We start from the raw sequence: 72,089 nt of genomic DNA on the forward strand, positions 1-72,089 counted from the left end.
TCTGATCTCTGTGTGTGTGTGTGCAGTGTCTCAGTCAGTGTCTGATCTCTGTGTGTGTGTGCAGTGTCTCAGTGTCTGATCTCTGTGTGTGTGTGTGCAGTGTCTCAGTGTCTGATCTCTGTGTGTGTGTGTGCAGTGTCTCAGTGTCTGATCTCTGTGTGTGTGTGCAGAGCACACGTAGATGTCACAGAGTCTCTGTGGCGTTGAACTGTACCACATGTCTCAGAGTCACATCTAGAGACTTGTGTGTGTGTGTGTGTGCAGTGTCTCAGTGTCTGACATCTCTGGTGTGGTGTGTGTCGGCAGTGTCCAGTGTCTTGATCTCTGTGTCTGTGTGTGCAGTGTCTCAGTGTCCTGATCAGTGGTGTGTTGTTTGCGTGTCGCTCAGTTGTCCTGATCTCTGTGGTGGGTGTGTGCAGTGTCTCAGTGGCTATCTGATCTTCTGTGCATCACACACGTTCCAGAGGCCTGATCTAGAGAGGTGTGTGTGTGTGTGCAGTGTCTCAGTGTCTGATCTCTCTGTGTGTGTGTGCAGTGTCTCAGTGTCTGATCTCTGTGTGTGTGTGTGTGTGTGTGTCTCAGTGTCTGATCTCAGTGTCTGTGTGTGTGTGTGTGCAGTGTCTCAGTGTCTGTGTGTGTGTGTGATCTCTGATCTCTGTGGGTTTTTTTGGGGGCTGTGTGTGTGTGTGCAGTGTCTCAGTGTCTGATCTCTGTGTGTGTGTGTGTGCAGTGTCTCAGTGTCTGATCTCTGTGTGTGTGTGTGCAGTGTCTCAGTGTCTGATCTCTGTGTGTGTGTGTGCAGTGTCTCAGTGTCTGATCTCTGTGTGTGTGTGTGTGTGTCTCGTGTCTCAGGTCTGAGTCACAGTGTAGTGCTGGGTGCGTGTCACAGTGTCCTGATCTTGTGTGTGAAGGTGGTGTGCAGTGTCACGTGTCAGAGTTTCTGATCTCTGTGTGTGTGTGTGTGTGCAGTGTCTCAGTGTCTCTGTTTAACTGAGATGACAGTGCACACGTGTACGGAGTCACATACTGGAGACACCAGAGTACACAGGCGTAGATACAGACTAGACTGACTCTCACGCGTCGACACGAGGTCACTAGACTAGTGAGACTACGACACCACACTGTGTCACAGGAGTCACAGACTATAGACACACACACACCACATCTCAGACTGTATCTCTGTGTGTGTGTGTGCAGTGTCTCAGTGTCTGATCTCTGTGTGTGTCACACTCAGAGATAACACTACACACACTACACAATGCGTCACAGTTAGTCACAGGACTAGAGACACACACACACACTCACAGAGTCACAGAGTACACATAATAACGATTACTTTGTCATCACTATATACACAATCTGTGTGTATCTTGCCATGACGTCCTCAGAGTAAGACGATCTCTGGTGTGTTGTGTACGACTACACCCACCATAGTCTTTGTCAGTATGATCTGTGTGTGTGTGTGTGTGTGCAGTGTCTCAGTGTCTGATCTGTGTGTGTGTGTGTGTGCAGTGTCTCAGTGTCTGATCTCTGTGTGTGTGTGTGCAGTGTCTCAGTGTCTGATCTCTATGTGTATATATGAACAGTGTCTGATCTCTGTGTGTATATATGAACAGTGTCTGATCTCTGTGTGTATATATGAACAGTGTCTGATCTCTGTGTGTATATATGAACAGTGTCTCAGTGTCTGATCTGTGTCTCCTCTTGCTGATCCACGCAGGGACGGGTGGCTGAGACGCTGCACTAAGACCATTGCCATCAACGCCATCAAATTCAAAAGTGAACAGCAGCAGTTTGAGATGAGAAACGTGGAGAGGGAGCTCAACAAGATGGTGCTGCGGGCCTGTGTGACGATTCATACAGCCCTGCAGTAAAAAACAACTTTCCGCTCAGCAACAAGACGACGAGAAGTCACGCCCGCTCACTAATGGCAAAATTAACAGTAGAATGGAACTGTGTTTAATAATTTCATATATCCAGCTGACCCTGTGTCTCTATATCAGTGAGCATGTCCCGCTGACCCTGCGTCTCTATATCAGTGAACATGTCCCGCTGACCCTGCGTCTCTATATCAGTGAACATGTCCCGCTGACCCTGCGTCTCTATATCAGTGAACATGTCCCGCTGACCCTGCGTCTCTATATCAGTGAACATGTCCCGCTGACCCTGCGTCTCTATATCAGTGAACATGTCCCTCTGACCCTGCGTCTCTATATCAGTGAACATGTCCCGCTGACCCTGCGTCTCTATATCAGTGAACATGTCCCGCTGACCCTGCGTCTCTATATCAGTGAACATGTCCCGCTGACCCTGCGTCTCTATATCAGTGAACATGTCCCGCTGACCCTGCGTCTCTATATCAGTGAACATGTCCCGCTGACCCTGTGTCTCTATATCAGTGAACATGTCCCGCTGACCCTGTGTCTCTATATCAGTGAACATGTCCCGCTGACCCTGTGTCTCTATATCAGTGAACATGTCCCGCTGACCCTGTGTCTCTATATCAGTGAACATGTCCCGCTGACCCTGTGTCTCTATATCAGTGAACATGTCCCGCTGACCCTGCGTCTCTATATCAGTGAACATGTCCCGCTGACCCTGTGTCTCTATATCAGTGAACATGTCCCGCTGACCCTGTGTCTCTATATCAGTGAACATGTCCCGCTGACCCTGTGTCTCTATATCAGTGAACATGTCCTGCTGATTGAGAGGGTCTGTGTTCTGTAATACTGTTCTTGTGTTTGTCTCTCCCAGGCGTACTGTGGGGTCAGATCCCGGGTTCAAGCACAGGGCTACCCCTCTGTGGCGACTGGGAACTGGGACTGTGGAGCCTTCAATGGAGACAAGCTGACTGTTTGACTGGAACTCCAGATCCATTGGAACACGTGGAGCGTTCGCCTCTCCAATGCGATGTGACAAGTGTGTGCTGTGACGTAAGTCACATTTTGTCGGGTTTAGGACGAAGGAACAACTTCCAAAAATTATCATATTTACTATATATATATATATATATATAGTGACAAATAAAGAGGTCAGTCTACACCTGTGCACAGCAGGAGAGACACGTACAAATATGTTCACACACAACACTGTTCAGTGTAAAACAGCACCTGCTTTATTATTCCACAGATCCAAAAGCAGGTCAGTGAACAGGCCAGGGTTAGGCACAGGTAGCAGGTCATCCACCCCGGGTCAGGCCACCGATCGGGTAATCAGAACAGGGCAGGTCCAAACTCACAGGCAACAGAAACTCGGTGCCTTCAATGTAAACTCACAGGCATCAGTAACTCAGTGTCTTCAGTGTAAACTCAATGGCAAACGTTTCCCCCAGAAGTCATTATCAGTGTCTTCATTTGAAGACATTAAGAACTTCTAGTCAAAACTTTTGCCATTGAATTTATGAAGTTTCTTTATTATTTCTGAATTCAGTGCTATCAAGTGTTTAATAGTTACAGATGTTAACCCTAAAATCAGAACAGCAGAGAATAACTTTCCTCAGATGAAGCGCCTCCTTTCAGCAGCATGATGGACTGTTGTTTCTGCCCTCTCCCTCCTTACTCCAGCTCTCATTCAGATAATGGCGGCCTCAGAGGCAAGGAGAGACGTTGTGTACTTCACCTTCGATAACAAGGTGCTGGTGCGGGAGGTCTGGAACATGCACAACTTCCTGCAAAAACAACACTTCAGTTGGTAAGAAACACAAAGGCTGCTCGTGGTGTGCTGGGGATCTGTTCCTGTAGGTGTGGAAATACTGATGGGGTAAGTGGATAACAAGAGTTTGCTTTGAATGTCATCTAATGGGTTCTTCATAGTTCCATTGATATAATCATTCTGCATGGTTGCGACTCCTGCTTGTCTGTCTGTCTGTCTGTCTGTCTGTCTGTCGGCACGTGATTTAAGTAGAATGATTTAAGTATCTTCAGTGCCCTTGCAACACAGCACTCAGCCCCCCACCCCTCTCTCTCTCCCGGGTAAAGCGTACTGAAGAAGTACTGTGAAAGAAGGCACTCCAATCCAGCAGGGGGCCTTTATCATTTTATCTACCAGTCCTACCCAGATTTGAAAAGCCAACATTAAAACAGCCAGCAAACCGGCAAACCCGCAAACCCAGCTGGGCATTAATATATATTTTATATATAATTTATATATATATATATATATATATATATATATATATATATATATATATATATATACTATATCTATAAATTTTACCTTACTTTGTTTTAAAACCTGAATGCCTGGATGCATTTGATTTTTTCTTTGATATATATTATATATAAATTACCAAGACTAACCACTAACTAATTATTTAATGAAGCTTCTTGACTTGTGTTGCTTGGAAGGATAAGGTATGGGGGGGGGGTGCAGATTGATGTTCTCAAGCGATCACTGCCTCCAATCAACAACGCTGTGTAAATACAAGCAGCTGCATTCTCTCTGGGCTGTTCTGTAAACACACAGCGCATTGCGCTGCTCTGAGGGGAGTTGTTTAATTCGCTAATTATTGGTATACAATATCGACAGTAACGCAAGACAGATTCACACGGATGCCAGAGGAGAAGATAATGCCTTTTATTGAATGAAGCAAAAAAAATAAAGAATTACAATGAAAAAAAAAAAAAACACCTTTAAATCACTCAAATATGAAAATAAATAAAATCAGCTTGTATCCCAGAAAGATCTTTCCTAACGCGAGTGGTGATTATTTGATCTCTTTTATTTTTCTTTAGGTAGTCTGTTAAAGCCGCCCTGTTTAGTTTCTCTTGGGTTTGGCACAGGGTCGAGCTGCTTGTACTGCGACACTGAGGACAGACACACAGAGCTGTACCACAGTAACAGAATACACACACACACACACACACACACACTGTGAACTGCTCTGTAACCCAGACCTCAAACCAGCTCTCTCAAAGCATGCAGGCAACAACACAGCCCGTCACTCAAATAGAAAATTCCCTAATTCACAAACTGTACAAACTGCACTCTGTTATATATATAGATCTCTATATCTATATATCCATTTATAGATATATCTAGACAGACAGACAGATTTGCTTGTTAACAGCTCATGTGTATGTGTGTCTCAGAGTGTCTGTGTGTGTGTGTGTGTGTGTATGTGTAAATGCATTATTTTCTGTATTGAAACGATGCATTTCAGGTGGAAGGAGAGGCAGCAGGAGACACCTTTGCCTGCCCAGTGGCCGGTCTGTTCGTTCTGTACTTCACATGATTTCTGCTTCAGTGGTTTTTAAATTGTTTTTTGTTTTATGTATTGTTATTAATTCTGCATTGGTTGGTTTTTAATGACTGATTGATTTGCGAAAGTCTTATCCATCTGTCATGTTTTCTTTGGGTTTGTTTCGTGTGTGTGTTTATTTATTCTATCCCTTGTAATATATATTTTGATTTTGAAAAAAAAAAAATAGAAAAAATAATAATAATAATAATAATAATGATTCAGGAACAGGATGTAAGATGTCAGTAGCATGCACAGATTACAGTGCTGGCGTCCCTTAGGCTCCAGGAGTCAGACACTGTCGAGGAGGACAAAACTGAAGCGTCCAGAGCTTAAAATCACACCCTAGACTTCGTTTGCAGTTTAATTTTTTCTGGGCGGACGGACAGGCTGACAGGAGTAGTGGAGGTGAGTTTGCAGAGTGCGGGGGGGGAGGGGACCCCCTCGAAGGCCCCCCATGTTGAAGACTGAATGTGGACAGTGTGGGGGGACGGGGGACCCCTCTAGGACAGCCCCTTGAAGGCCTCCAGATTGAAGGTCGTGTCCAGAAAGCGCTTCAGCTCCTGCAGGTGAGTGTGTTTGTTACCAGTGGCAGGGGCCGCGGCGGGGTCACGGCCGGCATACCTGAGGAGGGGAGAGCGAGAAGGGAGAGGAGTAATAACAGAATGAGAACATATATACTAACACAGCCGAAAAATAGTAATTACAACACTAACAGCGATGCTGCTAGCAATACCAACGCAACCCCCACCCGCAGAATGCTGCTAGCAATACCAACGCAACCCCCACCCGCAGATGCTGCTAGCAATACCAACGCAACCCCCACCCGCAGAATGCTGCTAGCAAACCAACGCAACCCCCACCCGCAGCAATGCTGCTAGCAATATGCTGCTAGCAATACCAACGCAACCCCCACCCGCAGCGATGCTGCTAGCAATACCAACGCAACCCCCACCCGCAGCAATGCTGCTAGCAATACCAACGCAACCCCCACCCGCAGCGATGCTGCTAGCAATACCAACGCAACCCCCACCCGCAGCGATGCTGCTAGCAATACCAACGCAACCCCCACCCGCAGCGATGCTGCTAGCAATACCAACGCAACCCCCACCCGCAGCGATGCTGCTAGCAATACCAACGCAACCCCCACCCGCAGCGATGCTGCTAGCTAGCAATACCAACGCAACCCCCACCCGCAGCGATGCTGCTAGCAATACCAACGCAACCCCCACCCGCAGCGATGCTGCTAGCAACACCAACGCAACCCCCACCCGCAGCGATGCTGCTAGCAATACCAACGCAACCCCCACCCGCAGCGATGCTGCTAGCAATACCAACGCAACCCCCACCCGCAGCGATGCTGCTAGCAATACCAACGCAACCCCCACCCGCAGCGATGCTGCTAGCAATACCAACGCAAACCCCCTAGCAATACCCGCAGCGATGCTGCTAGCAATACCAACGCACCCGCAGCAATGCTGCTAGCAATACCAACGCAACCCCCACCCGCAGCGATGCTGCTAGCAACACCAACGCAACCCCCACCCGCAGCGATGCTGCTAGCAACACCAACGCAACCCCCACCCGCAGCGATGCTGCTAGCAATACCAACGCAACCCCCACCCGCAGCGATGCTGCTAGCAATACCAACGCAACCCCCACCCGCAGCGATGCTGCTAGCAATACCAACGCAACCCCCACCCGCAGCAATGCTGCTAGCAATACCAACACAACCCCCACAGGAGGAGGAGGACAGGAAAGCAGGGCGGAGTTACCAGACGGGTCGCTCGCGGTTGATGGTGGTCCGGATGCGTGGCTTCACGTAGTCGTAGTATCCCTGGTTCTTGTGCTCCTCCTGGCACCACACCAGCTCTGCATTGGGGAAGCGCTCAACCTCCGCCTTCACCAGATCAAAGGGGAAGGGAGACAGCTACAAAAACAGCAAGCAAACACAGTACTGCAGATCAGAGTCACTACTCCAAACACACAACTACTGCAGATCATAGTCACTACCTCAAGCAGTCAGTACTATGTTACTAAAAGTTATTGAAAAGGACTCTGGACTTTCCTGCATGGACTCGGTGTTGATTATTGATCCAGCTCTCCACTGAAATCAGGGGAGGATCTCTGGTGTCGATAGGGCTGGTTTACATTCACAGTGAAACGAGTGAAGAAACACCTGCTCGGGTTTGTGATGGGCGATGCTTTTCTTACTCTGCAGAGAACAGCGATCCACACTCTGGAATTCTTTCCCTGAGACTGTTCGCCTGGCTGGCTCACTTTTGATATTTAAAAATAGGTCAAAAACATATCTTTTTGACTTGGCTTATTCTCAATTTTTCAGCGTTTTGTGATAGCGCTGTTATGAAAGGCACTACATAAAAACCCAAAGTTTCTTCCCTCGTTTCACACTGTGTGTTAAATCCGCACCAATAAGAACGACCCTCGACTGTGGAGAGCTCGATCCAATCAAATCAATGACTCAGTGGAATAATGTCCTGGTGCAGCTCTGCCTCGGCGCTGCGGCTGCACCGACCTGCTCGATCCTGGCGATGGCGACGTCAGCCTCCATGCCCCGGGTCGTTCGCTCGCGGTTCAGCTCGTAGTAAACCTTCCCGGTGCAGAACACAAGCCTCTTCACTGCGGCCGTGCTCCGAGACGCTGCGCTGACATCCGGGATCAGCCGCAGGAAGTCCGTCCCTGTGGAGAAACAAACAAACAGACAGTTATTATTGTGTCAGACACCTTTATCCCAGGCGACTCGCACAGGTGTTCCAGGGCAGCACAGGGTTCCAATGCAAGCTTCATATTTAAACACAGTGTAGTTTACAGTAAGTGTAATAATAATAATAATAATACTGCTGGAATACAATATGAACTAGGATGCAGCCAGTCAGGATCACAGCGAGTTATATCTGCAGTAGATTAGGTTTTACTACCAGCTTGATCAGCCCACAGTGTGTCTAGGTAACAAGGCTCAGGTGTGTCTTATTATTAAACTCCTAGTGAAACCAGGACTGGATCACACTGCTATGCAGCCGGAGTCTCACTCCCATCCCTGCCGGCGGCGATGGGGGTCGTGTGGCTGACCTGAGTTCATGTCGTCGAAGCTGGACTTGGCCTCAGGGTGACGAAGCAGAGACTTGGGTGTGAAGATGATGAGCTGGAAAAACAAACACAAAATAAAGACACTTCCAGAAATGTCATTAAAAGTCACTTCCCCTCACCATTGGAAGTTACTGGCAGTTGCTCCACTAATAATGAGTGCACACAGCTGAGCCAAAAGGGTTACAGCCCCTAGAATTATAGGGCTGAAACAAAAATAATAATAAAACTACATGAACGTAATTTAGATCTTTTATTTAACATCATGTTATCAAAGAGAAACCACTAAACGTTATCACAAAACAAAGCCTAGCGGAAGCCACAGCAGTGCTGCAGTAGTATTTCATGTCAGATTTCAAAGTGTCACTTTCTCAGTTTTCCATTTAGTATGTGGGGAAAAGTAGAAAAGCGCTGGAGTGTAATTCAGTGTGTTAACATTCAGATTTCATTTGACTTCATGAAGCAGAATGAGTTCATTCTACAGGGGGGTGCAATGCTTTTGGCCAGAGCTGTACACGTGTGAACTACAGACAGCATGCATTAGTGCTGCAGTAAGTTTATTTACATATTTATAACAAACCCTAAGACATATATATATATAGTCCATATATATATATAATACAGACAAATTGTAGAGCAGGAATTGGCATATCAGTGGCATGTCTGTCTAGCAGTTACACATTTCTATCCACTTGTCATGGTTTTTTGATTATGTATTTAGAAATTTTAAAAACATTTTGTGTGAACTCTATGGGGTCCTGCCAAAAATGTTGAAAAACAATTTCCACATCATAAAATCGAAACCCATGAATAAAACGTGGGCCGCCGGCACTCACCGGCTTCCTGAAGGGCTGCAGGATCTGTCGTCTCAGCACATGGAAGTAGTTGGCTGGGGTCGAGCAATTCACCACGATCCAGTTACAGTCGTACAGCTGGCGCATTGCAAAATCACCTGTGATTTTCTATAACAAAACAAAAAAGGAGACTCTCAAACAGCACTTAATTAGACATACAGAAGACGTTTTTATCCATAGTGACTTGAGACTAGGAGGTGCACTCTGCTTGATCAACAACTGCTGCTGCAGAGTCGCTTACAGCTCAGTGAGCTACATTCAGTGCAGAGCAGAAGATACCCATCGGATAGCTCTATAAAGTTCACAGCAGGCATGATAAGAACATTCCTATTGCAAAGGTGTCTCATCCATTCCAGGCTTTAATATGAAATGGATAGAAGCCACACAAAGAAAAGCTAACCAAGGTCTACGGTCTAACTACGTGTAATCAGTTAGTGTTCTGTGAGTGCTATAAAAACAGTGATGGAAATAAGACTCCTATTGCAGAGCGGCTGGACCGCAAAATCTTCAGTGATTTTCTTCAAATCAAAACAGAAAAAACAAACAAACAAACAAAAAAAACAACGGGATGAGTCTTCGTATCAGTGAGGAGCTTCACTCACCGGGAACATGTCCGAGTCATCATTGCACATCTGCAGGAACCGCTCTGGCCGAGCTGAGGAGTGTTCGGGCCCCTGGAGAAATCAATCAATCAATCAATCAATCAGTAATACTTGACCCGCCAAGTATCCACGCCACTCACAATCACATCTTTACCAGCACGGGATCGTGCAGCAAATCAGGCAGCGTCTACACGGTACAGCCGGTAGCTTCAACTGCCTCGTTTCTTCATCATCCCCCCTCACCCCTGCCCTGGACTACTCTCCGGTGTGTGTGATGGTTGAGAGTGACTCTGGGGTCACTGTGTGCGATGGTTCAGAGTGACTCTGGGGTCACTGTGTGTGACGGTTGAGAGCGACTCTGGGGTCACTGTGTGCGATGGTTCAGAGTGACTCTGGGGTCACTGTGTGCGATGGTTCAGAGTGACTCTGGGGTCACTGTGTGTGACGGTTGAGAGTGACTCTGGGGTCACTGTGTGCGATGGTTGAGAGTGACTCTGGGGTCACTGTGATGCAGTGACTCTGGGGTCACTGTGTGCGATGGTTGAGAGTGACTCTGGGGTCACTGTGTGTGATGGTTGAGAGTGACTCTGGGGTCACTGTGATGCAGTGACTCTGGGGTCACTGTGTGTGATGGTTGAGAGCGACTCTGGGGTCACTGTGTGATGCAGTGACTCTGGGGTCACTGTGTGTGATGGTTGCAGAGTGACTCTGGGGTCACTGTGTGCGATGCAGTGACTCTGGGGTCACTGTGTGTGATGGTTGAGAGCGACTCTGGGGTCACTGTGTGCGATGGTTCAGAGTGACTCTGGGGTCACTGTGTGCGATGGTTGAGAGTGACTCTGGGGTCACTGTGTGATGCAGTGACTCTGGGGTCACTGTGTGATGGTTGACAGTGGCTCTGGGGTCACTGTGTGCGATGCAGTGGCTCTGGGGTCACTGTGTGCGATGGTTGAGAGTGGCTCTGGGGTCACTGTGTGCGATGCAGTGGCTCTGGGGTCACTGTGTGCGATGTTGGGAGTGGCTCTGGGGTCACTGTGTGCTCTGGGGTCACTGTGTGCGATGTTGATGAGTGGCTCTGGGGTCACTGTGTGTGATGCAGTGGCTCTGGGGTCACTGTGTGTGATGCAGTGGCTCTGGGGTCACTGTGTGCGATGCAGTGGCTCTGGGGTCACTGTGTGCGATGGTTGAGAGCGACTCTGGGGTCACTGTGTGCGATGGTTGAGAGTGACTCTGGGGTCACTGTGTGTGATGTTGAGAGTGACTCTGGGGTCACTGTGTGTGATGCAGTGGCTCTGGGGTCACTGTGTGTGATGCAGTGGCTCTGGGGTCACTGTGTGATGGTTGAGAGTGACTCTGGGGTCACTGTGTGATGGTTGAGAGTGGCTCTGGGGTCACTGTGTGTGATGCAGTGGCTCTGGGGTCACTGTGTGCGATGGTTGAGAGTGGCTCTGGGGTCACTGTGTGCGATGCAGTGGCTCTGGGGTCACTGTGTGTGATGCAGTGGCTCTGGGGTCACTGTGTGTGATGCAGTGGCTCTGGGGTCACTGTGTGTGATGCAGTGGCTCTGGGGTCACTGTGTGCGATGCAGTGGCTCTGGGGTCACTGTGTGCCATGCAGTGGCTCTGGGGTCACTGTGTGTGATGCAGTGGCTCTGGGGTCACTGTGTGCGATGGTTGAGAGTGACTCTGGGGTCACTGTGTGCGATGGTTGAGAGTGACTCTGGGGTCACTGTGTGATGCAGTGACTCTGGGGTCACTGTGTGCGATGCAGTGGCTCTGGGGTCACTGTGTGCGATGCAGTGGCTCTGGGGTCACTGTGTGCCATGCAGTGGCTCTGGGGTCACTGTGTGCCATGCAGTGGCTCTGGGGTCACTGTGTGCGATGCAGTGGCTCTGGGGTCACTGTGTGCGATGCAGTGACTCTGGGGTCACTGTGATGCAGTGGCTCTGGGGTCACTGTGTGCGATGGTTGAGAGCGACTCTGGGGTCACTGTGTGCGATGGTTGAGAGTGACTCTGGGGTCACTGTGTGCGATGGTTGAGAGTGGCTCTGGGGTCACTGTGTGATGCAGTGGCTCTGGGGTCACTGTGTGCCATGCAGTGGCTCTGGGGTCACTGTGTGCCATGCAGTGGCTCTGGGGTCACTGTGTGTGATGCAGTGGCTCTGGGGTCACTGTGTGTGATGCAGTGGCTCTGGGGTCACTGTGTGCGATGCAGTGGCTCTGGGGTCACTGTGTGCCATGCAGTGGCTGTGGGGTCACTGTGTGCCATGCAGTGGCTCTGGGGTCACTGTGTGCGATGCAGTGGCTCTGGGGTCACTGTGTGCCATGCAGTGGCTCTGGGGTCACTGTGTGCCATGCAGTGGCTCTGGGGTCACTGTGTGCGATGCAGTGGCTCTGTCTCTCACCATTCCCTCCATGCCGTGGGGCAGGAGCAGCACAATGCCGTTCTGCCGGACCCACTTGGCCTGGCCCGGGCAGATGAACTGGTCGATGATTCCCTGGGCTGTGTTGTGGAAATCCCCAAACTGAGCTTCCCACAGAACCAGCGCATTGGGACTGGCCATGGCGAAGCCCAGCTCGAACCCTGAACACACAGAGAGAGACAAAGAGACAGCGAGAGAGAGAGCGAGAGAGTGAGAGAGAGACAGCGATAAATAACAGCAGTAGTGGTGATTATAACAGTCGTAAGTCACGTCCCCATCAGAGCCTATTAGCAGCATCTACACTTGTAACTCCCATTCAAACAGATCTGATGACCTCTAATCAAACAGAGTGCCTTCTCGTCTCTTCTCTTGCACTCTTTGTATCACAGCCCTGACTGCGCAGGAAATACACCTGGAACACTTACAACAGGGATTGAAGCAAACTCCTATTGTAGAGCAGATTCACCCATTCCTCCAGGTTTTAAAACCAGCTTGATCAGCCCCAATGTGTCTAGTTAACATGCTCAGGTGTGTCTGATTAAACTCACAGTGAAACCAGGAATGGATCAAACTGCTGTGCAACAGGAGTCTTATTCCCACCCCTGTGTACTCACCCAGCACCTCGTACTCACACAGGGAGCTGTTGCACACGGTGTTAGGGACTCACCCAGTACCCCGTACTCAGACAGGGAGCTGTTGCACACAGTGTATTGGGCCTGGTTGGGCCAAAGGTGGTTCATGGGGATGCAGGTCCTCTTATCCACATTCTGATCATGCAGCACATGGTGACGATGGCTGAGAGGAGAGAGAGAGAGAGAGAGAGAGAGAAAGAGAGAGAGAATAAACAAGTGTTAAATCATCCATATTTCCAGGAAAAAACAAAAAACCAACAATAGTTCAAAGTTGAAATACTATTAGAGAAATTAAATGACGCAAAATGGTTTTGACAGAAATCTTTTTGAAGACACAGAGCAAGACATGCACTGTGCACAAGACCCCCGGTGCAGAGCGGGTAGATCACAGGCTTCGCTTAACAGGACAGACCTGAGCAAGGGCTTGTCTGCACCTTGCTCTGTATTTGGTTTGCATTAAAAATAAACGTACCTAAACGTTCAACCATTCATAATTTTAAAGCATCTGCATTTCTGGTTAAATGGTCAGTGTTTCTGACCCCCTTCCTCCCCCCACCTGAAGGTGCCTCTCTCCACGTCCTGCCCACTGAGCCGCACGTTGATCCCCTCCTTCAGCAGGGAGCCGAAAGCCATATACTCCCCCAGCGCCCAGTCCACCGTGCGGGACTTTATCATGTCCCCGCGGCTCTTCAGGATCCGCTTCAGACCTGCAAACACAAAGAATACCAGAGCAGGGTCACAGACAAGAACATCACACACTGACACACACACACACACACACACACACACACTACCAGCGCATGGTCACAGACAAGTGTTCACACACTGACACACACACACACACACACACACACACACACACACAATACACACACACACCACACGCAAGGGTCACACACAAGACACACACACACACACACACACAAACAATACCAGCGCAGGGTCACAGACAAGAACATCACACACACACTGACGCATGGTCACAGACAGCGCAGGGTCACAGACAAGACACACACACACACACACACACTGACACACACAATACCAGCGCAGGGTCACAGACAAGAACATCACACACACACACACACACACACAATACCAGCGCAGGATCACAGACACACACACACACACACACACACACACACACACACACTGACACACACAATACCAGCGGAGGGTCACAGACACACAACACACACACACACACACACACACACACACACACAATACAGGGTCACAGACAAGAACATCACACACACACACACACACACACACACACACACAATACCAGCGCAGGGTCACAGACAAGAACATCACACACTGACACACACACACACACACACACACACACACAATACCAGCGCAGGGTCACAGACAAGAGCCCCACACACACACACTGACACACACAATACCAGCGCAGGGTCACAGACAAGAACATCACACACACACACACACACACACACAATACCAGTGCAGGGTCACACACACAGAACTGACACACACACACACACACACAATACCAGCGCAGGGTCACAGACAAGAACATCACTGACACACACACACACACACAATACCAGCGCAGGGTCACAGACAAGAACATCACACACTGACACACACAATACCAGCGCAGGGTCACAGACAAGAACACACACACACACACACACACACAACACACGCAATACAGTGCGGGTCTGACACACCCCCACCACAACACACATCACACACTGACACACACAATACCAGCGCAGGGTCACAGACAAGAACATCACACACTGACACACACACACACACACACACACACACACACACACACACACACACACACACAATACCAGCGCAGGGTCACAGACAAGAACCACACACACACTGACACACACAATACCAGCGCAGGGTCACAGACAAGATCACACACTGACACACACTGACACACACAATACCAGCGCAGGGTCACAGACAAGAACACACACACACACTGACACACACAATACCAGCGCAGGGTCACAGACAAGAACATCACACACTGACACACACAAACACACACAATACCAGCGCAGGGTCACAGACAAGAGCCCCCCACACACACACTGACACACACAATACCAGCGCAGGGTCACAGACAAGAACATCACACACTGACACACACAATACCAGCGCAGGGTCACAGACAAGAACACACACACTGACACACACACACACACACACACACACACACACACACACACACAATGGGCAGCGCAGGGTCACAGACGGGAGCCCCCACACACACACACACACACACAATACCAGCGCAGGGTCACAGACAAGAACATCACACACTGACACACACACACACACACACACAATACCAGCGCAGGGTCACAGACAAGAACCCCACACACACACACACACACACAATACCAGCGCAGGGTCACAGACAAGAACACACACACTGACACACACACACACACACACACACACACACACACACACACACACACACACACACACAATACCAACGCAGGGTCACAGACAAGAGCCCCCCACACACACACTGACACACACAAACACACACAATACCAGCGCAGGGTCACAGACAAGAACATCACACACTGACACACACACACACACACACACAATACACACACAGACAACACACCCTACAGACACACACACACACACACACTGACACACACAAACACACACAATACCAGAGCAGGGTCACAGACAAGAACATCACACACACACACACACACACACACAATACCAGCGCAGGGTCACAGACAAGAGCCCCCCCACACACACACTGACACACACAATACCAGCGCAGGGTCACAGACAAGAACATCACACACACACACACACACACACACACACACACACACACACACACACACACACACACACACACACACACACACAATACCAGCGCAGGGTCACAGACAAGAGCCCCCCACACACACACTGACACACACAAACACACACACAACCAGAGCAGGGTCACACACACACATCACACACACACACACTGACACACACACACACACACACACAATACCAGTGCAGGGTCACAGACAAGAGCCCCCCACACACACACTGACACACACAAACACACACAATACCAGCGCAGGGTCACAGACAAGAACATCACACACTGACACACACACACACACTCACAGAATACCAGCGCAGGGTCACAGACAAGAGCCCCCCACACACACACACACTGACACAATACCAGCGCAGGGTCACAGACAAGATCATCACACACACACACTGACACAATACCAGCGCAGGGTCACAGACAAGAACCTCACACACACACACACACACACACACAATACCCGCGCAGGGTTACAGACAAGAACACACACACATAATACCAGCACAGGGTCACAGAGCCACACACACACACACAATACTAGCGCAGGGTTACAGCCGAGACACACACAATACCAGTGAAGGGTGAGGTTCTCCACATGGAGACAGACGGATCAATAGACAAGCAGACAGAGAGAGACGTGAAGACACAGAGAGGTTTCGTGGTTGGCGTCGGTCACCTCCGTGAATGGTGAAGTCCTCCACAGGCACAGAGCTGGCCACTTCTCCGATGTGAGTCAGCTCATCCTCGCTCAGCCCCGTGTGGGGGCAGTTCATGCTCTTGGGCTGGCCGTCCAGGGTGAAAAAACCTGGAAACAAAATCACAACACAGCTCTAAAACCGAAAACACACACGAATACACTGTCTGTATCGCTGGCACTGACAACACACCCACACGAATATAGTGTCTGTATCGCTGGCACTGACAACACACCCACACGAATATAGTGTCTGTATCGCTGGCACTGACAACACACCCACACGAATACACTGTCTGTATGGCTGGCTCTAACGTTAATATCGACCGTCTCGCTATTACAATTCAATAAGAAACTTCTTCAAGCTAAGAAGGACGAATCCATTTCAATGTGATGTGAACCTCTGCATGCGAAACCCAGGCCAGCACACTGAACCCACGCTGTATAACACTGCAGGATAGAGAATACTGCCTAGGATGCATGAGTTATAGAACTCCCTGTAATACAGTGAATACATGAATGAATGAATGGGTAGATGATGGATGGACAGATGGTTGGATGGACGGACGGATGGCTGGATGGATGAATGGATGGATGATTGAATGGACAGATGGTTGGATAGATGGATGGACAGATGGCTGGATGGTTGGACAATGACTGGACAGATGGATGGATGAATGGATGGCTGGATGGATGGACAGATGAATGGACGAATGGATGGATGGAAGGACAGCTGGATGGAAGGAATGGTGGGTGGATGTGTCTATGTTGTTGCTCACCGGGCCAGGGTGAGTCCAGCCAGTGCTTGATGTGCATGATCTTCTCATCCTTGGATCTCTCATACGCCTCCTCGCAGATCTTATCATACTTGGAAATCTCTTCCTGAAAACAAGAGAGGGACACAGACAACTACACAACTGCGCCCGAGTGCCGCCCTTGTCAAAATCAACACAAGAGCTACACAACTGTGTCCAGTGCTGCTGGCACCACAGCAGTGAACACATTGAGCAACATAATCCCGGCTGGTTAGACACATTCTTATTCACCACATGGCATGGGTCACAAAATGGCGGGCTCAATGTATGGATTGCTGTGTTACTGTGCCTTGTGTGCAAGAGTGTGTGCGCGCATGATTGTGTGTGTGTGTGTGCCATTGTTACCCTGCTCCACTGAAGTGTATGTGTGTCTGTGTGTGTGTCTGTGTACCTCACAGTCTTGCTGGGTCACAGCTCCCTCTGATGTCAGTCTGTGTGTGTGTGTGTGTGTATGTGTGTCTCTGTACCTCGCACACATGCTGGGTCACAGCTCCCTCTGATGTCAGTCTCTGTGTGTGTGTGTGTGTGTGTGTGTGTGTGTGTGTGTGTGTGTGTGTGTGTGTGTGTGTGTCTGTACCTCGTACTCTTGCTGGGTCACAGCTCCCTCTGACGTCAGTCTCTCTGCGTATTTCTGCAGCACTGGTTTCTGCTTCTTGATCTGCTTGTACATCAGGGGCTGGGTGAACATGGGCTCGTCCATTTCATTGTGGCCGTTGCGTCTGTATCCCACCTGGAAGGGAAGCGGGGAGCAGGGGCTTCAACACTGCGGCAGCTCATGACTATTTTTTTTTTTTTTGTTAGCAACCTTTCTTGAAACATGCTTTAATATCCTCTTTTGGTCAAAAAAACACAAAAACAAACCAACAACTTTAAAACATGAAAACACCTTTTATAAAAAACAGAGCAGACCCTGGAGCAGGGGTCCCTAGCCCTGGTCCCGGACAGCCCCCATCCTGCAGGCTTTATAGGTGTCTCTACATCATCAGTGGCTAAAGACCTGGGACACGTGTTAATCTGGACTAATTCAGACAGAAACTGGTTCAGTCAAGGGTGTCCAATCCTGGTCCTGGAGGGCCAGTGTCCCGCCTGGTTTTTGTTCCAACTGTGTCCTAAATTACTTAATTGATCAACTATTACCAATTATTGTAAGAATTAATGTATTCAAGAGCACAGTTGGAACAAAAACCAGGATTGGACACCCCTCAATTAAGTAACAGAGAGCTAGCTGAAACGAAACCCAGGAAGACCCTGTAGCTCTCCAGCAGCAAATGGTGAGCCAGGAAGAGTCCTGATGGGCTGAACCCCCACTTCTCGTCCGCTTCCTTTTTTCTTGTGTTCAAAACAACCAACCAACCAACCAAATAAACAAACCACCACTAGAGCTGCGCAAAGCAATTACTGGATTATCCGGAAGGCGCTCTCCATAGAGATCAGGTGCAGAGAATCAGTTCAGGGTCGCTGGTGTCGATCAGGTGGATTCAGTGAGTGAAAAACAGCTGCTTGGGTTTGAGATGATCGATGGTTTTCTTAAGACACCGTGGAGGAGAACAGCGATCCGCACAAACCCCGTTTCACTCTGAATGGGTAAATCAGCTCGGTCGACAGCAGAGACCCTCCTCTGAGGAGAACTCGATCAGAATAAATCGGTTTGTGCAGCTCCAAACAATACAGTTACCAGACGACCGTGCCGAGGGGCTCACCAGATCCACGACCACGTCCTTGTGAAATGTGGCCCTCCACTCCGCGGCCACGTTGCACACGTACATCACTGCCTCGGGGTCGTCTGCGTTCACGTGGAAGATGGGCGCGTTGACCACGCGGGCCACGTCCGTGGGGTAGGGAGACGAGCGAGCCATTCGGGGGTCTGTAGTGAAGCCAATCTGGGGGGGGGGGGGGGGGGGGGGGGGGGGGGGGGGGGGGGACAAGGAACTTAGGTTTACTTCTGTACATTATATAGCAGACTCTGATATTGATGAGATCCAGCCCTCTGAAATGTCTTTATAATATACAGCACTAGACCCTGATATTGATGAGATCCTGCCCTCTGAAATGTCTTTATAATATACAGCACTAGGCCCTGATATTGATGTGATCCAGCCCTCTGAAATCTGCAATTTGGTGTTTTACTGTGACTTTTCTACTCTGCTTTAAGAATTTCAATTGAACCCTTTTAAGCCATTCATGTATCTCAAATCACTGAGACACATGTAAATAGTAACATGGATTTAAGTGTACTGTCTTTTGGCCAAGCCTTAATTTCTCATTTACAAGCAGAACATACAAAACGAGACGGCAACATGTTAATGTGGCTGCTCTGTGGTTACCTGGTTGTTGACGACCACATGTATGGTGCCGTGGGTCGTGTAGGAGGGCAGGTCGCTCAGGTGGAACGTCTCGTACACGATGCCCTGGCCAGCAAAAGCAGCGTCGCCGTGCAGAAGGATAGACATCACCTGCAACGCAGAGAGAGAGAGAGAGAGAGAGAGAGAGAGAGAGAGAGAATCAGAGAGAGTCAGAGAGAAATCAGAGATACACACACACACAGAAAGAGATACACATGTACAGATAGATAACTAGAATTAGAGAGATACACACACACACAATCAGGAGACATACCTACACACACACACACACACACACAGAGAATCAGAGAGACGGGCATGCACACAGTGACACACACACACAAAGACCGGGAATCAGAGAGACATACTTACACACACAGATCAGACAGACACACAAAGAAACAAAGACACACACACACAGAATCGGAGAGACACACACTCACACAGTCGCACACACACACACACACACACACACACACACCCTCTTGCCGTCCGTGTCTCCGCAGTAGAACTGCTCTGCCTTGGTCTTGCCCTGCACCACAGGGTCCACGGCCTCCAGGTGGGAGGGGTTTGCCATGAGCGACAGCGTGATGTCACGATCCGTCACGCGGTTTATCCTGCGGTGGTACATCCCCAGGTGGTACTTCACATCGCCGGAGCCCTGGGGATGGGGGACGAAAGTCATGCAAGCGAAGCGAGCGAGAGAAGACAGCGGCTGTGTGAGGCAAGGGTGGAATTTCTTTCAAACTGACGAAAGCTCGCACTGGCTGGGGTCGCGCTCTGCTGCTGCTGTTAGTGAGAGCCCGTTTCCTGTAATAACTGGCCCCTCCCGACTGGAAATATCGACTGGTGGAGACCATTGAAAAACTGCTCGCCAGTTACTGCAGTAAACAATAAACCACAGCTTTATAATCCTTTTTTTTTTAAACCTCTTTTAGCAGAAGAAGCATGATCATTTTTTCTGGTTTTACACTTTAGTTAATAAACAGCTTTCACTTAGTCAAATTCTATGATACAATACAAACTGGAATTAAAAAGCAGAGAGAGGACCATCACTGCGTTAGAAGCCTCTGAATCACACACTTACGTGGACTAACACCAACACACAGTATTAACAACATCTCAAACTACTTGACAAAAAACAAGGCAGCTTCTCGCTGTTGAATTACAGGTTTTCTTTTTTTTTTTTAATGTAAGTTGGTCCTTGTTTCGCTGTTGAATTACTTATGTTTTGCAAAGAATACTGCGTTGGAATTCCGCTAGGTTTCGTAGTGCGGCACTTATTAGTCTTCAATTACAAGTTTAGAACATTTTAAACCGAGTATCGTTAGTGTAAAATTCTTTGTGGGGGAAAAACAATCATAAAAGCAACCTCTAATTCAAACACTCAAAGGCGCTATGAAAAACCCCAGTATCATTAACGCAGAGTCTCCTGTATTTGCTATATACTGGTCTTACTGGTGTTAAATGAGTTTCCCCCCCAGTAAGGGGAGAATGGTGCGCTAACGAGGGACGAGTCTTGACAGGCTGAAGGGTCTTTTCTCGTTCCCTAACTTTTCTCATTGTTTTGTTCTTGGCTGGGCGGACTCACCTCATCCGCAGCCTCGAGTTTGGAGTCAAACTGGCAGAAGATCTGCTCCAGCTCCTTCCTGATCACATTGGCAAGAACATTGAGACGACCCCTGAGAGATAGAGAGAGAGGGGAGGGGGGGAGAGCGAGGGGGAGAGAGAGAGAGAGAGGGGGAGACAGAGAGAGAGAGAGAGGGAGAGAGAGAGAGCCCTTTCTTCGCTCTCAGAGAAGAGATAGCAGTGGGACAGCGAGAGAGAGAGGGGGAGACAGAGAGTGAGAGGGGGAGAGAGAGAGCGAGTGAGAGTTATGCCAGGTCGTATACCTTGTTCCAACCCTGTTCTAAATGGTTTAATTAGACAAATGAATGAATGCTATATTCCGTGGCGGGTCTCTGCGTACCTGTGCGGCATGCCCATGATCACATTGTCCACTCCGTTCGCGCTGGACCTGTCGATGATGGTCTTCAGCGCCGGGATGAGGGACTCGCAGCCCTCCAGACCGAAACGCTTCTCCGATGACCACTTCCTCTGCAGGAACTCCTCGAACCTGAGACAAGCGACAACACGCCAGGGTGACTCCCCTCTCCACTCTCACTCACTCACACACACACATAAACACACAGGGACTGATGTTCTGTGCTTCTCTAGATGCAACACAGAAGTCCTCTTGTATCATTGCTCTGTATCTGAGTTAATGAATTAACGGACAGAGACACACACTAAAACAAAGGATAAAGGCTTCCGCCAAATCAAATAAATAATAATAAGTCAGAAACTAGTGCGGCACGAATGGATTATTAGGTTATTCAGACTGAGCTCTCCAGAAGAGTATTGACAACTAGGTGAGAGTCACTGGAGTCAATCAGGGTAATTTACCCAAGTCCATTTTACAGCTTTCAGTTCACTTTTAAAACTACAGTTCATGATTAGGACTACACTTACCAGAACGCACAGAGCAGGACTACACTTACCACAATGCATTGGGGATGGTGCGTCTCTACGTGAATGGGACACACACACTGACCTGGTGGCGCGGACCATTCTGGCCAGCAGGGTCCGCTTCTCATCCAGAGTGAACTGCATCACCCCGGGCTTCTCAAACTTCTGCCGGATCCACTGGCACTGCTCAAGGTCGTTAATGAACATGAACTCCACGCCGATGTGCTGGCAGTACGCCATCTACAGGAGTGGAGGTGCGACAGCGAGGGGGGGAGAGAGAGACGGAGGGGGAGAGAGAGGGGCAGGGAAATTTCTTTCAGTGTAAAACAGCGTATGCCGCAATCACAGAAAACTAGACTGGGAAGGAAAGAAGTGAACTGTGGTCACGTGGTTTCAGGGCACGGCGTCTGCATGTTGACCACGTATCGAAGCCACGGGACTGCCACCCACATAATTCACGTCATTTTTTTAACAAAAGTTAGTGCATTAATTCAAGTAGTGTGTCTGTGTGCGTGTCTCAGTGTGTGTGTACAGCTCTAGCCAAAAGTTTTGATTACAATTTTCGGATTGAGACAATCAAAAATAAAACTATAGTAACTTAATTTATTTAACATCATGTAATCAAAGAAACTACACAATGATATTGTAAAAAGTGTCTACCGGAAGCCATAATAGTAGCACAGTAAGTATTTCATGATGGATTTTGAAATGTCGAATTTTTTTGTCAGTTAAAAACTGCCGAAGCAGTGGTGTGTAATTATTCAGCAGCTTTCATTAAACTTTATGAAGCAGCATTAGTGTGGGAGGCGAAGGGCAGGGGTTTGCTTTTCTAAGGGTACAGGCAGTCCGCTCTACCTCCAGCCTGCGGATGATCTCCCTCAGAGGCAGGGCGCTCTCGCTGCCCCCGATGAACGTGGTGGTCGGCAGCCGGAACACTTTGTCCAAATCCGACTCGTCCAGCCCGTAGAACTCTGCGTGGACGTGGACAGGCGGGCCACGGGAGCAGGGAAAGCAGGTGGTAGGGGGTGAGGGGGGCAGTGGAGGAGACCAAGGCAAAGCCAGTCCAAAAACAAAAATTACACACGGAGCCGGGAACCGGATAAGAATAAAATAATAAAAAAAAGAGATGAAAAAACACAAGGTTAGCAAACACAGCAACACATGCGTAAACAAACAATAAAAAATATCAAGGTGGTAATTAAATTGAAATGATAAAATGTGATCACACATATATATATACACATACACACACACACACACACACAATATTTCCATATAAGAAGTCCATATTAGATTTGCATCGTGACATTATTACATAGCAGCAGTAGAAAAGGCAGTTACAGGTAAAATGCAATTGAGTAACGTGGAATGGTTTTAATTTGGAATGATTTTAATTATAAAAGGCAAATCCGTGCAGACACAGAAAGGTGGGGGGGGGGGCAAAAAGTGTTAGAAGAAAGAGGGGTCAGTAAACACTCACAAACATTCCTATACTTGTGGGGGCTTCTCATTGACTCTCACTATGTTTTTATTTACTGTTTCTAACTCCTGTCAGATAAAACTCCACACAGGGTAAAAGTCGACAACAAACTACATATTTTTTGTCACCTATTTTTTTTTTTTTTTTTTTTTTAAAGGCATATTTAGTTCTTAAAAAGGTGTTTTACAAAGTGGGCTCGTCCCTGCAACGTCGTTTTTACAGGAGTTACTGTCTTTGTGGCGACATGTTCTCAAATTTTGTCCCCACATTGATAGTAATACCTGCCCCCCTCCCCCAACAAACACACACAAACAAACAAACTGAGACAGAGACACACACGTTTGCACAATGATAGTAAGACCTGCCCCCCGACACACACACACAGCACAGAGAGGGAAATATCAAGAGGCATTGGGTTTTGTAAAGAGAGGATAAAATAAAAAATAAAGCAAAACCATCATAAATCCACTTCTTAAGCACCAAGTCCACTAGCTGTGTGATTTCACTTCACTGTGAATGCGCAGAGGGCTCCTGATTTTACACATAATCTGACTCTCCGAATCCTGCCCAGACTGAGCTGTACAGGACACTCAACGTGAAGACTTTACAACACCATCAGGCAGCCAGGTCTACCCTCAGTGTACCACCATAGCACACAAACACGCAAACAGTACTGAGACTCAGGGTCCAGCACACAAACACGCACACAGTTTAACAGTACTGAGACTCAGGGTCAGGATCAATTCCTCTTATTCCAATTCCTTTAAAAAAAAAACGAATCCCAATTCCAATTGCCGTTCCCTTTAATCAATGCCAGCACATCGTCTTTCAAAAAATTGCAAAAATCTGCAGCGTTCTGCTAAAATGAAAGCTTCTCACAACAGTGGAGAATATTAAATCAATTAAACGGGCTTCGAAGGAAAGCAGCTGCACGATCGCGACAGCATTAGTTACGCCTCTAAAATATCAATTTCGAAGGAACTGGAAATTGATTTTAAAAGGGAATTGGGGAAGAAAAAAAAACAGGAATTGACCCTGAACCTCTTGCCACTAAACAGCATCTCTGGATTATTCTGAGACAGAACCACAGTAATAAAAGACAAGCACATGAAAAGTAGAATCAGATAAGAAGGGGAAGATGCAGGGAAGAACAAGTTTGATGGGAAAAAAAACAACTCAGGAGACACGAGGGAGGGTGAAGGGATACACGTGGCAGAGGAGAGTGAGACGACCAGCTACTTACAAGAGAGGTCTCTCCTCTAGAGAGGCTCTGCCAGAGACGTCCGAAAAAAAAAAAAAATTTTCAAAATTTTGAACTTAAAGGATTTCCTCGTATATATATATATATAAGATATATCTACACATATACACACACACACACACACACACACACACACACACACACACACACAGTACTGTGCAAAAGGCAGGTGTGAAAAAATGCTGTAAAGTAAGAATGCTTTCAAAAATAGTTAATAGATTGTATTTATCAATTAACTAAATGCAAAGTGAGTGAACAGAAGAAAAATCAAAATCAAATCCATATTTGGTGTGACCACCCTTTGCCTTCAAAACAGCATCAATTCTTCTAGGTACACTTGCACAAAGTCAGGGATTTTGTAGGCATATAGTCAGGTGTATGATTAAACAATTATACCAAACAGGTGCTAATGAACATCAATTCAATATGTAGGTTGAAACACCATCATTAACTGAAACAGAAACAGCTGTGTAGGAGGAATAAAACTGGGTGAGGAACAGCCAAACTCAGCTAACAAGATGAGGTTGCTGAAGACAGTTTCCTGTCAAAAGTGATACACAATGGCAAGACTGAGCACAGCAACAAGACTCAAGGTAGTTATACTGCATCAGCAAGGTCTCTCCCAGGCAGAAATTTCAAGGCAGACAGGGGTTTCCAGATGTGCTGTCCAAGCTCTTTTGAAGAAGCACAAAGAAACGGGCAACGTTGAGGACTGTAGACGCAGTGATCGGCCAAGGAAACTTACTGCAGCAGATGAAAGACACATCATGCTTACTTCCCTTCGCAATCGGAAGATGTCCAGCAATGCTATCAGCTCAGAATTGGCAGATAACAGTGGGACCCTGGTACAACCATCTACTGTCCGGAAAAGTCTGGTCAGATGGAAGACTTGCGGCCAAAAAGCCATACCTCCGACGTGGAAACAAGGCCAAGCGACTCAACTATGCACAAAAACTAGGGTGCAGAAAAACGGCAGCAGGTGCTCTGGACTGATGAGTCAAAATTTGAAATATTTGGCTGTAGCAGAAGGCAGTTTGTTCGCTGAAGGGCTGGAGAGCGGTACACGAATGAGTGTCTGCAGGAAACAGTGAAGCATGGTGGAGGTTCCTTGCAAGTTTGGGGCTGCATTTCTGCAAATGGAGTTGGGGATTTGGTCAGAATTAATGGTCTCCTCAATGCTAAGAAGTACAGGCAGATACTTATCCATCATGCAATAGCATCAGGGGGGCATCTGATTGGCCCAAATGTATTCTGCAGCAGGACAACAACCCCAAACATACAGTGAAAGTCATTAAGAACTATCTTCAGCGTAAAGAAGAACAAGGAGTTCTGGAAGTGATGGTATGGCCCCCACAGAGCCCTGATCTCAACATCATCGAGTCTGTCTGGGATTACATGAAGAGAGAGAAGCAACTGAGGCTGCCTAAATCCATAGAAGAACTGTGGTTAGTTCTCCAAGATGTTTGGGCCAACCTACCTGCCGAGTTCCTTCAAAAACTGTGTGCAAGTGTACCTAGAAGAACTGATGCTGTTTTGAAGTCAAAGGGTGGTCACACCAAATATTGATTTGATGTCGATTTTTCTTCTGTTCACTCACTCTGCATTTTGTTAATTGATAAATATAATCTATTAACATGTCTATTTTTGAAAGCATTCTTACTTTACAGCATTTTTTCACACCTGCCTAAAACTTTTGCACAGTACTCTGTGTGTGTGTGTGTGTGTGTGTGTGTGTGTGGTGTGTGTGTGTGTGTGTGTGTGTATATATATATATATATATATATATATATATAGTAAGATTAAAAAAATAAACAAAAAAACACAGAACACAAAAGTAAAATTAAACTATGATTTGGTGCAGCTAACAAAACACTAACATCAGCAGGAATGCAGTTCACTACAGCCAGGTGAAGCATCGCCGTTTCAGAGTCATCGAATAGTGTCAAGAGCCTCTTAAAAACTCAAACTGAACTTGAACTTGAGAGAAAGAAAGATACATAAAAAGAGATAGAGATCAACAGATAGAGCAAGAGAGAGAAAGACAGAAATAGAGAGAGCTAGACAGAGACAGATATGAGACAGAGAGAGACAGAGAGAGACAGAGATAGAGACTGAGGGAGACACAGAGGTGTGAGCAGGTAGATGCGTACCTCCTATGGTTAACATCCCCAGCCGATTCTTGAACACGGCAAGGTCTGAGAAGGCAGTAGTGAGGAGAGCGGGACAGTTAGTGCCACCAGTGTGAGGAGGAGGAGGAGGTGAACGAGATGGAAACACATGCAGAAGAACACAGGGTTTAAAAAAAAACAAACCAAGAAACAAACTCCCACATTATACTGTGTGCGCGGCTCACAGCACTCCTATACAGCAGCGTGCCCATGTATCAGAACACCCCATTGCTTCTGTATCACAACACCCCATATCTTCTGTATCACAGCACCCCATTGCTTCTGTATCACAACACCCCATTGCTTCTGTATCAGAACACCCCATTGCTTCTGTGGTTCTGATTTGCTGTGCTTCTGAAATCAAACCGCTGGAACTGAAAATCTGGAGCAAAACAGGCGATTGTCTCATTTAATGGATGTCTTTAATAGAGCACACGTGCAGTTCATTTAAAATAGTCAGAGTAAAGGAACACAGAGCCACACATGATAAAACGCAGGAGACTTTTTAGAAGTTGTTTAAGACTCCTGATTAAAGCACAAAGCGGTCGAACATTTTCACACACCAGTGCCTATTGTTTCTATATGAGTGATTACCGAGTGGAAACTGAGATTCTCACACCCAGAGGTTTCCATGCAGGCGGGTATATGAAGGATCTCGATGACAGATCGGGAGGTGTTCTGATACATTCACTGTATGTTTTGTTGTTTTTGTGTGTTGCTGTAAAGCTTGGGACTAACTTGCGAACGGCTTGATGGATTAATTTTAACGTCCTACATGCATCCGAGATGGCAGGAGGTCGAAACACTAAGGCTGCAAAGCACAACTGCTATAAAGCGTTCCACCTCAAAACACAGAGAAGCAGAGCTGCCAAGTCTGCTTATAATAAGCGGGATTGGGCTTGTTTTTTGAGAGTCGCGTTTTTTTTTTTTTTTTGCACACCACCCACACTCTAGAATGGGTTGCGCTTGTTTTGGGCTTGTTTTGAAGAACGAGTTGTCGCTGTTTTTCTGTCAGAAATCTGGCAAACCTGCAGCAAACCCTACCCTACCCTGGCGACTAGAAATACAAAGTACTGCAGAAGTTTTGCTTCACCTAGAATTTTAGGATTGAGACAATTATTATTATTATTATTATTATTATTATTATTATTATTATTATTATTAATAATTAGTAATTTAGCAGACACTTTTATTCAAAGTGACTTCGAGGCTAGGGGGTGAACTCTGCTTCATTAACTGCTGCTGTCACTTCCAATTGTTTCATGTCTCATACATAAAATAAAAACAGATGAACGAAAAAAAAAAAAGGTCTACTGAAAGCCACAGTAAGTATTTCATGTTAGATTTCGACGTGTCACATTTTTCAATTTTTGTTTCTGTAAGGTATATGGGGGAAAACTCCAAAGCGGCGTGCAATTCAAGATGTTAGCGTAACATTATTCAGCAGCTTCCATTCGACTTTATGAAGCAAAATCAGTTAATTCTATAGGGTGATGTGAAACTCTTGGCCAATTCTGTACAAGCAAAATGATTTGCAATTGCCCAACACTGCAAATCAGCCAAACCCCTTTCTAGTTTCGCTTTGCGAGTTTCGCAAATCACACACACACACACACACACACACACAGACAGCAGTGAATTAGGTGATGGTCTTCACACAACACAGTACATACTCACTGCTGACATGCACATCTGTGAATTATCAAATCTTAACACAGCAGGAGAGTTTTGTATTTAATGCCAGTTAGGACTGCTTGTACAAGTCTATGAAATCACATATGTCTATTTATTTATTTTTAAAACTTTCTTTGAATTCCCCCAAATGCAGCTGTATGCTTAAATAAAAATGATGAAACAGCCTCGCATCTAGGTTTGCTTAATTATTAAACGGTCCCTTTCCTAACCTCCTTGGCAGTCAAGGTTAATCTGAGCAAAGGGCCATAAATGTATAACGCAACATCCACACAGTACAGAACACGAAACCAAAAACAGAGGAGGCAGCCCAACAAACAGCAGCATGAACCCGGTGAACTGCCAAGAGTCGAAGTGGAAAGATCAGTCCGGGAGCGAGCCAACTATGTGATAATAACAAGAACGAAACCAACACCGTTTGCACTGGGCTGTGAAGAGACAAGGTCCCGTCCCCTCCACATAACTTGTTTAAATCTGAATACTGTTTTCTTGAAAGAACAAGAACAAAATGCAGTTATTTTGTTTAAAAGTTAACCCCCTTTTATTTTTTACAGCGTGGAAATATGAGGTCTATGCTTTGCAAGGGAGTACAGGGTAACACGCACACACTCGCTCACTCACTGACTCGCTGCATCTCAGAGTCAGGTGTCAGATTACTTTTGTGTGACCAGTCCCGTGTCAGTATTCATTTTCATGTGCACAAGTTGGTTCCAAACTCCCCTGTGCAGAGAGCTGGATAGGAAATTGTTTAAAAGTGTTTTGGCGAGTGCTGGGAAGAGGAAAGGAAAACTGACACTAAAAGGGGGGGGAGGGGGGGGGGGGGGGGGTTGGGCGACACGTATAAAAGGGGGAAGGGGATGGGGGGGGGGGGGGGGGGGGGGGGGGGGGGGGGGGTGGGGGGGGGGGGGGGGGGGGGGGGGGGGTGGGGTGGGGGGGGGGGGGGGGGGGGGTGGGGGGGGGGGGGGCGCATGTTACGCGACCATGCTAGTGATAATGGGCTTATTTTCCAATGCGCTGTAATGATAAGCAACACCTTGTGTAAAACTTGGTCAAACGATTATACTAGAACGTCACTCTCTTTAATGTTGTCTGTTACTCTACAGAGATGCTTAAAAAAAAAAAAAAAAAAAGAGAAAAAAAAAAAAAAAAAAAAAAAAAAAAAAAAAACTAATAATTTCAAATGACAAACCTTTTCGACTAGAAGCTGAATTTGCTCCCTCGCTGTTACATTTCTCATTGAATCTCTTTGTGTTTAAGTTGTTCTAAATTCGGCACTGTTGCATGTTTGACAGTTATAGGTGACCCCTACTCTCTTAAATAACATTAATTTTGTCATACTGCAAACTGGGATATTTAACTTAAATTAGGCTCAGTGCTCCAGCGGATAAAGAAAAGGGTCTTGATACCAGGAGGTTCAAATCCCAACCCTGAGCAAGTCACTTAGTCTGTGTAAGGCGCTTAAAATGACCAGTTAATAACAGGCATGCCTGCCAACAAAAGCCCAGGCAGTGAGCATTTGCAGACCTTCGACTAGTGAAAGGACTTGTTTAGAAGCACACAGCAGACAGCAGGCACCGCGAAACGAAACACACAGCTCTCTCGTTACTTTCAATATATCTGATACATTCAAAAAGCATGATGTATTGTATACCCAGTCCTGGGGTCCAGAAATCCCCTCAGTGAAGTCTAGTATTATTAATATTGAAATGATCAGGAGCCAGGAGTTTAAGCAGGGTTAGAAACTCACACAAGCCCTGCTGCTGCTGCATCCAGTCCTGGGGTTCAGAACTCCCCTCAGTGAAGTCTAGTATTATTAATATTGAAATGATCAGGAGCCAGGAGTTTTGAGCAGGGTTAGAAACTCACACAAGCCCTGCTGCTGCTGCATCCAGTCCTGGGGTTCAGTCTGTTACTGAAGTGATCAGGAGCCAGGAGCAATCAGGTCCCCGTTAACTAAAAAGTTCCTACAGACTTGCAGCTCAGGCTTGTTGAAGCTGCAATGAGACGCGAGGTCAGTTTGTTCAGGGCAGGAGAGTTCTGAAGGAGGCTCGGGGGAGGTTTCTAACCCTGCAGTAAATGTACAGCGCTGCACCCCAGGGGTACACAAAGCCAACCCATGAGTCTCGGAGTCCTCCAGGGTTTATAGGCATCATTAAATAACCGACTGATTAGGACCACAGAAGAACATCTGTATCAATAACAGAGAGCGCTGCGCTGCACAGCTCTGACCAAAAGCATTGCATCCCCCGATAGAATTAACAAACTGTGCTTCACAAAGTCGAATGAAAGCTGCTGAATAACACCACAGACAATTGTTTATAACGTAACATGTGGCATTGCAAATTGAAAAATGTGACATTTCAAAATTTAAACATGAAATACCACTGTACTATTATTAAGGCTTCCGGGAGACTTTTTTGCGATATCATTGTGTAGTTTTCTTTGTAAATGAAAAGATCTAAATTGTGTTCATATAGTTTTTTTTATTTTTTAACCCTTTGCAGCCTATGTCAGTCCGACACTACAATTTTCCCTTTCCAGTCCAATGTCAGACCCTGTCTGGCATCATCAAAAAGACGTCAAGCACGGGTCTCTTCAGTCGTTTTTTCTCCGGAAAAAACAGAGAAAACCTTTCAATGGCCGAGTGAGACCAATAGGAGCCGAATGAAGCCGGGAGGGGGGCGGGATAAAAGGGGCGTGTCTAAGGAATACTCATAGCCCTTGCACCACAGAGATAACACGGACACAAGCAAACAAGATAGCTGCTTCTGCATCCAGCGCTCAAAGAATATCACAGACATTTGCAGAGTGGGACCAATAGGAGCCGAATGAAGCCGGGAGGGGGGCGGGATAAAAGGGGCGTGTCTAAGGAATACTCATAGCCCTTGCACCACAGAGATAACACGGACACAAGCAAACAAGATAGCTGCTTCTGCATCCAGTGCTTAAAGAATATCAGACGTTTGCAGAGACCAATAGGAGCCGAATGAAGCCGGGAGGGGGGCGGGATAAAAGGGGCGTGTCTAAGGAATACTCATAGCCCTTGCACCACAGAGATAACACGGACACAAGCAAACAAGATAGCTGCTTCTGCATCCAGTGCTTAAAGAATATCAGACGTTTGCAGAGCTTTTTGAGATGTTATAGTAATAAAATAATGACTCGGATCACATTATTGAGGAGTTTGGTGATAAAACGTGTGATCAGGAGAGTATTTATCAGTATGCACGTCTATAAAGAGTGCCCTTTAACAATGCAGTGCCTTTTAAACCTGTTTGACTCCAAAAAAAATAAATAAATAAATAAATTTAAATGTGAAAATAAATTGGACCCGACGCGCCTAACAAGCGCTGAATTACTGATCCGCAAAAGGGTTAATTATGTTTCGATTTTAAAATTCTAGGCGATGCAAAACTTTTGGCCACTGCTGTAATAATACTGTACTGTACGCTGTACTGTGGCAACCCAAGAAAACCAGAGAGAGGCAGAAATGAAGGCATTCTCTAAAGAGTTTTCATTCCAGCTAAACAGCCTAATAAATAAAGACTGCAGAGAGTGTGTGTGTGTGTGTGTGTGTGAGGAGGGGGGCGCTTGACGACAGAGACAGAACACTCAAGCAGTTTCTACTCGTCTGTCTGTCTGTCTGTCTCTGTCCCTCACCGAGTTTGTCGGAGGACGTGATTATATCTGCTGGGACGAACGAGTCCAGATCGGCATCCATGATTCCCAAAGGATCCAGCTGAGCTACGTGGTGCCCACGAATCTACAGGGAGAGAAACGGGAATACGGACCCACGAGGAAAAGAACACAGCGAAGGAGGAAGGTGTTTTAGGGGGTCGGGGGTGGAGACAGAAAAAGGAAGAGAAGAGGGTGGGGGAAACACAACATTAACACAGACACTTTCCTCACAGAGTGTAGTTCAACACAATTCCTCACCGAATGTTACTGGGGCATCGTCAACATTTACAATATTAATCCCCAGAGGGTCGAGCTTTGCAACGTGGTGACCTCTCACCTAGAAGCAAAGCGACAATGACAAAGTTGGTGGAAAGTTTTTGGGTTGTCTTATTAATTAATAAATAAATAAATAAATATATTAGGCATTGGATTTTTTAATTATTATTATATTGTCAATTAAAAAATAATAATGTAGAAGAAATTAAAATAATAATTATAAATGAAAACATTGTACTATTGTCATGTTCTGAATTAATAAAAAAAAAAATAGATTATTATTTTTAATTTTTTTTCACATGTGCAACTTCAGACTTCAAAGCTTCAGTGCAGTTAATACAAGGGCATGGCTTTCAAATCATGAAAACAAAGCAGGAACATGAAATAAAATAAATAAAGCTTTTCTAATTTATAAAAAGAAGTGAAGTAGTTAAATCTGAGAAGTGATTTGAAGCCAATGTTGCTCCAAACAGGGAGGGCTGGGGCGGTTCGTTTCTATCAGGCTCTGCAGCTCCTTCCAAACGCTGGTTCAGAAGGGCTGGCTCATGCTTCTGTCGCTGATGACCGTGGGTACGGCAAGCGAGCGGGCAGCTACAAAAGCTACGCAGCTTCACTCCGCCCGCGCAGCGAATGGGGACGTTCAACATCATCCGACCCTGTGCGATTTCAGGTGGCAGACGTGTGAGAAAAGGCTGCAGGGCTTTCCAAAACAACAAAACAAAACAAAAAAAACAACAAGCGTCGGAACAGTGGGGATGACGTCATTACGGGTTAGAGACCCTCGCCTCCGAACAGAAATGACGTCGGAGTCTGAAGTGTGAACCAACCTCCAGTGTGTAAATCTGCAGAGGCACGGGGCTGCAGTTCTACAGGAGCTCTTATAGTAAGGCAGCCTGCGTACTGTGTACTGCCCAGCAGTTTGATCCATTCCTGTTTTCACTCAGAGTTTAATAATAAGACACACCCCTGAGCTTGCTGCCTAGACACACCGGGGCTGATCAAGCTGCTAGTAAAACCTGGAATGGGTGAAACGGCTCTGCAACAGGAGTTCGATTCCTACTCCTGAGCTTGGAGCTCACCTGATAAGCCCTGATGAGTGACTGCACAGCCAGATGATCCTCCACCAGCTTCTCCACGTTGGGCTGGGCCGAGACCAGGGACTGTGCCGACGGCAGGCTGGACAGACTCATGCCCAGAGGGGGAGGGCTCTGGTAGGCCATGCCTGGAGGGGCGCCTGCATTCGCGTTGCGGAAGAAAACATCCCATGACTGAAAGAAAGAGAGCAAAACAAAAACACACAAACAAACAAACAAAAACAATCAGATCGTGTGTATTTAAAAAAAAAAAAAAAAAAATTATATATAGTGGACCACCATCACAAAGCTCTTTACAAGATAAGACTAGGGTGTGTGAACTATGCATCAGCTGCAGGGTCTCACCCGAGAGACTGAGCACAAGGAGGTTCAGTGACTTGCCTCCAATTTATACCTATTGCATCTCTGTGAGTTTACAAGTTAAACAGGACATATTTTCAAAGCTTTTCTTCCAGTCTTTAATTACCTCCTATCGTATTTGTTATGAAAACATTAGACAAAGGAGTGGCGATACTTTTTACTGCACTAACTAAACAATAATTAAATGACAAGTGGGGGGGGGGGGGGGGGGCTGGGGCAGCCCAGGACCAGGGTTGAGAAACACCCAATTTAAAAGGCCAGATCTCAAACCCCAGTGCACTAGAGCGGACATGCTGAAGAGAGCTTTGAAACAGAAGTGTCAAAAGCTGTCAGGATGTTAATGAGAAGAGGAATGACAGGCGGCAGCACGGGGGGGACCCTGTATTTTTCGGAACCCTGCTACTTGCTCTTTAAGGTGAAAATTTATTTCATTTTTACGATGGGGCTTCAGAAGTGCTTTGATAGCCGCAAACATTTTTTTTTTTTAAAAATCGAAAAACAGAAAAAAAAAAAAAAAAAAAAAAAAACACAACAACTTAGTCCTTCAATTAAAAAAAAACTAATGTGGAGAGTTCAACTCAGCTAATGAATTTAAATTAAAATAAAACAGCCTTTACATTGATGCAGACTATCAAAAGATCACTCCGAGCGAGCGAGCGAGAGCCATGCTGCACCTCTGCTCAACAGCGGCTTTTATAAACGACTTCATTGGACTTACTGCAGTAAGAAGCTAAAAGGGCTTAGAGTTGCCAATTGCAGCGCCTGTATTGAGCCAACTGCATGTCCTGCCAGCACAGACCATAATTTGTTGCATATTGTATTCTGAAGCTTGCATTGTAACCCTGTACTGCCCTGCAACACCTGCAAGTTGCCTTGGATAAAGGAGTCTGAGAAATAAATAAAGAATAATAATAACGATCAATAAACACCCATTGCGGCCCATAATGGCTTGTCTGATCATGTCTGGTTAAAACTACAAAAATAATAATTATAAAAGATGTGGTCAATGCATAATCCAGCCTCCCTCTCCCCCAAATTATTATCATTACTTCAACAGATCTAGAAACATAAATCATTCAAGAATGCGTACACCCTTCCAGTTAATTACTATACAAAAAAAGCCCACTCCCATAGCCAATAACTCTTACTGTATTCCTCCAGCAATGAATGCTAGACCAGAGCCAGGAGAGAATGCCACTGCACCCTCACTCACTCACGCTTAATGTCAACTGTGTGGTTCTTAAACAGAAGCTCTGCTAGATCTGGGAACAATGTGACTCCTGTGTACAGTTACAACTGGATTCATATGGACTGCAAGCATCAGACTAGCTATCTGTCTGGAGGAAGGACGGTCCGTCCAGCCATGGATTTCCAGAGGTTTCATTTCCCCCAATAACCTGCTTTTACACACTCGAGCGAATGACATTTTATAAACCGGGGTTCTCAAGTTTTATTATTAATCTCCTATTTTCTTGTTACAACCCCGTTTTTTAAATCACAAGGCTTAGCAGTCCAGACGTTAAAGAAAAGGGGCTTCTTGTTACCAGGAGGGTCCCGGTTCAAATCCCAGCTCAGCCACTGACTCGCTGTGAGAGACCCTGAGCGAGTCACTGAACCTCCTTGTGCTGCGTCCTTCGGATGAGACGTGAAACAGACGAGGTCCTATTGGAAGAGACTCTGCAGCAGCAGCAGCAGCAATTGATGATAATGCGTACTTCACCCGCTAGTCTCTGGAAGTCACTTAGGATCAAAGCGTCTGCTAAATGAATAACTATAACTAATAATAAGAATAACAAGCAGCCTTTTTTTTTTTTTTTTTTTTTTTTACACGCTGCTGTGCAATCCAGCCAATTACTTTTATAAACAGGGGGTTCTCCAGTTTTATTAATCCTATTTTCTGGTTAATCTGGTGTATTGTTCCACATGTTACAGAAGCAGTGAGAGGACTACAGACTTGCACAGCAGACTCTTGTTTGGATTGCAATCTGTACCACGCAAAAAAAAAAAGGATATCTATATATTTTTTCCAGTCCAGTGTGTGCTTTATGTTTTTGAGCTGGTCCAGACTTTACATTCATTCTGTCAGCTTGATAATAATAATAATAATAATAATAATAATAATAATAATAATAATAATAATAATGACACCCATTGCAGAGCAGTGAGCCAGTCCAGGTTTTATAATCACTCTGTGAACTTACTAATGATAATAATAACACTCCTATTGCAGTGAGGTTTCAGCTAGTGCAGTTTTTATATTCATCCTGCGATGATATGAATGATAATCACGAGACTCCCGTTGCAGAGCAGCGAGAGCCAGTCCTCGTTTTCTCATGGTTTACGTTCCTCTCCCCCTCCCTTTTTACTGCTCTGCGCTCTTCTCTGATGACATGTCACATGACGACCCTCTGCAGTTAATTTTCAGCTGCAACGTTTCACTCAGCAGATTTTGCATAAAGCAATAGGATGATTAGCAGGTGAAATTAACTAGAATCCTGCTCTCCATAACACACACACATACCTATAAATACATACAAATATATAGAACATAAGAACATAAGAAAGTTTACAAACGAGAGGAGGCCATTCGGCCCATCTTGCTCGTTTGGTTGTTAGTAGCTTATTGATCCCAAAATCTCATCAAGCAGCTTCTTGAAGGATCCCAGGGTGTCGGCTTCAACAACATTACTGGGGAGTTGATTCCAGACCCTCACAATTCTCTGTGTAAAAAAGTGTCTCCTATTTTCTGTTCTGAATGCCCCTTTTTCTAAACTCCATTTGTGACCCCTGGTCCTTGTTTCTTTTTTCAGGCTGAAAAAGTCCCTTGGGTCGACACTGTCAATACCTTTTAGAATTTTGAATGCTTGAATTAGGTCGCCACGTAGTCTTCTTTGTTCAAGACTGAACAGATTCAATTCTTTTAGCCTGTCTGCATATGACATGCCTTTTAAACCCGGAATAATTCTGGTTGCTCTTCTTTGCACTCTTTCTAGAGCAGCAATATCTTTTTTATAGCGAGGTGACCAGAACTGCACACAATATTCAAGATGAGGTCTTACAAGTGCATTGTACAGTTTTAACATTACTTCCCTTGATTTAAATTCAACACTTTTCACAATGTATCCGAGCATCTTGTTAGCCTTTTTTATAGCTTCCCCACATTGCCTAGATGAAGACATTTCTGAGTCAACAAAAACTCCTAGGTCTTTTTCATAGATTCCTTCTCCAATTTCAATATCTCCCATATGATATTTATAATGTACATTTTTATTTCCTGCGTGCAGTACCTTACACTTTTCTCTATTAAATGTCATTTGCCATGTGTCTGCCCAGTTCTGAATCTTGTCTAGATCATTTTGAATGACCTTTGCTGCTGCAACAGTGTTTGCCACTCCTCCTACTTTTGTGTCGTCTGCAAATTTAACAAGTTTGCTTACTATACCAGAATCTAAATCATTAATGTAGATTAGGAATAGCAGAGGACCTAATACTGATCCCTGTGGTACACCGCTGGTTACCACACTCCATTCTGAGGTTTTTCCTCTAATCAGTACTTTCTGTTTTCTACATGTTAACCACTCCCTAATCCATGTACATGCGTTTCCTTGAATCCCAACTGCGTTCAGTTTGAGAATTAATCTTTTGTGCGGGACTTTGTCAAAAGCTTTCTGGAAATCTAAATAAACCATGTCATATGCTTTGCAATTATCCATTATCGATGTTGCATCCTCAAAAAAATCAAGCAAGTTAGTTAGGCACGATCTCCCTTTCCTAAAACCATGTTGACTGTCTCCCAGTACCCTGTTACCATATAGGTAATTTTCCATTTTGGATCTTATTATAGTTTCCATAAGTTTGCATATAATAGAAGTCAGGCTTACTGGTCTGTAGTTACCTGGTTCAGTTTTGTTTCCCTTTTTGTGGATCGGTATTACGTTTGCAATTTTCCAGTCTGTCGGTACCACCCCTGTGTCAAGAGACTGCTGCATGATCTTGGTTAGCGGTTTGTAAATTACTTCTTTCATTTCTTTGAGTACTACTGGGAGGATCTCATCCGGCCCAGGGGATTTGTTTATTTTAAGAGCTCCTAGTCCCTTTAACACTTCTGCCTCAGTTATGCTAAAGTTATTTAAAACTGGATAGGAACTGGATGACATGATTTGTAAAAACTTGTGAAAAGTAATCATTTAACATATTTGCTATTTTTTTTTCTTCCTCTACGATTTTGCCATTTGTATCTCTTAAACATTTAATCTCCTCTTTGAATGTTCTCTTGCTGTTGTAATATTGGAAAAACATTTTGGAATTGGTTTTAGCTCCCTTAGCAATGTTCATTTCTATTTCTCTCTTGGCCTTTCTAACTTCCTTTTTGACTTGCGTTTGCAGTTCTGTGTACTCTTTCTGCGTACTTTCTTTTTGGTCCTTTTTTAATGCTCTGTAAAGTGCCTTTTTTCGCTGAATATTTTTTTTAATTGATCTATTAAACCATTTGGCCAATTTAGTTTAATACATACACACGCACACACGCACATATATATATATATATATATATATATATATATATATATATATATATATATAGAGATGAGAGAGATAGATATCTATATATATATATATATAAGAGATATATAGATATACATAGATATATATATATACATATATATATACACACACACACACACACACACACACACACACACACACACACACACATAATTCACAGCAGAGATGACAAACAGAGATAGTTCAGGTGTCACAGGGTAGAACACGCTTAGTGAATTACTATGAGGGCACAGGGACCTTGCTCTAGAACAGAAAGAGAGCAAACAGCTGTCTGTGACTGACTATTTATAGCTAATCTTCTCTAGAGAGAACGTTCAGTACTTGGCCAATTCAAAATAGTGACACACACGCGCACACACACTGTCCAAGTTAGAGAGCTGGAACTGAAACTGGCAGGACATCTCTGCTGCTGTGTTCAAAAAAACAGACAAAAAATAAATAAAACCATTAAAAGAAAATCAATAAATAAACACAAGGCACAAAGAGCAATGTGTGTGATTTTTGACTGCTGTTGGTTTATCTAAACAGCCCTCGAGGGAGGGGGGGGGCCGCTGGGTCTTCTGGTTTTCGTTCCAGCTTAAGCTCTCAATTAACATAACGGATCTAATTATTTTTTCAATTGGACATGTTTTAATAGTTTTACAGTTCATGATTTGATTCAAGGTATACTGCCTGTAAAACATTTCGAGGCCCGGATGGAAGTGTTAAAGTGTGTCCCAATTAATCAAATAATTTGACCAATTAAGTAACTGAGAGCTCGGGGTGGAACGAAAACCAGAAGACACTGCGGCCCCCTCCGAGACCCGAGTTTGACACCCCCGGTCTAAAGTCCACTAGTCCTGCCCCCAGTCCTGGGTTCATGACGTGATTAAGGTCACTCTGTCACGTTGTTCTCCAGGTTTGTAATCGGAGGTGATTTAACTGTACCCACAAGTTTATCTTTTAATCAGATGGTTCGGAGTTCAAAGTTTAGTGGAGGGCAAAGTTCACCACATTTTTTTTCTGAATGGAAATCACTGTAATATTATATTTAAGGCTTCTAGTTTTGGGTTTTTATTTTCCACCTCTCTCCCTACCTTTAAACCTTAATTAATAGTTGTTAAGCCTTAACTGAATACAGATTGTTCAAATTAGCGACACGGTGCTAGAAACGAACGCAGTGGAAATTAACAAACTGAATGCAGCGATTAGAGCCAGAATGAAGTGCAGGTTCAAACAGAATCAGGTGAGATCAACGCGCGTCGTTTGTAAACTCAATCAAGATATGAAGGTAAAAAGAAACAACTTCCTTTGGTAATTAGTGGTTGATTAAGAAAGCGAATCGGCTCAGAATATGTTTAAAAGGGACATCCTGTGATCAAAAATAAAACCTGAAGCCCTAATTATATTATTAATATATAATTTTCTTTATAAAAATGTCGCTGACAATAAATAATTAGTTAAGCCTGCCACACTGTAAAACACAGAGACAGACACAAAACTAAAAATGTTGTGAGCAGCTGCTTTCCTTCGTGCTCTATAAATAAGAGGAATCCCGGGACTTCAAACACGTGACATCTGAAAACAGCTGCCAATGCAGCCTCTTCAAAAAAGACTGCCTTTCCCTGGCTGTGTGTCCAACTGAAGCCGTTAGGCTGGCAGCACGATCGACGGTCGCGCAGGGAGAGGACGATTCCGATGGTTTACAGCGAGAGTCGATTTGTCTGAAAGGGTCGTACTTTACCAGGCAGTCCTTGCAGAGCAGGCGGTGCCAAACTCCGACCCTCCAGGGAAGACGAGGGCTTCAGGTCTCAATTATAACTTACTTGATGTAATTGTTTGTTCAAGTCGGACACGTTTCGTGTTTAAAAGGTCTTTCACAGCTGACGATTTAGAAAAGATTCAAGGTACACTGCCGATGAGAGAAGTGTTAAATGTGTCCCAAATGAATCAAATAATTAGACCAATTAAGTAATTGAGAGCTCGGAGTGGAAGGAAAGCCAGGAGACACCGCGGCCCGACCGCCGTCTGCCAGGAACCGCGCAGTCAATGTCTCAGGCCTATATATCAGTATCAGAGCCTTATATATATATATATATAATATTTAAATTTATTTTTCTTGAGAGAAGCATTCTCATTAACACTGTGTCTACTTTCTTTTTAAACAGCTGGAGAAGGGCTTTCGCCTGAAACGTCCCGAAAAAATGTAAATCTTTTAAACTTGTTGTGTAAATTTTTAAAAAACCTTTTCTCATATATATTATATATCATTAAAACATCTGTCTAGATAGTAGCCACTACACTTTGACTGCTTTAGCAGTTTTCTACTCATTCAACACAATGCATGTTTAAATCTCAGTTTTTGCTTAATTTTGGCTGTACTTGCATCTAAACACAGATTGCAGCCTATTCAAACCCATTAAAAAAAAAACCTTACAAGTGAACTGTAGTCACAGCTAGGGCTGTACCGATGCACCGCGTATGGATGAATGAAGTCGGTATCGTTTGTATTGACACAAGACGACAGCACAGCTCACTGTAGATCACAGAGCGGTCCTTGAATGAAGAATCTGTGTGTTTTATGTTTTAAAGCTGGTATGAACACACTCTCTCCTGGTCTCATTTTTAACTGCATGGTCCATCATTAACTGATCCTTTGATCTTATCATGCCTCCTGCAAGTGGCTGCTCAGGACCGTGGCGTGAATCTGGATACAGATTGTACCAGGACTTGCACATCGAGATTCATATTGTACTGGATCGTGAGAGATTAGGGTATCAGTACAGGGTTGTCATTTGACAGGGTTTTCATTTGAACCCTACACAGTTTGGGGATCCAGGGCTCGACTCACAAAACTTTAAGGGCTGTTTTTAACAAATGACTTTCCCTAATTCTTTTCCCCTCAGAAGAGGTTAAAACAGCGCTTTGAAAAAAGTGAAATCACACCGCCACAAACTTTGCGAAACATTTCTCATCAAAATAAAAAAGAAATAAAAAACAGCCCATGTGGTTTTGTGAACAGCCCACCCCCTCATTTCACATGCTGTATATTCCACACAACTCTACACACGTCGTTTTGTTTTGAAACGGTTTCTACATAAAAACGGCAACAACAGGATGCCATCGGGATTAGCACTGGAGTTTCAGGAACACCGGCCGCAAGCTGCATCTAGTAACCGTGCCCCCAACCCCCCCCCCCACCAGCTCTCTCGCTACTCGGTAAGATTTTCATTTTCCTTCCATCCTTGCTTTCTTTCTCTTTCCTATTCAGCCAAAAAACAAAAAACAGAAGTCAGTGTGAAACAAAAAAACACACCAGTCTGTCCGTTCCAGGAGCCGCAGAAAAAAACGCTGATTAATTCCAGAATCGTGAGTCCGCGTCTCTCTCACTCCTTTCTGCCCTCGTAGAGAAGTTTAAAAAATAAATAAATAAATAAATTAAAATTCCATTAATAAAAGGAAAGCCAGACAGGACTGTCCTCTTGATCTGGTTGGGGGACTCGTTTTGTTTTTAGTTTTTGGTTTGCAGCTTGGTTGGCTGGGTTAGTTGGCTTTTAAAAATGCTACAGTCAAACCTCTATATAAAGCCTGTCTGTACACAGTGCAGCTGTGACCAAAAGATCTGCATCACTTAGAATTTTAGAACTGAGCCAATAAAAAAAACATTATATATAGATATATATATATATATATATATATATATATATATATATATATATATATATATATATATATATATATATATTTTTAATTTAGATATTTTATTTAACATCATGTAATCAAAGACAGTACACAATGACACTGCAAGGGTCTACCGGAAGCAGTGTAGACAGTATACATTAATTCATGTTAGGAAAACACCTAGGCCCAGTATACAGAGCGGCCTTTGTTAACAGTTTGACTGCAGCGACTTACCTTGTCCTAACGCAGAAGCATCCTTCCGTTAGTGTTTTTGGAAAACGTGATGATTACAATTGAGAACAGCACTGGAAATCCGTTTGCTGTATTCGTAATATTATTGTTTTTTTTTTTTTTTCCCCCATCTCTCTATCTCCTTACCTTATGTACACTTTTGGGGTTTTCCAGCCAGGCAAAATACATCTCCTCCACATAGTTCGAACTCGTCCCGCTGAGAAACGGCTCGGCCGCGACCGGTGCGGAGAAGCACCTGATTGGCTGAAACGTCCTGGGCGCGGCCGGCTGTTTGTGTGAACGATTCTGAACAGTCCTGGAGGCCGTCAGGGGCCTCAGCCTCGCTGCACAAGTCCTTAAGCGGTGCATGCTTCTGAAACCGCGTTGATAACGCTCTCTCTGCGTTTAACACCCTTCTCTTTAGAAAAGAAAGAACCAGCGTCCCGCCCTCCTTCGTCTGCAGTCTCTCGTTCCACCAAGATCCGTCTGGTTACAAGAGAAAGATGCAAAGAAGAATAAAAACAAGAAAAAGAAATTAGCTTCGGATAACATTATCTTATTTAAAAACATGTTACTTTTTGTTATTGTGTGTATTTATGTATGTATTAGATTGTAAGTTTGCAGATGCTTTTATCCAGAGCGACTCACAGAGACTAGGGGGGTGAACTCTGCATCATCAACAACTGCTGCTGCTGCTGCAGAGTCGCTTCCAATAGGACCTCGTTTGTTTGGCGTCTCATCTGAAGGATGGAGCACAAGGAGGTTCAGTGACTTGCTCAGGGTCACACACAGCGAGTCAGTGGCTGGGATTTGAACTGGGGACCTCCTGGTAACAAGCCCCTTTCTTTAACCACAGGACCACCAAGCCTCCTAAATAAAGGCTTCTAGTCAAAAAGTTGGTCATGAAACATATTAGGTTTCTTGGTACTGTTTTCTAACAAACATTTCATGGTTACTGTCTGAATATTTGAGTTGTTGTCAGTGTTTGTGCAGGTCCCTGGGCTGGGGTGTGGCTGTCCCTCCCGAGACTCCTTGTTCTGTGCACAATCACCACCCCCCTCAAGCAGTGTACTTTGACCCTGTGTAGTTGGATAAAGTATCGCTCTGCAGCAAGCCTGTGGCATACTGACCCACCTGCTCTCTCCTGCTCTTTAAGCCTGATCTCTGTTATTAGCTGCTGTGTTTCTGCTACTATTTCATGTATTCTGCTCTTTCCACTGTATTTAATGCACTATTTCATGTATTATGCTGCTATCATGTATTCTGCTCTTTCCACTGTATTTAATGCACTATTTCATGTATTATGCTGCTATCATGTATTCTGCTCTTTCCACTGTATTTAATGCACTATTTCATGTATTATGCTGCTATCATGTATTCTGCTCTTTCCACTGTATTTAATGCACTATTTCATGTATTATGCTGCTATCATGTATTCTGCTCTTTCCACTGTATTTAATGCACTATTTCGTGTATTATGCTGCTCCCCTGTATTTTGCTCTTGTATTATGCATTGTGTGTTTTTACTGTATATCATGGATGATGCATTTCTCTGTATTTGATGTATTGTGGATTTTCTCGTTGTTGCTGCATCTTGTAAAGCGCTTTGTGATGGTGCCCCGCTATGAAAGGCGCTATATAAAATAAAGATTGATTGATTGATTCCCGAGAGCGCTGATGCTATGGTACCGTACTGCTAATTTCATAACAGGACCACAGAAACTTCTCAAGCCGAGCTAACTGTTGCGGAGACAACTTTGAGGTCTAAATGTTACTACAGTTTGGGAAAACATCCGTAACAACAAGCGAAGCCAAACCACACAAGCCCGCTGCTGCCTGTGTTACACAGACCGGTACGCACTGCTCTCTTTTGACAACCTTGCTCGACCAGCTGCATTGCAGGGAGGGAGCAGGTACAGCACTGCAGTAATGCCGGCGTGGGGTCGTTTCTGTTGGCTGCGGGAGTCTATTGCGCGGCGCTGGTTTGCTGACCGCTGCTCGGTTTCTTCTCTAGCCAGTGCCAGAGCTCGCAATGTTCATGTTGCTGATGTGTGATCTCTCTAACACACAACAAGTTAGATTCGGGCTGCTGTGGCGGCATATGGATAACCCCATGTGCTTTCAAAACACAGCGGTGCTCCGCAAACACGGGCGTGCAAGCTCGCTACGCACAGTGGCTACACAAAGGCGTTGTTTAGGAAGCCGCGGCGGGTTTTCTCATGTGGTTTCGCACTTATTTTCGACGCGATCTCGGCGTTGACCTTGTTGCAATACTGAACTTCAACCAAGCTCCGGGCAGCACGCTGGCCCCGCCCACTCCAGGCGACAATCCCCAAAGTGATTGGGCGCAAGGCCCAGGGCAACGCCCACACACCTCCATGCCCTTGCTTTGCTATTGGGTAAGCCCGCTGCCCGTCAGTTCGTCCTTTCCCGAAGCCGGGAGTACGAAGCAAACATTCATTACTGAGGAAAAAACAGCGCCGCTCATTTCCATCGACCGTTAAAAAAACACACATAATAATATAACTAAGATTAACACAAACGCGAGGTCAGCTTCCCCCGCCCGTCTCTAACGAGCAACATGCAGTTACACAAACAGTGGCTGCCAGCTACACACGGTCGCCCCACGTAAACTTCGAGAACCTATCCAGTTATTTACAAAAACAAAGCACATTATTATCAGTATATTTATGTTTGAGACTGGGTTTATAAAACAGCACACCACGTTCACCAGAAAAACACACACACACAAACGAATCTTACCTTAGGTCTGGCAACTCCCGCGGGCAAGAGAACGTGTTTTGTTTGTATATATATATATTTTTTTTCTTTAAAGAACACGCAAATAGAACTTTTTCGTCGTTTTATTTTTTGTAAAGAAACATGCAATGCAGCTCCGCGCTCCAATCCCGACTGGAAGAGCGATGACAGCGCGAGCACAGCGACACAGAACAACGTGAGGAGGGCGGGGCCTGGCGCGTCACAGGGCTCTGACGTCAACGGCGGGGGGGGGGAGGGCGACCGCGCCCTTGAGCTGACAAAGCGTCTTGATGGGAGATGTGTGTGTGTGTGTGTATATATATACTGTCGTGTGTGTGTGTGTATATATATACTGTATCACTGTGTGTGTGTGTGTGTATACTGTATCACTGTGTGTGTGTGTGTATATATACTGTATCACTGTGTGTGTGTGTGTGTGTGTGTGTATATACTGTATCACTGTGTGTGTAAGTGTACATATAATATGTATCACTAATGTCGGTGTAGTGTGTATAGTGTATCACTGTGTGTGTGTGTGTATATATGTATCACTGTGTGTGTGTGTGTGTGTATAGTGTATCACTGTGTGTGTGTGTGTGTATATATACTGTGTCACACACCACAACACACTGTGTGTGTGTGTGACATATATGACTGTATCACACACACCGTGTGTGTGTGTGTGTATACTGTATCACTGTGTGTGTGTGTGTGTGTATATACTGTATCACTGTGTGTGTGTGTGTGTATATATATACTGTATCACTGTGTGTGTGTGTGTGTGTGTGTGTGGTGTGTGTGTGTGTGTGTGTGTATATATACTGTATACTGTGTGTGTGTGTGTGTGTGTGTGTGTGTGTGATATATATATATAATATTATAGTATCGTGTGTGTGTGTGTGTGATATATACTGTATCACTGTGTGTGTGTGTGTGTGTATAGTGTGTATCACTGTGTGTGTGTGTGTGTATACTGTATCACTGTGTGTGTGTGTGTGTACTGTATCACTGTTGGTGTGTGTGTGTGTGTGTGTCACTGTGTGTGTGTGTGTGTGTGTATGTGTGTGTGTGTGTGTTGGTACTGTATCACTGTGTGTGTGTGTGTGTGTGTGTGTGTGTATATACTGTTAGACATGTGTTGTGTGTGACACTGTATCACTGTTTGACACTGTGTGTCAGTGTGTACACACACATACCACGTATCACATATATGTATATATACTAGTATCCATATGTTTGTGTTGGGTGGTGTACAACTGTATACACACATACTATATATGTATAGTTTGTTGTATATACTATGTGTGTGTGTGTGTGTGTGTATATAACGGGCCCTATACTGTATATATATGATATACTGTGTATGTATGTGTATATATATATTACTTTATCACTGTGGTGTGTGTTATATATATGAAATGACACACTGTATCACTCTGGTACTGTATTGTGTCACTGGTTGTGTGTGTGTGTGTGTGTATATATATATACTTTATCACTGTGTGTGTGTGTATATATATATAAATATATACTGTATCACTCTGTGTCTGTATACTGTATCACTGTTGTGTGTGTGTGTGTACTGTATCACTGTTTGTGTGTGTGTGTGTATATACTGTATCACTGTGTGTGTATATACTGTATCACACTGTGTGTGTATAAATACTGTATCACTGTGTGTGTGTGTTTATATACTGTATCATTGTGTGTGTGTGTGTGTGTATCTATATATATATATCAGTATACACACCATATATATATATATATAATATATCTATATATATATATATATATATATAATAGTATATCACTAGTATATACTGTCAGTATGTATTATGTTTCACTGTGTGTATGGTGTGTGTATATACTGTATCACTGTGTGGGTGTGTCAGCATGTTATCAGCTGTGTATGGGACTGTGCTCTGTGAGTGGATGCACAGACATGCTCGCACTTTGTCCTGTGTGCGCACTTTGTCCTGTGTTCAGTGTTACTACAGACCCTGCTGAGCCAGCACTCTCTACCTCCCCCAAACTGAGACACACACACTGAGACACACACACACACACACACACACACACACACACACACACTGAGACATGCGCGCACACACACACACACTGAGACGCACTGAGACATGCGCGCACACACACACTGAGACACACACAGTCTCTTGAAGTCATAGTTTTTATTGAATTTTTTTTTAACACATTTCCTTAAGTGAGAGAATTACACAACATAACACATCCTAGAATAGACCAGCAGAATTATTATCATGAGAATCAGAACGCGTATTCAATATCTTTATAGAAACCAGACCTGACGAGAGTCAAAACTTCAAGGAATAATAATAATATCGATACAGAGGAGGGGAGAGGAGGAGGAGAGAGGAGAGCAGATTGTGGAGAAGACACGACAGTAGTCTTGGTTTGAGCTTGCCGGAGAGCACGCGTCTTTAACCCTTTCATCACCTGCTGCTCTGTGCATCAGAGAGCAGATTAACCCCTTCAGCACTGCTGTCCTCATTTCAGGACAGGCTGTTTTGCCATATTGTGGAGCATTTTTTTGTGTGTGCCTGGTATCGCCTACCTGCTATTGCGAGTCTCACTTCCTCTCGTTTCGTTAAAAGCAAATGTTCACCCACTCAAAGCGGGGCGGCCAGTAAGGCCACTCATGACAAATCCACGCTGCGCTCGACTGTGAGGAGTGGATATCGGCTCCTATGAGACACAGCCCTAGCCTATTCAGCAGCACTGAAAACACAAAGCTGGTTGCACTGACCGTGCGTTTCAGTTGAGAACAATGCTATATATATATATATATTTATATGCTGGAGATATGCATTGAATATTTCTAGAGCTTGATTGAGCAGCTATAGAATAAAGAATCTGCTGTCCTTCAGATGAGACGTAAAACCAACGAGGTCCTATTGGAAGAGACTCTGCAGCAGCAGCAGTTGTTGATGAAGCAGAGTTCACCCCCCTAGTCTCTGTAAGTCGCTTTGCATTAGTGACTCCTTAATAATAATACCTATACTGCTTGCTAAGATTATAATCAAAGCATACCCAATGGGTCTGTGAATGCAATACCAATTAATGCATTTTGCACGCTAATTCAGTTTTAAATTTTTTTTTTTTTTTTTTTATAAACCTGAGACGGTAGAGGACCGACGTGCTCCATAACTTGACAATTACACAAAATACGTAGACGTGCAATTTATAATTTTATATAAAAGTTGTTGTTTGTTTGTTTGTTTGTTTTTTGGGGGTTTCCAAATAAGCCTCAAACTTGTATCACAGCAATCGCAAGCTGGTACTTCTGTTTAAAAACAGAACAAACCATTTAAGAATCAAGTCCCTAACTATATATATATATAACTCAAAACCCAACCATGTAAGCAAGCGATCTTAAAATAGCCCTGACATCCGCTACAATGAGAACTGATCGTGATAGTTATGACTGAATTTAATTTAACAGATTTCACGGTTTCAATGAAATGTACCCATCGCTGTGTAATATGTATACATTTGTAAAACGTCCCATTGCGGGTAAAAGTAGATTAAATGTCATAATTATTATATCGGATATAATATATATATATATATATAATATATATATATTATATATATAATATAAGAATATATAATCATACGAATGCTGTCTCGACCGACGAGCTTGTGCGTTCTGCACAGAGCTGCTCAATTTCTTTCAAATGTCTTAAACGACAGCTTGCATCAAAGATCAGAAATATTTCATCTGAAGATCGCTCTACTCGCTTAAGGTAAGCATTTCAATATGCAGGGCCATTTGCTGTATAATATACTATCTATAACTAGAGAGGAAACGATTCATTTCTGATGTGAAAGACCTTTTTTTTTTAGAGCGTGAAATGCGCCTTTTCTAATTTCTTTTTTTTTTTCAAATTCAGCCCTAATAAAACCACTACCGCTGAGAGGTCAAAACAGAGTGCATTCTGGGACTGAAAGGTTAAACCAGGGTCGCTCCGACAAGCCACACAGATGCAGAGAAAAAACAAAACAACATGCAAATTAATAATAATAATAATAATAATAATAATAATAATAATAATAAGAGTTATGGATACAATATTAAAGTAGTATCAGACAGAAACAGTCGTGTGCATTTACAAAGCTGAGAAGAAAGAGAACACAATCAAAGTTTAAAGTCATTCAGGAGAAAAACAAAGAACGATTCTGCTCATTGGCAATCATGCAAATAAACCCACTTATGTTTTAACTCTTATTATAAACTGTCAGCTTTTTATTTTTTAAATATATATATATTTATGTTTAATTATTATTTAAATGATAACACGTTTAGCAGAATAACAAAAACAGTTTGGCATGCTTGTTTTTGTGTGCAGATTATTTTTAACACTAGATTTTCTTAAGAACACGCACACGCACACGCACACGCAGCCGAACCCAAACCACCACAAGTACAAAACAAACAAACCGATCAAATGTAAAAAAAACATACCCATGGACTCCATGAATTAAAAAAAAAAGAAAAATAATTGAAAAATAAAATAATCTTGAAATGCAAGCGCTGCATTCGTTTGACAAATAAAATAAATAATTTAGTCATCGTAAGCGACTTATCATGCGACAATTTGACAACAAAAACTTAAATATTGTGTTACACAGAGCTTAAACTCTTTCTAACTACAAACCCCGCTAAATTGCTTAGGGTAGTTTATATAATGTGCTGTGACTCATTCTCATCATAGGAATTATTTTTACAGTTTTCTTCAAAAACATGTTTTTTTTTTGTTTTGTTTTTTTTTTTAATATAATTAAATTAAACACACATATAATTCAAAAACATTCACAACTACAGCTTAAAGATAGGGTTGGGGGGGAGCAGGACCCCCCCTGCCCCCCGCAAGAAAAGGTGTCTCCAAACGCCAATGGAGATCAATCAGAATAATTAAACACTGATTAGCGCTGAATACAGAAACAATCAAATAAAAGAAATCTGACGACAAACGTTTAGACGAGAAGGTCCCGATCCGCAAAGCCTTTTCTTTAATTAACTTTTTTTTTTTTGAAAGCAGAACTATTTTTATCATATAAAACGCTGAAGAGCACGTGCAATCTGCAACAGGACTGCCTGGCGCTGGATTTTTAAAATCAATAGAATTTAGACCTCTTTAAAAAAGAAAAATAAACAGGATTTAATTAAAGACTGGAGTTAACGCTTCGACAAAAAAAAGAAACAGGCTTTTTTTTTTTCAATGTCATTTGAAGGCGAAATCGAAAAGTTTGTCGTTGAATTCGTTTTAGTTTCTTTTAGACAGTAAAAGATACAATTGTCCCAGTTTGTGTATTAAAACCGCAACACAAACAGACACGCACGCACGCATACTCACACGCATGCAAACACTTACACGCAACCACGTACACACACATACAATAATAATAATAATAATAATAAATAATAATAATAATAATATATCGCATGCATAAACTTTTTGGTCAAACAAGTCTGTTCTGTTTGTACGTGAAACACTGCACCCCAACTTCACACAATGCTGGAAGTGATTCCCTTCACTGGGGGTCAGTTGGAAGGCCGTGGGGTGGGTCCGATGAGTAATTGTTATGACAGGGCAAGTACTGCTTGTAAACGAATTTTATGTCACTGCGGAGTATAGAGGGAGCCTCATGGAGTGGGCTCAACCACCCGTGGGAGTGGCAGAGAGTGGTCGCTCTGGGTGAGTGGGACCCTGAGTGGCAGAGAGGGAGTGGGTGAGTGGGAGTGGGAGTGGTACCAGAGGGAGTGGTAGTTGGGGAGTGGGGAGTCCCCACCCCTGGCCTCACCCCTCAGTGGGAGTGGTACCCTCATACCCTGGGAGTGGTAGTCAGGACCGAGTCACCCTGGGGGGTGGGAGTGGGACCCCCCCTCAGAGAGGTCAGTGTCACAGGGTAGTGGGGGAGTGGGAGTGTGTAGAGGCAGAGGGAGTGGTAGTGGTCAGTGGTGGGGGCCCTAACCTCACCATCTCTCCTCACCATCACCCCCTCACCCTCACCCTCACCGTCTCTCCCTCACCCACCCCCTCACCCTCACCCTCACCCCCTCACCCTCACCCTCACCCCCTCACCCTCACCCTCACCGTCTCTCCCTCACCCTCACCCCCTCACCCTCACCCTCACCGTCTCTCCCTCACCCTCACCCCCTCACCCTCACCCTCACCCCCTCACCAATCACCCCACCCTCACCGAGCTTCCCCCTCTCGCCCTCACCGTCACCATCTCTCCCTCACGCCTATACCCTAGACTATATATATATATATATCTATTATATATATATATATTTTTTTACTTTTGTTAATTAAATGAAACAAAAAAAAAAAACCTTTTTTTTTACATGTGTTTTACACAATGTGTTTTTTTTTCGGACCTCTTCTCGCTGTGTCGATACACCTATAACATACGCACCATATATATATATATATATATATATAAAAAAAAAAAAATCATCAAAAAAAAAAAAAAAGTTAGTTACCTCTTAAAAAATCACGGAGTGGTGTTTTTGCCCTCACCATATTTCTTATACATATTATTGTATTGTACAAAAACATATAAAGATATTATTAATATGAATAATATAGATATAATAGATATTAATATAATAATAACATATTATAATAAATAATACACATGCACACGCACACACACACACGCACACAGACACACGCACACACACACACGCACAGCTGTTGCAGGTTTTCCTGTCTGTCTGTCTGTCAGGTTGTGGTTGTTGGTTTGCATTGTAATCTTTTTTACTGTCATCAACACAGCAGAGGGATTGCAGACACACTCCATCTCTCTCTCTCACTCTCGAACCCAAGTCGGGATCAAGGTGTGCCTGGTCCGGCCCCTAAAACAAACAAGACAGGAGGGGGTCCACAGTTAGTCCAGGGGTATACCAAAGCAGTACACTTTGAGAAGGGGCTGGTTCACTCTCTTCTCTGTGCTTTACTACACTTTGAGAGGTACTCCCCCCCCCCCCCCCCCCCCCCCCCTCGTACCCCCACCCCCCCCCTCTCTCGTACCCTCACTGCCCCCCCCTCTCGTACCCGGGGGAGAGAGCATGGTAGTGACTGGGGGTCTCTCTCGTACCCTCACTGCCCCCCCTCTCTCGTACCCTCACTGCCCCCCTCTCTCGTACCCTCACTGCCCCCCTCTCTCGTACCCTCACTGCCCCCCCTCTCTCGTACCCTCACTGCCCCCCCTCTCTCGTACCCTCACTGCCCCCCCTCTCTCGTACCCTCACTGCCCCCCCTCTCTCGTACCCTCACTGCCCCCCTCTCTCGTACCCTCACTGCCCCCCCTCTCTCGTACCCTCACTGCCCCCCTCTCTCTCGTACCCTCACTACCCTCCCCCCCTCTCTCGTACCCTCACTGCCCCCCCTCTCTCGTACCCTCACTGCCCCCCCTCTCTCGTACCCTCACTGCCCCCCTCTCTCGTACCCTCACTGCCCCCCTCTCTCGTACCCTCACTGCCCCCCTCTCTCGTACCCTCACTGCCCCCCCTCTCTCGTACCCTCACTGCCCCCCCTCTCTCGTACCCTCACTGCCCCCCCTCTCTCGTACCCTCACTGCCCCCCCTCTCTCGTACCCTCACTGCCCCCCCTCTCTCGTACCCTCACTGCCCCCCCTCTCTCGTACCCTCACTGCCCCCCCTCTCTCGTACCCTCACTGCCCCCCCTCTCTCGTACCCTCACTGCCCCCCCTCTCTCGTACCCTCACTGCCCCCCTCTCTCGTACCCTCACTGCCCCCCCTCTCTCGTACCCTCACTGCCCCCCCTCTCTCGTACCCTCACTGCAGGGGTGCGGCCGGCGCCCCGGAGCAGTGGAAGTGGACGTTCTGCCACCTCCCATCCCGGCGCTGCCACACGCGCGTCTCCTCGGACTGGCTGCTGCGCGGCCGCCCCGCCCCGTCCACGAACTGCGTGAGCCGGATGTAGGCGATGCAAGCAGCCTCGTCGCCCACCAGGTGCACGTGAGGGTTCAGGATCGTGGTGTGGATCGGCTTGCTGTTCTTCGAGAGCACTGCAGGGGGAGCCAGAGAGAGACAGAGAGGTGAGAGGAGGCAGAGAGAGAGAGAGAGAGAGAGAGAGAGAGAGAGAGGAGACAGAGAGAGAGAGGTGGGGAAGGAGGGAGAGGAGACAGAGAAGGGGGGAGAGGAGACAGAGAGAGAGGGTGAGAGAGAGAGAGGGGGAGAGAGAGAAAGGGTGAGAGAGGGAGTGAGAGGGAGAGGGGGTGAGGTTGAGGCATGGGGGGGGGGGGGGCTCTTACGGTTCTCGAAGTAGAATCGATGGAAGTCCATCCCCTCCACCAGGTTCCCCAGAGCCTCGGGTTCGAAGGAGGTCAGCCCGGGGTCACAGATCCTACTGCAGAGAGAGAGCGTGAGGACAGGATTATGCTCTCACTGCACCAGAGACAGAGACACACACACACACACACACACACACACACACACACACACACACACACACACACACACACACACACACACACACACACACACACACACACACACACACACACACAGAGACGCACACACACACACACACACACAGAGACGCCACACACACACACGTCGCAGTGCAGGCAGCACTCACGCATATGCCTCGAAGTCTCCGTTGTTGACGGCTTCGATCAGCTGCTCTGTGATCTTGATGATCTCCTGCTTGCGGGGGTGGGGGGGGGGGGGGGGGGGGGGGGGGAGAGTTCAGTTCAGTAACTCATCAGATATGTCTGGATCACAGATTAGAAATCTTCTCTTGTGTTTGTAGAGTGGTGGACTTTCCTTTGCACAGCAACCCCAAACACACAATCAGAACCTCAAACCTGCACCCAACAAGCTGTCTGTATAAAGTATAGTGTGCTGGCATTGCCTGCTGTGTGCTGGGCAGAGCCTCGCTGTGCTGTGCTGTATGTGTCTGTGTGGGTGTCTGTGTGTTTGTGTGTGTTTCTGATTCTGTGTGTGTTTCTGATTCTGTGTGTGTGTGTGTGAGTGCGTAAGTGTGTGATTGTGTGTGTCTGTGTGTGTGTGTGTGTGTGTGCGTGTCTGTGACTCACTGTTGGTGTGCACTGGTGTGTGTGTGTGTGTCAATGTCCACACACTCTCCCTCACAGTTACAGGTTACGAGTTACTCTGACCATGAGTGCGACACCTCCTCTGCCCCCCTGGGTGCCTCCCCCCGCCAACCCCCCTCCTAACACTCTGCGGGGGGGCAGTGGGCCGAGGGGACCCCCCCTCTGACTTGGTCTGGGTCTGGGGGGCTGAACCCCGACGCACAGTGCAGAGCAGGTCTGCGAGTCTGGGGGGGTCTGGGAGGGGTCCGGAGCCCCTCCTTGCGCAGCTCAGAATGTCAGTCAGCTTGGTGGCTGGGACGGGACGGGACGGGACGGGATGGGGGGACGACATCACAGAGCAACAGAATAGGGGTGATGACATCATAAAGACAGAAGGAAGAAGGAAAATGACATCACAGTGATACATAAAGGTGGGTGATGACATCACAGAGATAGAGGGACGGGAGTGATGACATCACAGAGATACAAGGTAGAAGGGAAATGACACCACAGCGATACATAAAGGAAGGGTGGTGACATCACAGAGATAAAAGGAAGAGGGGCAGTGACATCACAGAGGTACAGGAATGGGACCCACAAAAGAAAGAAAAGAAATCTTCATGAAAAGAGAAAAATCGACACAGAATATAAACAAAAAGAAAAATCAACAAACACAGTGAGAGTGGGGTGTGGAGGTTAGGGTTAGTGAGAGTGGGGTGTGGAGGTTAGGGTTAGTGAGAGTGGGGTGTGGAGGTTAGGGTTAGTGAGAGCGGGGTGTGGAGGTTAGGGTTAGGGTTAGGGTTAGGGTTAGTGAGAGTTGGGTGTGGAGGTTAGGGTTAGTGAGAGTGGGTTAGGGTTAGTGAGAGTGGGGTGTGGAGGTTAGGGTTAGTGAGAGTGGGGTGTGGAGGTTAGGTTTAGTGAGAGTGGGTTAGGGTTAGTGAGAGTGGGTTAGGGTTAGTGAGAGTGGGGTGTGGAGGTTAGGGTTAGTGAGAGTAGGGTTGGGGTGTGGAGGTTAGGTTTAGTGAGAGTGGGTTAGGGTTAGTGAGAGTGGGGTGTGGAGGTTAGGTTTAGTGAGAGTGGGTTAGGGTTAGTGAGAGCGGGTTAGGGTTAGTGAGAGTGGGTTAGGTTTAGTGAGAGGGGGTGCGGAGGTTAGGGTTAGGGTTAGTGAGGGTGGGTTAGGGTTAGTGAGAGTGGGTTAGGGTTAGTGAGAGTGGGTTAGGTTTAGTGAGAGTGGGGTTGCAGAGGCTGGAGATGTAGCATGCAGAGATGAGCTGCGCAGTGCAGGTTCAAGCACACACCACCAGAGGGCAGCAGCACACCGCAAACCAAAGCATGGCCGAGTCAGAGACAAACAGACATACAGAGAGACGCAGGCACAGAGAGACAGAGACACACTGAGACACACAGACACAGCTGAGCGACAGACACAGCGAGACGGTGTTTGTTTCAGTCAAATTAGGTCATCAGGAATTAGGAATTATTTTTCAACATAGTTTTTTTTAACCCCCCCCCCCCCCCAATCTGACTAATGTTTTGGTACTTTGGGGAGGGGGGTGGTGGGGGGGGGAGCTATCATTAACAATAGCATGAAATCTTCCCAATAAGTAATTGAGGGACATTTCGGGTTTCACACAACACTGAGAGACCCTGTACTGTTACTATAGGCATGATTGTGAGGATATGAGAGAACACACGCACACGCACATTCACAGGCATACGCACACACACACGCACACACACACACACACACGCACAGGCAGCAAGGCAGGGGGAGTGAGTGAGTCAGTGAGTGAGGGAGGGGAAGCTCAGCTGAGCATGCTCAGATGGACTTACAGAAGACAGGAGACGGGCTCTGAGCTGATTGGACAGCATCTGAATGACAGCTCTCTGTGCTCTGAGCTGAGAGGGGATGAAGGGAGAGAGGGAATGAAGGAGAGCAAGAAAGATGATCACGAAACGAGAGACAAGAAAGTAAGAAAACGAAAGAAATGAAAAAACAAACAACAGACAATGCAAGGAGAGAGAAGAGACGGAGAAAGAAAGATACAGAAAGAAGGAAATAGGAGCATTAGGAGCAAAAAGAACGAGAGAAATAAAGAAAGAAAGAAAAGGAGAAGAGCAGACAGAAACAACATCACACAGCTTGAGATTGCTGAGAATGGAGTGAGGGGCGTGCTACTGTTACAGAGAGCTCAGGAATCGCACTGAACTGCAGAGTGACTCAGATATGAGACATTACTCAAACAGCAGACTGAGACACACTGAGACACACTGAGACACACGTCTGAGCTGCTGGACACGGCTCCCGTCTGAACAGACTCCAGGACCAGTTTAACTGGAAGAGTCCCTCCTATATCCCAGTATACCCAAACCATCCCAAACTCCAAACACATCAGCTCCACTGTGAGGGGTCTCCCTCACACATTCACACACGCTCACACACACACACACACTCACACACTGAGACCCCCCCCCCCCCCCCCCCCACACACACATTTACCACTTTGTTTCAGCTCAAGTTAAACGGCCCTCTCTCCCAGTCTCCCATCTCCCCTCCCCCTCCTTTCACAGGCTGCTATAAATAAACTCAAGGTGTCCTTGCTCTACTTTCTCTCTTCTCATATCTCCTCTCTCCTCGCCTCTTTCTGTCATCTCACATCTCCTCTCTCGCTCTCCTCTCCTCTCTCGCTCTCCTTTCCTCTTTCTGTCATCTCACATCTCCTCTCTCGCTCTCCTCTCCTCTCTCGCTCTCCTTTCCTCTTTCTGTCTCCTCACATCTCCTCTCTCGCTCTCCTCTCCTCTCTCGTTCTCCTTTCCTCTTTCTGTCACCTCACATCTCCTCTCCTCTCTCGCTCCCCTCTGTCACCTCACCTCTCCTCTCTCGCTCTCCTTTCCTCTTTCTGTCACCTCACCTCTCCTCTCCTCTTTCTGTCACCTCACCTCTCCTCTCCTCTTTCTGTCACCTCACATCTCCTCTCTTCCCTCCTCCTCTCCTCTCTCCTCCCCTCCTACATTGTCTGACGGATTGAACTGGAGTGGCTCTCCTCCTAGAGGCTGATCAGTCACCAGCAGTGACCCTGTTATCAGCCCTGTGCCTGCCTCCTCTCCACCGCACAGCTCTCAGCTGAACTGAACAGCTAGACGTTCCTCTTTGGCCTGTGGCTCACATGCAGCCCTCGTCTCTGCATTCAATTCAACGGGCTGAGATTCTGTACGATATGAAGATTGATGTGTTTGAAAAGAAAGACTTGCCGCGCCCGTTCTGTTGTCAGATTCCTAAGCACACAGACAACAGCTGCAAGCACGCAGAGAGCAGGGCCTGCTGGCTTGAAAATCAAGGAGACTGTTTCAAAGATCTCAGCAATCACAGAATATTTTCCTGTCGTATTCAGGCAGCAAAATGACCTGCCGCCCTTGATTATCAAACAGACCAAGCGAAAGATTTCAAATGAACCCACACTGAATTCAAGTGAAATCACACCAAATTCAAGCGAAATCACACATATTTCAAATTATCCCACTTTAAATTCAAGTGAAATCACACAAAATTCAAGCGAAATCACCCAAATCTCAAATTAACCTACCCTGGATTAATGTGAAATCACACCAAATTAAAGCAAAATCACACATAATTCAAGTGAAACCACACAGATTTCAAGTGAAATCACAATGCATTCAAGTGAACTACCATTGAATTCATGTGAAATCACACTGAATTCAAGTGAAATAGCAGATTCCAACTGAAACCACAACAAATTCAAGTGGAATCACACTGCATTCAAGTGAAATCACACTGCATTCAAGTGAAAATTTGCAAAAAAACATTCTAAATCACCTGCAATCAGTGTGAAATCATATGAAAGCACACCTATGTTAAATCACCCAGACTCAGTGGGAAACTACGCAACCACCCCCCCCCCCCCCCTCCCTCACACACACACAATCAGATCACTCAGACTCCATATGCAATCACACGAAATCCACCAGAGATCTGGGTGGTATCACTAGAACTGCTTGTGAGTTCCGGACTCCTACCTTTCACATCCTCATCCTCGATGGTGGTGTTGCTGCTGTCTGTGGATTCCTGCGCAGAGACACAGAGAGGAGCATTACTGTGGGGAGGGGCAGCGAGTGGGGGGCGATGTATTCACAGGCTACTGACCCCTGCGCTTGCAGATCTCCTGCTCCGCCCCTCTTGCTCTGCACTGGACTCTCCTGACCTCAGCACCACCTTGCTGGATCCTCAGCTGATGCGCTATCCTTGCACTATTGCACTGCTAATCTGTCACTGCAGATATAACTCGCTGTGATCCTGACTGGCTGCATCCTAGTTCATATTGTATTCCAGCAGTATTATTATTATTATTTGCACTGATTGTAAACTGTGTTTAAATATGAAGCTTGCATTGGAACCCTGCGCTGGCCTGGAACACCTGTAAGTTGCCAAATAACAACAACAACAATAATAATAATAATAATAATAATAATAATAATAATAATAATAATAATAATAATAATAATTCAAGGGATGGGCTCTATCACAGCCTTTTACTCCTAATCACTTTTACTTGGTAATGTTTTACACACGTGATCAACAGCATTCATTACAGAGGAGCATGGAATGAATCAGGGTGATTAAATCCACAGGAATTAACAGGGGGGGCTGAATTCACAATGAATGACTTCAAAACTCAGAGGAAGCGCAGGAGATAATCCGGTGTTATTCCTGGGGGATTCAGACTGGGGGATTTGACAGGAATTTGTGGCTCTGGTCACAACTCCTGAAAACAATGTTTCTGTAAAAGTCTGTTTTTATGAATCCAGCTGGATATTCCTGAAACTCTCCTTTACTGCTGTTCATGAAAACCATCAATAATCCAGAACAGTTTTGGGAAACTGAATAACAGCCAATAACTGGCAAGCAGAGTCACATGACTCTCGTCTCCCGCACAGCTGATTCACTCAGTCACATGACTCTCATCTCCCACACAGCTGATGCGCTCAGTCACTCCTCTTGATGCAATGATAAGAGCCTGAAGAGCCATTTCTATTATCAACTGGTTCTTTAAGAAAACGCTGTTGAAGACGAGAGCAGCAGACATGGACTACGACTGTGAACACACACGAACCACTGACACACACACACACACACACACACACTGAGACACACACACTGAGACACACACACTGACACACACACACACTGACACACACACCCACTGACACACACACTGACACACACACACCCACTGACACACACACACTGACACACACACCCACTGAGACACACACACTGACACACAGTCACACTCACACTGACACACACACTGACACACACTGACACACACACTGACACACACACACTGACACACACACCCACTGACACACACTGACACACACACATCGACATTAAGACACAGTCACACTGACACACTGACACTGAGACACAGTCACACTGACATACACACTGACACACTGACACTGAGACACAGTCACACTGACATACACACTGACACACTGACACTGAGACACAGTCACACTGATGCACACACACACACACACACACACACACACACACACGTCAGTAAAGCATTCTGACCAGATGCAGGAGAAAGACACTCTGTGGAAATACTTGCAGAAATCAGAAATCAGAAATACTTGCAGAAATCAGAAATCAGAAATACTTGCAGAAATCAGGCGTTACCCCTTATTATATAACACATGTGTTCCTAACAGTTCACCCACAATACCAGCAGGAATTGGTTTAATGATTCTTGCTGAAGGAGAATCTGTTTCACTGTGGTTCCGGTAGGGTTAGGGAACACACTGCTGTACAACCCCACACAGCCACAGATAATCCTGCTTGTGTTTTTGCAAGACCAGTATTTCACGAGCGAGTTTAGTCTTCATGGTGTATCTAGGACAGCTGTAGCTTAGAAGAGGAACTCACAGTCTGAACAGACCTGAAAACTGATCTATATATTTTTTAAAGTATGCAGGGGAAATTACATCATTGCAGGATGGCGAGGAATTGCTCGTCTGTGATTGGCTGATGCTGTTTTCCCTGTGGCTCCTTACAAAATATATATAGAACATGGTCCTGTTGCACATTTTCATACAGCATATACTTTGGGAGGACAGACAGTATAGCTATGATTTTTGCTCCAGGGAAAAGAGAGGAGATGGACAGATGGAGAGACACAGGTGGACAAAGAGAGGGAACAAGGGATGGAAAGAGATTGAAAAGAGAGGAGAGTACCTTCATTCCATCCAAGGGATTATGAATGACGGTGGTTTGAGGCTCCTACAGAGAGAGAGAGAGAGAGAGGGAGAGAGAGAGAGGGGGGGAGAGGGAGAGGGAGAGAAGGAAAGAGAGGTAGAGGGAGGGGGAGCAGGAGAGAGAGGAGAGGGAGAGGGAAGGAAGGAGAGGGAGAGAGAGGGAGAGAGAGGGAAGGAAAGAGAGGGAGAGAGAGAGGAGAGGGAGAGGGAAGGAAGGAAGGAGAGGAGAGGGAGAGGGAGAGATGGGGTGAGGGAGGGAGAGGGAGAGGAAAGAGAAGAGAGAGAGAGAGAGAGAGAGAGAGAGAGAGAGAGAGAGAGAGAGAGAGAGAGAGAGAGACAGAGAGAGAGAGAGAGAAGGGGAGAGTAGTTTAGTGCCAGTAGGTAGAAATTAAAACAATTTATTTCCACATCATGTATTAGAGGGAGCTGGGGGGGACTCCCCCGTCCCCCCTCCCCTTAAGCTCTGCAGTTACTGAAAAGGAACGATTCAAGATCGATCCCACACTGCGATCCCAATGGATCTCAAGAGCTGCCGCTGTTCAGGAGAGCTCCGAGTCTCTACTCCAACCGTCTTCGGACTTAAAGAGACAGGCTCACTAAAATAGACCGGCTCCTTTAGAGTTAGCAATATATCTCACGCATGAACTCACTTCATGTTCTCAACATAGAGAGCCTGGGAGCCTAATCTCAAAGCTAAAATAAAAATAACATCTATTATCATTGAAAAAGGCTGTGGGCTTGTGCATCATTCACAGCCAACAAGACTTGCACAGCGATTACTAATTACTGTGGGCAAGCCTTAGAGAGTAAATATCAGGGTTCTGAAAATACATCTACAGCCTCGTCACCCATCCCCACGTGCTGCTGTTTAAATAACGTGCCAGGGGAGAGCAGCGTGCTCTGAGAGCGCTCTCCAGACCCTGACAAACCCGAGGGACGCAGGGGAGAGCAGCGTGCTCTGAGAGTGCTCTCCAGACCCTGACAGACCCGAGGGACGCAGGGGAGAGCAGCGTGCTCTGAGAGTGCTCTCCAGACCCTGACAAACCCGAGGGACGCAGGGGAGAGCAGCGTGCTCTGAGAGTGCTCTCCAGACCCTGACAGACCCGAGGGACGCAGGGGAGAGCAGCGTGCTCTGAGAGTGCTCTCCAGACCCTGACAGACCCGAGGGACGCAGGGGGAGAGCAGCATGCTCTGAGAGTGCTCTCCAGACCCTGACAGACCAGGGAACACAGGGGAGAGTAGCGTGCTCTGAGAATGCTCTCCAGACCCTGACAGACCAGGGAAAGCAGAGAGCTCCACTTGCTGTTCTACAGCGAGTCTGGATGGACACACAGGCGTAGGTGTGGAGGGAGAGGCAGCCCTTAGGTAAATCTGCACAGTCAGTCTGTGGTTACAATCTGCATTCATATCATTAACACTCCAGTCTCTACTGGTCTGCAGTGTTGAGAGTGGAGCTCTCTTTCCTATAGACCTCTATACAGCTCTGCAGTGTTGAGAGTGGAGTTCTCTTTCCTATAGACCTCTATACAGCTCTGCAGTGTGGAGAGTGGAGCTCTCTATAGACCTCTATACAGCTCTGCAGTGTTGAGAGTGGAGTTCTCTTTCCTATAGACCTCTATACAGCTCTGCAGTGTTGAGAGTGGAGCTCTCTTTCCTATAGATGTTCCTATAGTTTTGTGAACAGAGTTCATAACTAAATGGACAGTAATGCCTTGGACAAACCTAGCTGTGAAATGGACACACAAAAGGGAAAAAACCCAGCAGAAAAAGTGAGGGACAAAGAAGATAAATACCAGTGCTGGGGAGGACTGGTTTCCTTTGGGGCTGCTGACTGTGCTGGCTCTGTTGCTGTTAGTCTGGGGCTGTGCAGGAAACACAACACAATGTTACCACCAGAATACAGAACAACAGAAACAGGGACCCCTGCTCACCATGGGACACCCAGCGACATCCACACCACGGGACACCCAGCGACACCCAGCCACGGGACACCCAGTGACACCCACACCACGGGACACCCAGCGACACCCAGCCACGGGACACCCAGCGACACCCAGCCATGAGACACCCAGCCACGGGACACCCAGCGACACCCACCCACGGGACACCCAGCGACACCCACGCCACGGGACACCCAGCGACACCCAGCCACGGGACACCCAGTGACACCCACACCATGGGACACCCAGCGACACCCAGCCACGGGACACCCAGCGACACCCAGCCACGTGGCACCCAGCGACACCCAGCCATGAGACACCCAGCCACGGGACACCCAGCGACACCCACCCACGGGACACCCAGCGACACACACACCACGTGACACCTAGCGACACCCAGCCACGGGACACCCAGCGACACCCAGCCATGCGACACCCAGCAACACCCAGCCATGCGACACCCAGCCACGGGACAGCCAGCCACGGGACACCCAGTGACACCCAGACACGCGACACCCAGCGACACCCAGCCACGGGACACCCAGCGACACCCACACCACGGGACACCCAGCGACACCCACACCACGGGACACCCAGCCACGGGACACCCAGTGACACACACACCACGGATACCCAGCAACACCCAGCCACGGGACACCCAGTGACACCCACACCATGGGACACCCAGCGACACCCACACCACGGAACACCCAGCGACACACACACCACGGGATACACAGCGACATCCAGCCACGGGACACCCAGCGACACCCACACCACAGGACACCCAGCTACATCCAGCCACGGGACACCCAGCGACACCCAGCCACCGACACCCAGCCATGGGACACCCAGAGCCACACACCACAGAACACCCAGTGACACCCACACCATGGGACACCCAGCGACACCCACACCACGGGACACCCAGCGACACACACACCACGGATACCCAGCAACACCCAGCCACGGGACACCCAGTGACACCCACACCATGGGACACCCAGCAACACCCAGCCACGGGACACCCAGCGACACCCACACCACGGGACACCCAGCGACACACACACCACGGGACACCCAGCGACACCCAGCCACGGGACACCCAGCGACACCCACACCACGCGACACTCAGCAACACCCCAGCCACGGGACACCCAGCGACATCCAGCCACGGGACACCCAGCGACACCCACACCACGGGACACCCAGCTACATCCAGCCACGGGACTCCCAGCGACACCCAGCCACCGACACCCAGCCATGGGACACCCAGAGCCACACACCACAGAACACCCAGTGACACCCACACCATGGGACACACAGCGACACACACACCACGGGACACCCAGCTACATCCAGCCACGGGACACCCAGCGACACCCAGCCACCGACACCCAGCCATGGGACACCCAGAGCCACACACCACAGAACACCCAGTGACACCCACACCATGGGACACACAGCGACACACACACCACGGGACACCCAGCTACATCCAGCCACGGGAAACCCAGTGACACACACACCACTGGACACCCAGCGACACACACACCACGGGACACCCAGTCACACACACACCACGGGACACCCAGCCACACCCAGCCACGGAAAACCCAGCGACACACACACCACGGGACACCCAGCGACACACACACCACGGGACACCCAGCGACACACACACCAGGGGACACCCAGCGACACACACACCACGGGACACCCAGCGACACCCAGCCACGGAAAACCCAGTGACACACACACCACGGGACACCCAGCGACACACACATACACACACACACACACACACACACAGGGTTTTTGTTTGTGGTTCCCTGTGGGTCGGTGTGTGTGTGTTTTTGTGTGTGTGGTTTCGCCGTGGGTCCACACACACACACGCATGACACACACACACACACACACACACACACACACACACACACACACACACACCACGGGACACACACCCACACACACACACACACACACACACACACACACACACACACACACACACACACACACACACACACATACACCACACACACACACACGACACACACACAGACACACACACACAGAGACAGGGTGTGATACACACACAGTCTGTGTGTCCTGTGCGTCCTTTTGTGTGTCTCTGTGTGTCTGTTTTTGTCTCTGAGAACCACTGTCAGTCTCTCAACATCTACTGTCTGGCTGTCGATCTGTCATCTCTGACCTGTCCGTCTGTCTTGTCTGTGTGTACTCTAATGCGTACTGAGGCAGACAGACAGACACACAGAGATACAGACAGACACACACATACAGATACAGACAGACAGACACACACATACAGATACAGACTGACAGACAGAGAGACAGACAGACACACGGATACAGATACAGACAGACAGACAAACAGACAGAGATACAGACAGACAGACAGACAGACAGAGATACAGACAGACAGCCAGAGAGACAGACAGACACACAGAAACAGATACAGACAGACAGACACACACATACAGATACAGACAGACAGACAGACAGACAGAGATACAGACAGACAGACACATACAGATACAGACAGACACACAGATACAGACAGATGGACAGACACACACACAGACACAGACAGACAGACACACACACACACAGATGAAATGCAATGGCACAGGGTTATGATGAGGCTGGTAGAATGGGACCACGGCATGCTAGCTATACCCTTCCTGAATGATCATCAATGGCAATGCAGACTGACAGACAGTGGACTGCAATGCATTGCAGTAATGGTTGTGTATTATACTGAGTGGCAATGGTATCACAAGCACAGAGCCAGCTGCAGTGGGGTGAGGCTGTCAGAATGGGATTGTCAGACACACAGACAACCTTCAGCACTGCAATATCAATGCAATGCGTATGAATGATAGCACAGGTATACACACTGCTGGTAACACAGTGTGCCAGCCACATACACCGCGTCCTTTATAAAAACACAGGCTCTCACTGTACAACTATTAACAGGAATAGCAGAGACACTGACACACACTCAAGCACACACACACACACACTGAGACACACAGACACAGACACACACACTGAGACACACAGACACAGACGCACACACACACACTCTGAGACACACACACAGAGACACACAGACACACACACACAGTGATCATGGCTCACACTCATGAACACCACTGCAGCCACATGCATGCAAACACAGGGCACACGCCCACACACAGAGCGAAGCACGGCTCGACACGCCACCCACAACACGCATGACCCTGACACCTCCCGATGAAACATGTTTCTGACTCCATAACAGTCAGTAATCACAAGAACATCCAAAAAGCTTGGGAACGAGAAAAAGCCCTTCGGCCCGTCAAGACTCATCTCTCGGAACTCTCACAACACACTGCTTCACAGCTCCACGCTACCCCACAATGCACTGCTTCACAGCTCCACGCTACCCCACAATGCACTGCTTCACAGCTCCACGCTACCCCACAACGCACTGCTTCAAAGCTCCACGCTACCCCACAACGCACTGCTTCAAAGCTCCACGCTACCCCACAACGCACTGCTTCACAGCTCCACGCTACCCCACAACGCACTGCTTCACAGCTCCACGCTACCCCACAACGCACTGCTTCAAAGCTCCACGCTACCCCACAACGCACTGCTTCACAGCTCCACGCTACCCCACAATGCACTGCTTCAAAAGCTCCACGCTACCCCACAATGCACTGCTTCAAAAGCTCCACGCTACCCCACAATGCACTGCTTCAAAAGCTCCACGCTACCCCACAATGCACTGCTTCAAAAGCTCCACGCTACCCCACAATGCACTGCTTCAAAAGCTCCACGCTACCCCACAATGCACTGCTTCAAAAGCTCCACGCTACCCCACAATGCACTGCTTCACAGCTCCACGCTACCCCACAATGCACTGCTTCAAAAGCTCCACGCTACCCCACAATGCACTGCTTCACAGCTCCACGCTCCCACAATGCACTGCTTCACAGCTCCACGCTACCCCACAATGCACTGCTTCAAAGCTCCACGCTACCCCACAATGCACTGCTTCAAAAGCTCCACGCTACCCCACAATGCACTGCTTCACAGATCCACTCTCCCACAATGCACCGCTTCACAGCTCCACGCTACCCCACAATGCACTGCTTCAAAGCTCCACGCTACCCCACAATGCACTGCTTCACAGATCCACTCTCCCACAATGCACTGCTTTTCTCAGCTCCACTATCCCGCAACGAACTGCTTCACAACGCAACTCTCCCACAATGCACTGCTTCACAGCTGTATGCTCTCCCACAATGCATTGTTTTTTACAGCTGCTGTTTCTATAAGTCAGTGAAGAAGGAGGCAGCATGGAAGCAACGTCTCTGAATCCGGACACTTTTAAACAGCCGGCTGAATCTGGTGGGCAATCTCCACAAATCACCAAATCACCAAATCATGAAATCACTAAATTACCAAATCACTAAATCATGAAACCACTAAATCATGAAATCACCAAATCATTGTCACTTTATATTGTAGGTTCACGGCAGTAAAAATGTCCCGGGATGAGAGGAAAGTAAATCTCCAATCCCCTGGGCGGGGGAGCTAATCGCCATCGCTGGGCGCTCAGTTGCAAAGGTGAGGGAAGGACGGCTTGTCTGGTTTTGAACTCATCGTGTTGATGAAGGGATTTATCTAACAGCTGCCAACCAATACTTCTGAAAGGCGATTCCGTGCACAAGCAGTTCCGAATTGCCATCGTCTTCGCTCGATCTCTGCTCGCTTAAAAACAGCGCAGACAAAAAAACTGCCTACAAACGTTTCCTCTCCCCTTTTCCTCTCTCGTTCCCCTCTCTCGTTTCCTCTCTCCTTTTCCTCTCTCGTTCCCCTCTCTCATTTCCTCTCTCCTTTTCGTCTCTCTCATTCCCCCTCTCTCTCTCGTTTCCTCTCGTTCCCTCTCTCCTTTTCCTCTCTCTGTTTCCTCTCTCTCTAACAAAATAATGTAAATGTGCTTCACGCCGTCCAGATTTCCCCAAATTAGATTTGTGTTAGTTCTTCTATCACAGTGTGTGTGTGTGTGTGTGTGTGTGTGTGTGTGTGTGTGTGTGTGTACTGAGGGATTCGGCATTGCTGTTACTTCTTTGATCGTTGCTGCACCATTGACTGGTAACAAGCACGCCCCTTCGTGCAATCGCAACGCGACCCCTGCAACCTGACGTGGCCCTTGGAGCCACGCTGCGATTAAACGAAGTTCGTCGACTGACCAGCCCCCCCCCCCCCGCTTTCACACTTCGGTCAGATTATTTCCACCACTAGGGTGGTACATCACCTTGTCTTCTCGACCTGAAGAGCAAAGATCCGTTTTGCTCTCTCTCTCGAGAGAGAGAGAGAAGAGAAACTTTCTCCTGTCTCTTCGACAGAGAGCGAGAGGGAGAGAGAGAGAGGGGAGAGAGTAGAATGAACGATGAGAGGAGAGAGAGGGGGGAGAGAGAGAGAGAGAAAGAATGAAAGAATGGAAATTAATAAATTAATTCATTGGTTAAATTAACATATGCATATACAAGACGGGAAATAATAACCGACACCTTAAACTTTGCAGGGGTGGGGGTGGGGGTGTTGATGCAGTGCTATTTTTGCCCACTAGATGGTCATTACAGCTCAAAGGGAAAAGTGTCCCGTGTGTGTGTGTGTGTGTGTGTGTGTGTGTGTGTGTGTGTGTGTGTCTGTGTGTATACACATATATTGCAAAGACTCAATCGCTGTTTTAATGTTCATATGAACTCATTAACAATTAGGGTGTGTAGAAACTCCAGTAATCGCTTTTAAGAATTATTTATCTGCAGGTATTCAATAAATCCATTTATTAATGTGTGGACTTCAAAACAAGAAGAGCCGTCCTTCCCTCACCTTTACAACCAAGCACAGACCGAGGTCTGCAGCTCAAAGTGAAAAGTCTATCGGGTGGGAGTGAACGTGGCCTGTGAGCTGCAGACCCCGGTCTGTGCTTGGTTGTGAAGGTGAGGGGAGGACGGCTCTTCAAACACTCGCGGTTAGCTGCACCGATTTGTGCTCGGCCGTAAAGGTGAGGGAAGGGCAGATTTTCTCGTTTTGTGTGTGTGTTTTTTTTAAAGCGACTCATTAATGAGTGGATTTGTGCCCATCAATGCTTCTCAAAGGCGTTTCCATGCAGGCGCGCCCCTCTCAATAACATACACTCTCCAAAGCCCTCGGGGAGAATAAGAGGTTCCAGCCCGCGTCGAGCGTTGAATTTTAATGATCTAAACCCTGGCGGAACTTAATACCGCCGTTCCAATCGCGCTGGCGACTCAAATTCAAATTTCAGTGTTTTTTGTTTGTTTGTTTTCCCCGTAGACTTAAATTAAATGACAAACTGACAGCGTGACATTTCGAAATCTAACACGAAATACTTACTGTACGACTGTTTTGCGATACCGTTTATTTTGATTCCACGATGTTAAATAAAATATCTAAATTATGTTCCTATGTTTTTTTTATTATTATTATTATTATTATTATTATTATTATTATTATTATTATTATTATTATATTTAATTAGGTCCCAATCCTAAAATTCAGTGCAAAACCGTTGGCCATATTATTAGCTACAAACACAAATGGGTGATATTGAAAAATAAGTCTTCTAGTCTAAAGGTTTGCTATTGAATTTATGAAGTCTCTTTTACCATTTCTATAATATTAGCTCCACAAAACACCACTGGGGTTTCAAAACGTAAACTCCGTGTTTTAATAGGAGTCTTTATTGAGAAAGGAGCTACGAGGCCTTGTTAATTTACGAGAGAGGCTGACACAATCTCCGGCTGTTTCAGTCATTTTAAAAATATTTCCAGACCCTACCTTGCGGAACATCCCAGAATAACCCCCTCACTCCTCTCAGGGCCGGCTGTGTGGTTCCGAGGTCGCTAAGCAACTCCGAATCTCAATACTTCTGTATAAGGTTCTGCATTAACGGGACCGGGGAAAGACGGTCCAGGTGAGAGAATTCGCGTACCGAGTTTAAAATTTGAACACAGTTTTTTCAACACAATTTTTCTATATTGTTGTTGAGAAAAACCCCACAGGGCTATGTTGTGTAAGGGGTAGCGTGTGTGCCAAGTGGCGTCGAGAAGATGCGACAGCTCAAACAAAACTTTTAATGTGTTTGAATTATTTATTATTATTATTTTTTAAAGAATACAGTACCGTTTTATATGGAAGCCACCAAAGTAATAATAATAATAATAATAATAATAATAATAATAATAATAATAATAATAATTTTTATTAATCCATTTTAAATTCCCATTAAAAGGTTGTCATAAGCCTACTATCTCGTTATTTTCAATTATCAGTAAATCGAAATAACGAGAAGTGAAAATAACGAGATACTGTGTCAAAATATCGAGATCCTAAATCGAAATGACGAGATATCAACATTATAATGGAAATTTAAAATGTATTTTTTAGTTTTGTTTTGTGGCGGAAACGGGCTTCCATAGATTTACAATAATCCGTCTTTCTGCCCCAGGTGAAGAGCGCGGCCCGCCTATTTCTGCCCCTACAGCGCTGATGGTCAGCATCCTAATTAAAGCATCCGGCATGCATTAGTGGGGAGTGGCACTGCCTCCGGAGAGGCCGGCATGCATTAGCTTACTCATCCTCCACATGTCCTCAGATATATAAAGACTAGAAGAGAGTTTGGATTTATCCGCCCCCCCCCCCCATGCGTACGGCTGACATCATTACTTAAAATTCCACACATTGATGTAGGCACTATATAAATAGATCTTGTATTGTATTGCATTGTATTGTATTGTATTGCATTGCATTGTATTGCAGTGCAGTGCAGTGCAGTGCATTGTATTGTATTGTATTGTATTGTATTGTATTGTATTGTATTGCATTACATCACATTGCATTGCATTGTATTGTAGTGTATTGTATTGTAGTGTATTGTATTGTATTGTATTGTATTGTATTAGTTTCTGATTCAGACGCTAATCTTAAAACAGATTAGCAGTGATCCATATGAAACATCCTGGAATCTGAGAGTCTTGGAATCGGGTTGGGAGCCCCACCTACTGGATAGCTGGTGACCAGTTAGAGCTTTGATACTGGGATACTGGGACACATCGGGACTGTAGCAGGTCCTCCCAGATAGTTGGTTTGTAATGAATAAAAAATAATAAATAAATAAATAACAACGTCTTGAATCCTGCTTCCAGGAGACCCCCGGGAGACCTGGCTTGAGGGGCTGTATCAAACCCCCGAGTCTCCCTGCCTGGTGTGCCGTGCAGCGGCCTGAACCCCAGTCTCCTGAAACCAGGTTTCAAGCCGCAACGTGGCTCAACGTTCCCTCAGCTTTAGCTGCTCAAAGGAACACGTTTCAGGACAGTGCACGGCACACCAGGATAGATTCGCGGAGCGGAGAAGGAACGAGGGAGGTGAAGAGAGAGAGACTGCCGAGCGAAGGAGAAAGGAAAAGAGAGAGAGCAAGAGAGGGAGAGAGGAAAAACAGGAACACAATTCCATGAACGAGAGGAGGCCATTCGGCTCATCAGAGCTCGTCCTGTTCCTAGTAGTTTCAGCATCAACAATTTTTAAAATATGCTTTACCATCCCTCTCTGTGCTTTACAATGCTTCCCTATGCTTTACCAGACCTCTCTGTGCTTTACAATGCTTCCCTATGCTTTACCATCCCTCTCTGTGCTTTACAATGCTTCCCTATGCTTTACCAGGCCTCTCTGTGCTTTACAATGCTTCCCTATGCTTTACGAGACCACTCTGTGCTTTACAATGCTTCCCTATGCTTTACCACACCTATCTGTGCTTTACAATGCTTCTCTGTGCTTTACCATCCCTATCTGTGCTTTACAATGCTTGCCTATGCTTTACCAGACCTCTCTGTGCTTTACAATGCTTCCCTGTGCTTTACCAGACCTCTCTGTGCTTTACAATGCTTTCCTGTGCTTTACCAGACCTCTCTGTGCTTTACAATGCTTGCCTATGCTTTACCAGCCCTCTCTGTGCTTTACAATGCTTTCCTGTGCTTTACCAGACCTCTCTGTGCTTTACAATGCTTTCCTGTGCTTTACCAGACCTCTCTGTGCTTTACAATGCTTCCCTATGCTTTACCAGACCTCTCTGTGCTTTACAATGCTTCCCTATGCTTTACCATCCCTCTCTGTGCTTTTCAATGCTTCCCTATGCTTTACCAGACCTCTCTGTGCTTTTCAATGCTTGCCTGTTCTTTCTCATGCTGTCACTGTGAACTCATACAGTGTAAAGTGTTGATGCCAATCCTGCTGCACCCAGGGGTTGAGATTCCTAGCTAGTCGATTCCTCGGAGTGGTATTGTTGGCTTCACTCAGTTGTCTATCCTAACAGGTTTACCAGCCAGGCTCTGCCTTCGCACGGGTTCACTGCATCAGACCAGGTGATGCGTTCAGG

General features: G+C 46.3%; 1 protein-coding gene across 3 annotated transcripts; it reads right to left on the reverse strand.

Moving 5' to 3' along the window:
• Positions 1-5,104: 5,104 nt before the first annotated feature.
• LOC121302215 (2-oxoglutarate dehydrogenase, mitochondrial) lies at positions 5,105-45,488 on the reverse strand. 3 transcript variants are annotated; one of them, XM_041232043.1, is made up of 24 exons: positions 45,300-45,488; positions 42,684-43,022; positions 33,708-33,896; positions 32,335-32,437; positions 26,965-27,009; positions 22,929-23,044; positions 22,159-22,313; positions 21,535-21,681; positions 21,157-21,247; positions 20,047-20,226; positions 19,548-19,676; positions 18,924-19,103; positions 17,801-17,953; positions 17,188-17,290; positions 16,391-16,519; positions 13,411-13,561; positions 12,890-13,017; positions 12,205-12,383; positions 9,801-9,872; positions 9,181-9,306; positions 8,330-8,402; positions 7,776-7,939; positions 7,015-7,169; positions 5,105-5,863 (listed from the first exon to the last, which is right to left on the reverse strand). In XM_041232043.1, exons 2-24 carry the CDS (start codon positions 42,903-42,905, stop codon positions 5,743-5,745), a joined length of 3,111 nt encoding a protein of 1,036 aa, XP_041087977.1. In that variant the 5' UTR covers positions 42,906-43,022; positions 45,300-45,488; the 3' UTR covers positions 5,105-5,742. The 3 variants fall into 3 exon arrangements, with proteins under 3 accessions (XP_041087977.1, XP_041087979.1, XP_041087978.1); XM_041232045.1 differs by lacking the exons at positions 26,965-27,009; positions 32,335-32,437 and adding an exon at positions 32,611-32,689; XM_041232044.1 differs by lacking the exon at positions 26,965-27,009 and having other exon boundaries at positions 45,300-45,487.
• Positions 45,489-72,089: the final 26,601 nt, after the last annotated feature.

The sequence above is a fragment of the Polyodon spathula genome, chromosome 29, assembly GCF_017654505.1.
Source record: "Polyodon spathula isolate WHYD16114869_AA chromosome 29, ASM1765450v1, whole genome shotgun sequence".
Classification (NCBI taxonomy): Eukaryota; Metazoa; Chordata; class Actinopteri; order Acipenseriformes; family Polyodontidae; genus Polyodon; species Polyodon spathula.

What these genes read in the sequence shown, in the direction of transcription:
- LOC121302215 (XM_041232043.1), bottom strand. Translation starts at nt 42,905, where the DNA reads ATGCACCGCTTAAGGACTTGTGCAGCGAGGCTGAGGCCCCTGACGGCC. An exon ending in ACCCCAAAAGTGTACATAAG is followed by an intron (nt 33,897 to 42,683) that starts GTAAGGAGATAG and finishes TCTTTCTTTCAG; the next exon opens with TCATGGGATGTTTTCTTCCG. An exon ending in GTCTGAGTACGGGGTACTGG is followed by an intron (nt 12,384 to 12,889) that starts GTGAGTCCCTAA and finishes CTGTGTGTTCAG; the next exon opens with GGTTCGAGCTGGGCTTCGCC.